A 72,089-nucleotide genomic window follows, 5' to 3' on the forward strand; every position below is an offset into this window, starting at 1 on the left:
CCTCCTCTCAATTAACACCCTAAATGACACTGAGACATCTTAATGGAGGATGTAAGTAAAGGAAAAAGACTTTAATCAAAGAATAAAAGCGAAAATGGAAAGAGAAAGGAGGGGTTCTCCATGCACCTCCGCATGGCCAATCAAATGAGGTCCTTTATCTTATCTTGAACTTCTTGTCATCCTTCTATCCTAAGTGCCTCTCTGCCGCAACAGCAGAACAAAATGACACATTGCTAGGGTTTACAGGTACCCTCAGTGTCATAAAAAGAAATCTTTGAAGACAGCGGGCCCCAGCAGAGGTAGAATGAACGTAAATTCTTGAAACTTAGGGTCTGGTTTGTAGCAACTTTCAAAAATTAAATTGAGAGAAGCTAGAGTATGAAGTCTTGTCCATTTGCTACTCTTGATGTTTTTATACCAGCACCCTGAAAGTGGGTGTGCCTTAATGACAAGCTTTGCTCCCTGAATGTCTCTGGCTGGTGAAGGTTTTAACCAAGACCCTTTTCCCATCCCCAAACATACTGAGCTGACAAACCAGATATCCAACTCCAGAGACATATGCCAAACAGATCCAAATTGGGCTTTCATCCTTCAAAGACAAAAGGAACAAAAGTTATCACTTTGGGAACTCTTATCATAACTCACGGACCTGCATTGTTTCATAGAGTGCAATTTTTCAGGCCATTATTCTTTACAGAGGACGATGAATCTGGGGAATAAAAGAGAATCAATTCTAAACAAAAAACGACCACAATGTTTCATTTTTTAAGGAGTAGTTTGGTGGTCCTTGATGATTCTTCTTTTCAAATAAAATATCCTGAGGAGTGTTAGTAAGTGCCAAGAAAGCATGAGCTTGCAAAACAGGGCAGGCGTTTCTATGGCTATGTCAGCGTGTGAAAGGCATATTTTTGGCAAGTCATTTTTTGAAGGGACACCAAAAGATGGTGATATTATAAGGACAGTGCTGTGCCAACAGGACTAATGCTTTTGGGAACCCCTCATACCACTAGTTTATAGGACAGTCAGATTCATCCTCCTCCCAAGTAGGAAATTGAGTACCTGTAAGAGAAGGTTGGTGCTGTGGATTTACTTTGTTAGGACTTGGAAGATGAGATTTGTTTTTCCCTGTACTCAGGATGGTGTGGGTGGTTTAGGAACTGCTGGGCTCATCTGTTGCTCTGGAAAAAAGCCACAGTAGGAAAATGGCTGGAGTTCAATGGCAGTGGCACCGTGAACCAACAGGACTTTGTTCTGGCCGAAGATCCAGCTTGAAAAGAGGTTCTAGAACTGTCCAGAGATGGTTTTCTTACCTCTGCATTCAGGAGGGGCCTGCTAGAACACTCCCAAACTTGGAGAAGAAACTATCCATACCCGAGAAGAGTGATGATGGGCTGTTATAAACTCCAACCCATAAATCAGAAATTTCTGGATCAGTGGTAGGAGGGTTGCAGAGACAATGGGCCACGAGGAGCTTTGGAGGAGACAGTGTTTCCTTTTTTGCCTCACTCTGGCTTCTCCCACCTCTGACACTGCAGTTCTGCTGTCAGAGCTATCCTCCTCTTCTGCTCCTTACCTTCAGTAGGAGGTTGTCCCACGGGCGGCTCACAGTCTTAATCCCAATTTTACAGATGGGGGAACTGAGGCCAGAGAAGTTAAGTGACTTGCCCCAAGTGACACAGCTGACAATTGGAGGAGCCGGGATTTGAATGCATGACCTCTGACTCTAAAGCCCGTGCTCTGGAAAGTGGGGATTAATAATGATAATGGCATTTATTAAGCGCTTACTATGTGCCAAGCACTGTTCTAAACCCTGGGGAGGTTATAAGGTGATCAGGTTGTCCCACGGGGAGCTCACGGTCTTAATCCCCATTTTACAGATGAGGTCACTGAGGCCTAGAGAAGTGAAGTGACTTGCCCAAAGTCACACAGCTGACAAGTGGCGGAGCCAGGATTAGAACCCAAGACCTCTGACTCCTAAACCTGTGCTCTTTCCACTGAGCCACGCTGCTTAAGACTGAGTCCTATGCGGGATGGGGTCTGTGGCCAAACTGGTTTGCTTGGATCCAACCTAGCGTTTAGTACAGTGCCTGGTGCATAATAAGCACTTAAACTCTGTAATTAATATTTATAATTATGTAATTCTATTTATTCTGATGGTATTGACACTTGTCTATTTGTTTTGTTGTCTGTCTCCCCCTTCTAGACTGTGAGCCTGTTGTTGGGTAGGGACTGTCCTATCTGTTGCCAATTTGTACTTCCCAAGCGCTTACTACGGTGCTCTGCACACAGTAAGTGCTCAATAAATATAAATGAATGAATGAATAGGAGACCTTTAGCTGACTGGACAGCATGTTACTAAAAACTAGTGCACTAGTGAAAGATTGTAAACAAAATGCAAGAGGCCATACTTCTGCAGCCACACAGGAATAGTATTTATCATCTTGGAAAGACCACAGGCCTGGGAGTCAGAGGACCTGGGTTCTAATCTCAGTTTGCCCAATTTCCTGCTGTGTGACCCTGAGCAAGGCACTTAACTTCTCTGTGCCTCAGTATTCGCATTGGTAAAATGGGGGTTCAATATCTGTTCACTCTCCTACTTAGTCTGTGGGTCCTGTGTGAACTAGGGGCTGTGTCCAACCTGATTATGTTGCATCTACCCCAGTGATAAGTACAGTGCTTAGCACAAAGTTAGCACTTTGCAATACCATTATTACTATTGTTTAATCAATCAGTCATTCATTCATTCAAACGTATTTATTGAGCGCTTACTGTGTGCAGAGCACTGTACTAAGTGCTTGGGAAGTACAAGTTGGCAACATATAGAGACGGTCCCTACCCAACAACAGGCTCACAGTCTAGAAGGGGAAGACAGAAAACAAAACAAAACATGTGAACAGGTGTCAAGTCATCAGAATAAATAGAAGTAAAGCTAGATGCACATCATTAACAAAAAAGAATAAATAGAATAGTAAATATGTACAAGTAAAATAAATAGAGTAATCAATCTGTACAAACATATATACAGGTGCTGTGGGGAGGGGAAGAAGGTAAGGCGGGGGGGATGGGGAGGGGGAGATGAAGGAGGGGGTTCAGTCTGGGAAGGCTTCCTGAAGGAGGTGAGCTCTCAGTAGGGCTTTGAAGGGAGGAAGAGAGCTAGCTTGGTGGATTTGTGGGGGGAGGGCATTCCAAGCCAGGGGGAGGACGTAGGCTGAGGGTCGACGGCGGGACAGGCGAGAATGAGGCACAGTGAGGAGGCTAGCGACAGAGGAGTGGAGTCCTATCTATTGAGTGCTTATTGTGCGCAGACAGAGTACAGTGCAGAGTGCAGTGGAATGGAGTTGGTTGTTGTTGGAGCAGAGTAGAGTTGGTTTCCTAGCCACAAAGAGCTCACAGTCTAGAGGGGGAGACAGGCAGGCTAGAGGGGGACACATTAAAGCCTACCTGAATGTTAATTTGGCAGCCTCTACTGCCTCAATTTACAAATGCTAATGTCAGATACCTGAGTGAGGCAAGGATGAATAATAATAATAATAATAATAATAATAATAATAATAATAACAATAATAATAATAATAATGGCATTTGTTAAGCACTTACTATGTGCAAAGCACTGTTCTAAGCACTGGGGGGGATACAATGTGATCAAGTTGTCCCACGTGGGGCTCACAGTCTTAATCCCCATTTTTACAGATGAGGGAACTGAGGCTCAGAGAAGTTAAGTGACTTGCCCAAGGTCACACAGCAGACTTGTGGTGGAGCCGGGATTGGAACCCCTGACCTCGGACTCCAAAGTCCGGGCTCTTTCCACTGAGCCACGATGCTTCTCTAAGTTTCTTAAGTTTCTCTAAGATGAAGTTTCTTAAGGTCACCCTGCCACTAGAAAAGAGGGTTTTACCTTTCATGGTCTAGTGGATAGAGCATGGACCTAAGAGTCAGAAGGACCTGGTTCTAATCCCAGCTCCTCCATGTGTCCGCTGTATGACCTTGGCCAAGTCTCTTCACTTCTCTGTGCCTCAGTTACCTCATCTGTAAAGTGGGGAGGAAAAGTGTGAGTCCCCATTTGGGAGATGGACTGTGATTAATCTATCTTATATTCATTCAATTGTATTTATTGAACACTTACTGTGTGCAGAGCACTGTGCTAAGCGCTTGGGAAGTACAAGTTGGCAACATATAGAGACGGTCCCTACCCAATAGTGGGCTCACAGTCTAGAAGATAGGGCCTGACACATGCAACATGGGGTAGTGAATAGAGCACGGGCCTGGGACTCAGAAGATTGTGCGTTCTAATCCTGGCTCCACCACTCAATTTCCCTGTGACCTTGTGCATGTCACTTCACTTCTCCGTGCCTCAGGTACCTCATCTGTAAAATGGGGATTGAGGCTGTGAGCCCCATGTGGGACAGGGAATGTGTCCAATCCAATTTGCTGGTATCCACCCCAGAGCTTAGTACAGTGCCTAGCACATAGTAAGCATTTAACAAATACCGCAATTATTATTATTACATAGTAAGCACATAAATACCATTTATAACAAAAAAAATGAAGTCAAGCATCAAGCACTCTCCCAAGGATTCCAGCATGGTGACCCCTTGCAGTAACTAGAACAAGAACACCTAGGTTTCCTGGCAGCCTTTCTGACTCAGTGACCTTCCTGGTTGGGATGAGGGGCCAGCAGCTGGAACTTCCCCAATCACCATTTTCCTCCTCTCCTAAGCTTAGCTGCAGAGAAATCACCTGGAAGTGGCCAGCATGATGCAGTTGCCAGTGTGCCACATTAGGTATCTCCTTAATCCCAAATTGTCCAGAGTTCAGAAACGATCAGTAATATAGGCACGCATGGTGAGGACTAGTTCAAAAAGCCTGGAGCACTCTTCAAATTATTGGAGCAATCTAGGAAATCTAAATTGGTCTACAGTACATGTGCCCAGAACACCCCATTCACTTCAGAAATGAAGTGCTCTTAAAAATGTGAAGCACTGCATTTGGAAAGGATCAAGGGTCTGGGCATGCACAGTGCAGAACAATTTAATATTATTGGAGCACTTCAACTTTTTTTTTTTTTTACAAGCTCTTCATTTTGGAAGGGAGTCAAATAACAGTCTATTATTGCCATTGAACACATGAAAAACTTGAACATGCATTCTAAACCTGTGCGGTATTGTAAATCAGAGCCTCCAAGAGAAGAGAAAACTCTCGGCCTTCCAGGATGAAGTCACACGTCCTTGGCCATTTGCCCTCACACAGTCCAGATTCCCAGAAAAGGAAATATTCCGAGAGGCAGTTCAATTGAGGAGCTGATGAACTTTGTCAAGTCACATGGTGGACCTGCAGGATCTCCTGTTCTCACTCTTGGCTTTGAATACTTTGTTACTTTTCAAAAAGGCAAGGCACATCCATTCCATCCAGAGAGCAATTCAATATCTTATAAAACCATAAGCAATGCCCTGGCTTTATGGTCCAGCCAATCTAGGAATCTCCATGCCCACATGGAGCTTAACAGCTGTAGCACTTCCTCCCATTCCCCCAGCACAGCAGATTAGCAAACTGCCTGGGAAGTCTGAGGAATCTCCTCTCAGGATGGCACCTGGAGAGTTTCCAGCCTCGGCTAAGGGAGGAAGAGTCAAGCAGAGGCATACCCATTCCATTCCTAGCTTGGGCAGTGGCTAGCGAGTGGGAGGCAATCTGCTACAAGTCAAAACTAACCTGTGCTGGGCAGCAGCGGCATGGGAGAGAATTGAGGGCAGACACTCAGATTTTCTGCATAGAAGAAGGCAATGGTAAATGACCTCCGTATTTTGACCAAGAAAACTCTAAGGATCCGCTACTGGAATGATTGCAGATGGAGGTGTACCATTCTGAGAAAGATGTTTCCATGGAGTCCCTTTGGGTCAGAGAAGACTAGACCACATAAAACAAGCTAATCCAGGAGTTTGTTTTCACTAGTGGCCAAAAGACACTTGGAAGAAGAGATGACTACAACTGGAAATGGATGGAGTTTGCTTCTTCCTTCACAACACCTGACAATGTACAGTTGAACAACTCTTCCCTAACTCTAGTTCTCCTATGTTGCAAACAGTTCTTCTACAGCCCATGTTTTCACCTAATACTTTGCTTATGATAAGTAAGGAATTAGAGCACATTCTTCCCACAGTGGACAGCTGTCTGGAGGTAACATGTCAGAAGAAACTATTTTGCATATGTACACGGTGTTGGTCAAAGAAAAAAGAATATAGCATGAGTTTTCTATAACATGAAGTACAATAGGTGCATTCTAGGAGAACCAACTGAATTTTATTTTATCCACCAAATATTAACTCTGTTCTTCTCTAAAACCTGTTCTTTCTAGGTCCCTTTTCCCAACCGTTATTTTTTCACTAAAAAAACAAACAAAAAAACCAACTTTTCCCTTACTCTTTCACGATTATGGTCAGAAAACAGCAATAAGAAACTGAAGTAAGCAGAAAGAAACTGAAAAGCAGCATGGCCCGGTGTGAAGAGCTTGGGCCCGGGAGTCAGAAGGAGCTGAGTTATAATCCTGACCCTACCACCTGTGGGTGACCTTGGGCAAGTCACTTAACTTCTCTGTGCTTCAGTTAAATGTTATTATTATTATTATTATTATCTCTAAAATGGGGATTAAGAATGTGAGCCCCTTGTGAGACATGGATTGGGTGCAATCTAATTAGCTTGTACGTACCCCAACGCATAATACAGTCTCTAGCAAATAGTAAGCGCTTAACAAATACCATTAAAAAAAGAAAAAGTAAAAATCTAAAATAAGAAAAATCAGTTCACAATGTTCCATAGATATGTTGGTCCAACTCTAATGTTCTACTAGTGGGCTTCCTGAGAGACTAGCTTACTGCAACTTCCACAACATGTTTTCAATGGTTTGCCGGAGTTTCATCCTGCAGTTCCATTGCTAGGTGGATAAATTACATCTTGGGGCATTAATCTGTCTTGATTGGAATAAATCAAACTAGAGTTACCAATATTACCTGAAAGACTATTTCTATGAATATTTCAGCAAGTGCTAGCCCTCAGAATACATAGCATGCATCTTGGATGTCCTCAGAAGTATATAAAAGAAAAGATTGAGAAACATTTATATGGTGGAAGGAGCAGGAGGACACCTAGAGAAACAATACAATTGAATTTATACAGAGCTCAAGATATCGGTAACTATTTACCAGAATTATTGAACAGTAATTTCAACTGGGACTGAGTAGTGGCATATTTTGCTGGGGTAGATATGCACACTCTGACATGCTAATGGGAGGTGGTTCAGTTAAATGTTGACATGCACAAAATTATGGTTGGGGCTAAATGCCTTAGTCATGGCAGGGGGTTAAGAAAAAGAGAATAGTTGAGAATAATGGGAATTAAAAAGGCAAGTTAGTTTAAATTTCTGTTTGGTAGGGCCTGAGGCCTACAACTCCAGTGGGAATACCCTCTAGCTGGAGGGTTGATGAAGCCCTTAATGAAGTTGGACAACTTGGAATACATGCATAAAATGATGTTAAATATTGATATGATGTCATTGTGGGTCTGAAGATAGTGAAGTATTCATTTTCTGAGCCAGAACAGGTCCATCTAATTATTAAAGGAGAAAATTTTTATTTACATTTTCAAATTCAGTGAATACATAGAGAGATGCCTAGGTAATAAGATAATTATTGGATTCAGGAAAACATAAGCATTCAATCTTGTGGAAAAAAATACATGTTCTGATGCAAATGACAGAGTTTATAGCAGCTATTAAAAAGATACTGTCCCTTTCCTTCCTGATAATTGCAGTAATACATTCATAAAGTATGTAAAGCAAATGGACCTTTTGCCCACAGTTAATTATACTTAACCTGTTTATGCAGAATAGAAGGAATGACTTAAATGCTTCACTGAGGATGGATGGCTTTCACATTTTCATTGGATGTGTCTATTATAGCATTTCCATGACATTACCTAGTATTCAGTAAGAGTTTCCCTGTATAGAAGAGATATGGTGTTAGAGTGCTTAAGTTTAGTTCTGTTGTGATGAGAGTTCCAATTTTTTTTTTTTTTAACGGAGAATGCCTCAGGGCTGCTGTCTGCCTCGTGTGTTCAATATTACAGCTGTATAACATGCAGAAGTAGAAGTGTATTAAAGGTAGCAGTCTCTGCAGAGTCAGCTGAAGGTTTCTGGTGCTAACTAGGCTGATTCATGAGGGTCAGAGCCCAAACCAACATGTAAAAATAAAATAATCCCTGGCTATTATTTCTATTTGGATTGGGGATGTTAATGGCAATGTTCTAGATGGTCGATTGAATTAAATGGAAAATGTTACTTCTACCACTAATCCACTGAGTCCTACTGTGGGGAAAGGGATACGAGTTTAATATGAAGTAATGGGATAGGACATCTTTCCGGGGAACTGCTATTTGACTGCTTTTTGCTAATTGGAATCCTGAACTTGGTTGTAATTCAGGAAACGAAAACTAACTTGAGAGGCAATCTTACATTTGGGTCATCAAAAGGAAGCTGCATAGAAGAGATAGCAAATAGAATAGAATAGAAATTAGGAGAATGAGCAGCATGGCCTAGTGAAAAAAGCACGTAAGCTTGTTGAGGGCAGGGAATGTGTCTATTGTTGTAGTGTACTCTCCCAAGCGCTTAGTACAGTGCTTTGCACATGGTTAAGCACTCAATAAATACAACTGAATGACTAAATGAATGATTAGATGCTATTGATTGATTGATTAGAAGACATGGTCACATGTCTGTGTGTTTATGATCACTCACACTCATTAGATTGTAAAATTCTTGTGATTAGGGAATGCATCTTTTGAAGACATGGTCACGTGTCTGAGTGTTTATGATCACTCACTCTAATTAGATTGTAAAATTCTTGTGATCAGGGAATGTATCTTTTGCTTCTACCATACTTTCCCAGCACATGACCCAGCAGTCCGCACACAATAAGCACTTACAACTATTTTTTTCATGACATTTTTTAAGCATTGGGGTAGATACAAGCTAAGCAGAATGGACACAATTAACATCCAAAATGGGGCTCCAAGTCTTAATCCCCATTTTACAGATGAGATAACAGAGGCACAGAGAAGTTAAGTGACTTGTTAAAGGTCACACAGCGGACAAGTGGCAGAGCTGGGATTAGATCAATCAATCAATCACATGTATTGAGACCTTATGGTGTGCACAGCACTGAACTAAGCATGTGGGAGCAAAAAACACAAAAAAATAACAGACACATTCCCTGCCCACAATGAGTTTATAGTCTAGAGGAGCAGATAGATAAATAAATACATTATAGATATGTATGTAAATTCTGTGGGGTCGGGGATGAAGATGAATAAAGGGAGCAAAGAGAATAAAGCCTGAGTCCCAGGCCAGTGCTCTTTCCTCTAGGCTATGCTGCTTCCTATATTATTTCTACTTCTACTTAGTAAAGTGCATTATACTAAATCAGTGTTCAATGAAATGCCACTGATTGATTGCGTTTTGCTTTTTCCTTAACACTAAAGTGGACACCATCTGCAGCCTATCTGAGCCCCTTTACCACAATTAATAATTAGAATTACGATATTTGTTAAGCACTTACTAATGTGCCAGGCATTGTACTAAGCTCTGGGGTGAATACAAGCAAATTGGGTTGGACACAGTCCCTTGTCCCACTTGGAGCTCACAGTCTCCATCCCCGTTTTACAGATGAGGTAACAATCATTCATTCAGACACAGAGAAGTTAAGTGACTTGCCCAAGGTTGCACAATAGATAAGTGGAAGCGCTGGAACTGATCCCCAGGACCTTCTGACTCCCAGCCTCATGCTCTATCCACTATACCATGCTGCTTCTCAATAGCTTACTATCAGAAGCCAGGGACCTTGGACAAGGAAGATAAAAGGATAGAGATAGATTCCTTGAGCGAAACGTTGTGATAGAGTGATCTTAAACACTGATGCAGGTGAAATGGTGTTGAACTGGGATCTTCAGTGGGGACATGGTGACCTCTACTTCTTCCAGAGCTTAACCAGTACTGTTTGAAGAAGGAGGCCCTTTCCATTAAGTTGAATATCAAACTCATCAGTAAAATCTTTTCACTGATTGTGCAGTTTAAGAGGCAACCATTCCCACTCAATTTATTCTCCACAAAGGGACTTCGTTGATTATCTGAGACATTCATGTGGGAAAATGAGATAACAAGGAACAGGACTTTTGTTGTTTTTTTTAGATTTTTTTTATTATTATTATTTTAAGTGATTGCAACTCAAGTGAGAACAAACTGATCTGTAAATGTCATCTATATGATAAAGTTTCCCCCTGAAAAATATATTACTTCAAAGTAGGTTCACCATTTTGTGTAAAAGGATCATAAGAGATGTGGGGTGATTACTAAGGATAGGATTCTGAATGTAGAGACATATGCGCAGATCATCTGCTTTTCAGTGATTCAGAAGCAAAAAAGTGTACTAAAAGTATTGACTTTTCCCATTGACTTACATTACAACTAGTCTCATTGACTTCAATAAGAGGGCCTATTGATCTTACTTCATTGATTTCAATGGAGATTTTCTTCTGATAGCCCATTGATTGTAATGGGGATGTCCATTGACTTCAAGAGATATTCATTCTTGATTGGATCACCCAGGATAATGGGGATGTACTTTCAATCAACTCACACAAATCAATGTAGAACTGTATCCCTTGGATACCAACAGGACTTTCCTACCAATCACCTGAAGTAAAACTTCAAACTTTGCAAAAGCCTTTTGAAACTACAAGGGGCAGGCTGAAACAATTAGTTAATGAACAGGAGATGTGGTGAAAGTAGTTGCCATATTTCAGTAAGCAAGTGGCCCCAGAAAGTGATCGGGGAAAAGAGAAGTCTGAACAACATTGCATGGAAATGGCTGGGTTTTCAGTTTAATTTTACAATTACACAAATAATTGAATCTTCTTTCTTGAGATTTTGTCATCCTTATTCAGGGTAATTTCCTATTTTTCTTATTCCACACATCTGGGCTGTTCTTAACCTCAGACCTATTCTTAACCTACCTTCCTTGGCAAAAGTCATGCTTTTTTTTTTTTCCTCTCTGTCTCTCAGGATATTTTTGTACACACTCTAGTCAAAGTGTGTTTAGAGTTGTCAAAAGGCCTTGGACAGGGTTTTGCACCAGAGGCTTTCAAATAAACTCTGTAATCACGGGACTGGTGGGAATGTTCTCTCATGGATAGAAAACCTGCTAGAAGATAGGAAACAAAGGGGAAGGTTAAACAATTATTTTGGGGAATGGAAAAGTTCCCCAGGAGACCAGTGCAGGGATTGGTTTTGTTTAGCATCTCCACAAATGATACGGGAGAGGGATTGTTCAGAGAAATGTCCATATTTGCAGGTGACATTAATTGTTTTCTAGTGGGAAGATGCCATGCAGATGGGGACATTTTGCAGGAAGACCTTGCAAAGCTAAATAGGTGATAGAGAAAGTGGTAGATGAGTTATAACGTGAGCAAGGGTAAAAGACATCCAAATGACATAACAATTACGGTATTTGTTAAGTGCTTATTCTGTGCAAGCACTAAACACTGGGGTAGATACAAGACAATCAGTGTGGACATGGTGATAAACTCTGAGCAATCAGAGAAATCTCATAGTCACCAGTGACTGCTCCTTTAAATCACAAGAAGCAGCATGGCTCAGTGGAAAGAGCACGGGCTTTGGAGTCAGAGGTCAGGGGTTCAATTTCCAGCTCTGCCAATTGTCAGCTGTGTGACTTTGGGCAAGTCACTTAACTTCTCTGTCCCTCAGTTACCTCATCTGTAAAATGAGGATTAAGACTGTGAGCTCCCTGTGGGACAACCTGATCACCTTGTAACCTCCCCAGCACTTAGAACAGTGCTTTGCACATAGTAAGGACTTTATAAATGCAATCATTATTATTATTATTATTATCATCAGCCCAATATCACCACACAGTCAACCAAGTCAATTAAGCACTGGGCAAAATTAGAAAGAAAATTGGAAACACAAATTTTGAAGGGGATCAATCGATAGTACTTCTTGAGCACCTACTGTGAGCAGGGCACAGATCTCAGCACTTGGAACCAATCAATCAATCAAATTTATTGAGTGCTTACTGTGCTGAGCACTGCTGGGAGAGTATAATATAACAGTTGGTAGACATGTCCCCTGCCCTCAAAGAGCTTACAGTCTGGGGGGAGAGAACAATAGAATCAGTGGGCATTGAGCTCTGCCTTCAAGGAGGTTATAATATGGGGGAGAGGTGGACACTAAAATTAAAGACAGCTAGGAGGAAGAAGGAAAAGGGTGGGAATGTATACTTGAGTTCGCATTCAAGTAATAGGATAGGTAAGGGATATGAAGAGCTAGTGTCTGCAGGGAGGAGAGGTTCCCCCGAGGTTGCAAGGTAAGCATTCCACTGGTCCCCAGCTCTTGCACTGGTAGATGTCTGCAAGCAGTGCAGCCTAGAAGACAGAGCATGGAGCTGGGTTCTAATCCTGGCTCTGCCGGATGTCTGCTGTGTGACCTCGGGCATGTCATATCACTTGTCTGGCCTCAGCTACCTCATCTGTGAAAGGGGGATAAGCACGTGAGCTTCAGGTGGGATAGGGGCTGTGTCCAACCCAATTTGCTTGTACCCATCCCAGCACTTAGAACAGTGCCTGGTGCACATATGGTAAGCACTTAACTAACAACATTATTGTCATTGTTATTATCACAGGGACTGTCTAACCTGATTAACTTGTATCTACCCCAGCGCTTAGAACAGTGCTTGGTACATAGGAGGCACTTAACAAGTATGATTATTATTATTATTATTACATACCAAAGTAGCACAGGAGGTTAAGAATGCTTAAATGATTAGGTGGTGTGGAAGTGATGAGTTGGCAGTTGGGGGATATATGACAGAGAGACTAGAAATTAATCAGGGAAAGTTTTCAGGGCCAGGAAGAGAAGATTTGATTTCAGCAGGCTACCCAAGCAGTTCGGAATTGAAATGGAACAACCACCAAGGGGTTGGCCTGTTGCACCGTCAACCCCCGGCCCACGTCATCCCCCTGGCCTGGAATGCCCTCCCTCCCCACATCCGCCAAGCTAGCTCTCTTCCTCCCTTCAAGGCCCTACTGAGAGCTCACCTCCTCCAGGAGGCCTTCCCAGCCTGAGCCCCCTCCTTCCTGTCCCCCCTCCTACCCCCCTCCATCCCCCTAGCCTTACCTCCTTCCCTTCCCCACAGCACCTGTATATATGTTTGTACATATTTATTACTCTATTTATTTATCTTACTTGTACATATCTATTCTATTTATTTAATTTTGTTAATATGTTTCGTTTTGTTCTCTGTCTCCCCCTTCTAGACTGTGAGCCCACTGTTGGGTAGGGACCGTCTCTATATGTTGCCAACTTGTACTTCCCAAGTGCTTAGTACAGTGCTCTGCACACAGTAAGCGCTCAATAAATATGATTGATTGATTGATAGATAAAGCATCACCGGAAAGGTAGAGCAGGAGACAGACCGAGCTCGTTGCAGGCAGGGAATGTGTCTGTTGTATTGCACTCTCCCAAGAACGTAATACTGTGCTCCGCACACAGTAACTGCTCAATTCATTCATTCATTCAATCATATTTATTGAGCGCTTACTGAGTGCAGAGCAATGTACTAAGTGCTTGGGAAGTACAAGTCGGCAACATATAGAGACGGTCCCTACACAACATCAAGCTCACAGTCTAGAAGATGGGCTCACTGATTGATTGAAGGTGACGTATTCAAAACAAACAAGGGGAAATCATTCTTCACCTAGTAGGTAGTAAGCTCTTGGAATGTGTTTCTAGTGGACAATAATAATTGATAATAATTATGGTATTTAAGTGCTTACTATGTGCCAGGCACTGTACTAAACGCTGGGGTGGATACAAGCACATCGGGTTGGACATAGTCCCTGTCCCACGTGAGGCTCACAGTCTCAATCTCCATTTTACAGATGAGGGAACTGAGGCCCAGAGAAGTAAAATGACTCGCCCAAGGCCACACAGCTCAAAAGAGTTGGGACAAATTAAGGCATGAAGTGGCCCAAAGTGAGTTATGAAAAGGAAAATTAGGGATGAATATAGAAAAGTTAAAATGTATGTCATGGATGACAACTATCACAGACATTCATTCAATTGCATTTATTGAGTGCTTACGGTGTGCAGAGCACTGTACTAAGCACTTGGGAGTGCACAATGTATTCTGCTGGCATTGTCAGAAACTGGACTGAGTTGGCTGTTACCTGGCCCAGGAATGACAGTAAAATGCTGGAAGCGGGGTTCGTATCTATCAGATCTACTGACTCTGTTATACCCCCCCAAGAACTTAGGAGAGAGCTCAGCACACAGTTAGCATTCAATAAACACTATTGATTCTTATGCAAGTGTGTTTCTTTCCTCTTACTAATGTCCTGTGTCTCCTATCTACCTCTACTTTCAAATCAACTCAATCTATTTTCAACCCATGAAGTTAATTTATTCAAAATGTTTCACTAACAAGCTCCACCTCCTCTTATTAACAAGTCCACATCCTTCTTCTCTATCAGCTGCTTGCCTATATCAGCACCAAGTATCACTTTGCTCTGCTTTCATCATCCATTTCCAAATTGCCCTTGCCAACCTTCCCCTGACCACTGAATAGGAATGAAAACGGAATCCAAACTAAAAAAAAGTGATGAAAATGAGGAAACTGTACTAAATCCCTGGCCTGCTGATGCTCCTCCTTCACTTTCTCCCAGATTTGAAGATACTTGCCTTATTTAGATTGCAATTCCACTGGGTGAAGGATATATTTTCTCTGAGATTTGTAAACTATCATCACTCCAGAAATGCCAAATAATAATAGTAATAATCCCTACATTCATTTAGAGCCAGCTTCTGAAATCGACGGCTCAGATCCTGCTTTCCAGAAACAGCTGCAACTCACTTGTTTCAATTTCCTAAATAAACCTTTAAATTTTCCCAACCCAGCCAGAATCTGTATTTCACTATGTGTTTGGCTGGAGCATTGTTAGGGAATTAGGGGACACTCGTCTGACAACGTGAACCTGTTCGGATGCAGCACATTGAGTTGTCAGAAGAAATGACATGGGTGAGGCATCAGACATGGGGTGAATACTATAGCAGGAGTTTTATTCAGCACAAGGTTGTGGTGATCACAACCCTGGCATTCTAGAAGATGCAGTTATGAGTTTACGAGCTTATCAGTCCGTCAACAAATTCTGTCCGTTTTTTCACACCATCTCCAGAATCCTTCCCTTTTTCTCCATCTAAATGGCCATAACACTGGTATAAGCACACCTCATATCCTGACTTGGCTATTTTGTCAGCTTCCTTACTGAGTTTTCAGCTTCCAGCCTCTCCCCTCCTCAATCCATACATAATTCGTCTGCCCAGATCGTGTTTCTAAAGCCTAGTTTTTCACACATTTCCCTACTCTCCAAAATTCTCCCATAGTCACTCATCCATCTCCTCATCAAGCAGAAACTCCTACCATCAGCTTTAAAGCCCTCAATGAGCTCTCTTCCTCCTCCTATTCTCACTTGTCTCCTACTACAGCCCATCTTGCCCTGTTGCCTCTTTCCAAACCAACCTAATTCCTGTGCCTCGTCAATAATAATAACTGCGGTATTTGTTAAGTGCTTACTATGTGCCAGGCACCGTACTAAGCACTGGGGTGAATATAAGCTAATCAGGTTTTCGCTGCTTGCCATCCACCTCTTGCTCATGTCCTCCTTCTAGCTGGAGATCCCTTTTTTAATTTTATTTTTAATTTTTTTTAAGTGGCATTTATTAAGTGCTCAGATGTGTGACCTTGGGCAAGTCACTTCACTTCTCTGTGCCTCAGTTACCTCCTCTGTAAAATGTGGATTAAGCCTTTGAGCCCCAGGTGGGACAACCTAATGACCCTGTATCTATTCCAGCGCTTACAACAGTGCGTGGCACATAGTAAGCACTTACCAAATATCATCGTTATTATAAGCGCTTAGAACAGTGCTTGGCACATAGTAAGTGCTTAACAAATACCATTATTATTATTATTTGTTAATAATACCATTATTTGTTAATAATAATAATAATAGCATTCATTAAGCACTTACTATGTGCCAAACACTGTTCTAAGTGCTGGTGAGGTTACAAAGTGACCAGGTTGTCCCACAGTGGGCTCACAGTCTTAACCCCCATCCTACAGTTGCAGAAACTGAGGCACAGAGAAGTTAAGTGACTTGCCCAAAGTCACACAGCTGACAACTGGCAGAGCAGGGATTTGAACCCATGACCTCTGACTCCAAAGCCCGTGCTCTTTCCACTGAGCCACGCTGCTTCCCTGGGAGGTTATTGGAAGGTTATTCTGTGCAGACCACTGTACTAAGCTCCTGGGAGAGTACAGTATAAGAATAAACAGACACATTCCCTGTCCACAACAAATTTCAGCCTAGAAGGGGAGACGGACATTAATATAAATAAATTACAGATATGAACATAAGTGCACATCCACCATCTTCTGCTCCATTTTCAAAGCCCTTCTCAAATCACATCTCCAGGTGGGCCTTTCTAATTAATCATCATCAATCGTATTTATTGAGCGCTTCTGTACTAAGCGCTTGGGAAGTACAAGTTGGTAACATATAGAGACAGTCCCTACCCAGCAGTGGGCTCACAGTCTAAAAATTAATAAAAATTAATATCTCATCTCCCCACACTACTTCCCCCTTACTCCCACCTCAGTCACTCCGAATCACTTAACATCTTGGGTACTTACTCCCCCTGCTATCATTGCATTTACATATGTATCTTTAAACGTGGTGACTTTCCCCTACTTGCAGTTGGATTTTAATATTTGTCTCCTCCACTGTACTGTAAACTGAGGGGAGGGTTCATGTCTATTGCACTTTCCCAAGTGCTTAGCACAGTGATATTCACAGCATAAGTGCTCAGTAAATACTATTGGTTGATTAATAATGGCAATTATTGAGTGTCTGGTGCAGAACACTGTCAAAGTCAGTTGGGAAGAACATAATAATGAAGCGGCACACTACCTGCCTACAAGGAGATAACACTCCAAAGGGGGGAGAAAACATAAGAATAGTAAGAATAACAAGAGTAACATAAGAATAATACTATCCAAATAAATAAATTGAGCAGACACATATGTGCTAAGGAGGGTGTAAATAAGCTCACAAGTGCTAGAGTTTATGCTTTAAGAATTTTGAATTACATAGTATATTCACTTCCTTAATATTTTTGAAAGATGATTATGTTTGCTGTAAAGCAAAAGGTTGATTTAACATGTTTGTAATAGGTCTAGAGATGGAGCACTTTCCAAAATCAAAATGGCACTAGTAATTTAGTTTCATCCCCTTACATTTAGGTTTCCCTTTTGTCGTTCTGCATATTTTGATTTCAGTGGCACACCTCAGTTCCTGCGTTTTTAAAGATATTAATTTCAGTCATATAGATCACGTCTAGACTTCTGGAGAAATCTGCTAATCTTTTCCAATTAACTCATTAGCTCATGCAATCAGCGAGAGAGGCAGAGTGTGGTTTAATCTCTGAGTCTCGCATTCTCTGATAAATGGGGCTAAACAGCACTTGCTTTGGGATCTCTGTAAAATTAAGATGAATATATATGAAAATGAGGATGACGATAAAGTCTTCTATCAGGAGCAAGGGATGAGCCTCAATCCTGGACCAAGAACCGACGCAGAGGAATTGATAAAAGTGATACTAATTTGTTAAAATCTTACTAGGTGTCCAGGACTGCACTAAGCACTGGGGTAGATACAAGATAATCAGGTCCCACATGCGGCTCAAAGTCTAAGTAGGAAGGAGAACAATCAATCAATCAATCAATTGTATTTATTGAGCGCTTACTGTGTGCAGAGCACTGTCCTAAGCGCTTAAGAAGTACAAATTGGCAACATATAGAGACAGCCCTACACAACAGTGGGCTCACAGTCTAAAAGGGGGAGACAGAGAACAAAACCAAACATACTAACAAAATAAAATAAATAGAATAGATATGTACAAGTAAAATAGAGTAATAAATATGTACAAACATATAAACATATATACAGGTGCTGTGGGGAAGGGAAGGAGGTAAGATGGGGGGATGGAGAGGGGGAAGAGAGGGAGAGGAAGGGGTTCAGTCTGGGAAGGCCTCCTGGAATAGACACTGGATCTCCATTTTACAGATGAAGGAACTGAAGCTCAGAGAAGTTAAGTGATTTGCCCAAGGTCACACAGCGGGTAAGTGGCAGAGTCAGGATTAGAACCCAAGGCCTCTGACTCCTAAACCCAGGCTCTTTCCACTAAACCATGCTGCTTGGACTTGGGTTTAGCTTAGTCAGTACCACCCCTATTGTCATATCCTTCCCAATCATATTCCCTCTGGAACAAGAAGTACACGAAATGAGACAGAAAGGGATGCAGAAGGGATGCAAATTTGCCCTCTCAGAAGGGAGGACAAATAGGGTGGGGAAATAAGGAGCTAGTCAGAGAAGACCAAAGGGGCCTGGATAATCAACAGGATGGATGATCAATCATTGTGAGCATTTGTTCGGTAATGGTAATGATAATGACATTCTTTAAGAGCTTACTATTCACTAAGCACTATACTAAGTGATGGGGTGGATATAAGATAATCAGGTTGGACATAGTCCCTGTCTCACACGGGGCTCAGAATCTTAGTCCCCATTTTACAGATGAGGTAACTAAGGAACAGAGAAGTTGAGTGATTTGCCCAAGGTCACACAGCAAACGAGTGACAGAGCTGTGATTAGAACCCAGGTCCTTCTGATGTCCAGGCTCTTTCTACTAGGCCATGTTACTTCTCATTCCATTCCATTTTGAATGGTCACGTTAACAAGTGACCATACAATCCATTCCAACTGAATGTACTGGGAACCAAGAGCTTTCCAGATTTTCCTTTTGTTCTGGAGAAATGGAAATCAATCAATCAAATGGGATTTATTGAGCACTTACTGGACAGAACACTATGCTAAGTACTTCAGAAAGTACAACGCAACAGAGTTGGCACTTGTATTTTTACCCCATAAGGAGCGTACACTCTAGTGGGGAGACAGACATTAAAATAAATGACCGATATACACCTAAGAGCTGAGAAGAGAGGGTGGAGTGAATATCAATCAATCAATCATATTTATTGAGCGCTTATTGTGTGTAGAGCACTGTACTAAGCACTTGGGAAGTACAAGTTGGCAACATATAGAGACAGTCCCTACCCAACAGTGGGCTCACAGTCTAAAAAGGGTACAGATATAAGTGCATAGGAAACACAGAAGGGAGAAGGAGTAGGGAAATGAGAAAATCCACCCTCCCCCTCCTTCCATCCCTCTCCCATTCCGTAATTGAAAACATAAGGTTTTCCTGTGGAAAACAGCATTGGCATTCCTACATCTCTTTTAATGGAGGAGTACTGACTGGTGCTCAATAAATGCCTGTGGTTGCAGCTGGAGAGAAAACCAGGGTGTCTTTGTCTCTCCTTGTCACTGACAACCAGGCACTCTCTGAATATTTAAATTGGAATTTTCCTATATATATATAGTTATAAAATGATGAGCACCTTCCCAAATAAACAAAACCCTGATGGACTGGGAATCAAAATTTGATTCGTACTAGACCTGTTTTAATAAAGCACACTGCCTGAGAAGCACTGATGTTTGTGAGGGGAACTTATTTGTAAATATAATTAAAAATTCAACCACAGAACACCATCATCTAAGGGGTAAATGTTCAATGTGATGCACAGGAACAGAGTCTGTAATTCCCATTAACGTTAATGGGAGTCCCATGGCTAAATCCCTGAGCATCATGCTCAAAATTTACCCCCTAGAGTTTGCAGATGGAAAAAAAAGATTATCTTATGTACAAACAGAAAACAGAAAATAAAGTCAGAAATGGCATTCAGACCATGGAGCCTCCATTGGGAGCAATTAGCATACAATCTGGTGAGACTCTCCTTAGATAGCCCACTGCTGGTGAAACCTCTCAGTTCAAATGGCTTTGCAAAATTTCCTTTTCTATAGCTATTGTAAATCCAGAGCAACTCTTATTCCATGCCAATGACCTAAATGAAAGTGGTATTACCTCAGTTTGACTATAACCACAAATAGTATACTTCCTTATTTAATGAAAATGCCTTACGACTTTGATCACTAAAAATAAAGCTTCTATTGTGGAGCTTGCTACTTCAAAATACTTGTTCTGGCTACACTTTCATCTAGCATATTATTTTTTTGTTTGCTTATTTTTTTAATGGACGAGTTATAAAATTTCAGGCTATGGGAGCTGGTAATGAAACAGTGACAGAGCATTATTATAGACTATAAGCACAGAACACTTTAGATTTGTGAAACATCCTTCATTCTATCACAGAACATGTTCTTTTTGAAAATGAATTGTAAGTTCAAACTGAAGGGCAGATTTGAAAGAAAATATTTAAAAGAGGAAGTTACCCACATGTCTCTGAGGCCTACAGAGTTGAAATAGTAACGCCCTTCCTCTCCAAATGCCTATTTCTACACTTGCATAAAAAATAGAATTATTCACTTGCAGAATTTTCCAACATTCTAGTCAGGCAAAGTGGACTATTTGTCAAAATTATAAGTGCTTACCCATTTCCTGGTGATCTTATGTGTAATCATCTGGGTCCCATATTATTTGGAGCTCTTGAGAAATAGTCTTCATTTATCCAATGTAGATACCACCCCAGGTTTGTCAATGGAATAAGACTGTAGTGTGTAATAAAGAAGACAACAATTGAAAAACATTGAGAAAGGAGGGAAAGTCAGTTCATGGGTACCCATAGTTCCACTTGTGTGCTTTAGCGTAAGTTTGGGAGGTTGCGAGGGGATAGGGAGTTTATATATTCAGCAATTGTCATGAACTACTTCCCAAGATGTTTCAGTTGTTTTGCTTCTGCTTTTCTGGCTCTGATTTATGTTAAAAAAAACTCGATGGAGCTGTCTTGCAGTCACTACTCCCCATGATTTTGTCCCAAAAGGATGATGGAATTTGTTAAACACTATGTGTCAAGTTCTGTTCTAAGCGATGTTAGTTTCATAGTGAAGGTACCAATGCAAGTTTCTTTGCTCAAAAAAATCACCTTTATACTGGCTGGATCTAAAGATGACACTCCATATTCAATTTGCTTATGTGCCTCTGTTACCAAATTAGCAAAATCTACAGTTAATGCAGAATCTCTAACATAGTATTTGAATGATGACCCTTACCAGCCTTCCCAAGCACTTAGTAGCATCATCATCAGTGCTGTTTACTGAGCGCTTAACTGTGTGCAGAGTACAATGCAACAGAGAAGCAGTTTGTCCTAGCAGAAATGATAATAGTAATTATGACATTTGTTAAGCCCTTACTAGGTGCAAGGAAGTGTACTAAGCACTGGGGTCAAAACAAGCAAATTGGGCAGGACACAGTGCCTGCCCCACATGGGGTTCAGAGTCTTAATCCCCATTTTACAGATGAGGTACTGAGGCACAGAGAAATGAAGTGACTTGCCTGAGGTCACACAGCAGACAAGTGGCAGAGCTGAGATTAGAACCCAGGACCTTCTGGTGTCCAGGCCGGGGCTCTATCCACTAGGCCACGCTGCTTCCCATGTAGAACCTGGGTTCTAATCCTGCCATTGCCAATTGCTGGCTGTATGACCTTGGGCAAGTCACTTAACTTCTCTGTGCCTCAGTTTTCTCACTATAAAATGGGGATTAAATCCTACTCCCTCCTATTTAGACTGTAAGTCCCAAGTAGGACAAGGACAATGCCCAATCTGATAAACGTGTACCTTCCCCAGCACTTAGAACAGTACTTGACATATAGTAAGTGCTTAACAAATACCATAAAACAGAAAAACAGAACTGGTAGACACATTCCCTGCTCACAGTGAGCAGTCCTCTCTGCAAAGAGTAATATTCTATACATACCATTGACTGATTGATTGATGTTCACAACTTGGGCTTTCACTGGATTGCCTTACTACACACAGAGAAAACTCTCCAACTTTTTCAATGACCCAGGAGAACCACACCTGAAAAAGCCCACAAGACAACCTCATTAGCAAAGCCAGGCAGGCACCCAGACAGATTGAAGACATCCAGTAAAACCTGAACTAAGGATCAAGTAAATCAGCTGAATGGGGAGCAACATAATAATAATGATAGTAATGATATTTTCTAAGCACTTTTATATACCAAGCACTGGGGCAGATACAACTTAATCAGATCAGACAAGGTCCTTCTCCATCAGGTTTCCGATCCACAGGGCAGAGAGGCAGACATTTAATGCCCATTTTACAGATGAGGAAACCAAGACATAGATTGAGTGACTTCCAAATGTTTCACATAGCAGGCAAAAAAGGCAGAACAGGGATTCAAGGCCAAGGTCCTCTGATTCCCAAGCCCATGCTATTTCCACTAGGCCACGCTGCTCTCCTATTCACAAGATTCCCCACCTCTCCCCCTTCCCTAATCCTTCCTCAAAAAAAAAGTAGGAAAAAAAAGCTTCCTTATCCATCACTGGCTATTAAAGCTTACGCAGCAGCCTAGACAAATGGCAAAAAGTAAGTCAGGATCCAGTTATAAAAGATTTAGGTAAGCCCCCTTCTAACTGTCTTCAAAACCCCCAGGGGCGTTTTCTTAAAGGGTAGATATTATAATGAAAAAAAACTTCATACATGACAGAAGACACATAGGCAAAGACAGCTATTAAAGCTGAATGATTTATTTCATAACATTCCAAGGTAGCACACTTTAGCTCTAGATATAGCAACCCCTCAATGTCTAACTCTCATTTGCATAGGTAATTGACAGCTTGTTAACAGCTCATTAAGAACACTGAAAACCATGGGGCAACTACAAACCCAGTGCAAGAGGGGACAGAATCTGTGAATTGCAATATACTGAAAACGCAATCAGATTTAAAATTACAGGTCAGAGAATAGGATGATTATTTCATTAGGTTAAAATACAAGAAGGTTAACCTACTTGCTTAAACTGCTATTCAAAAGGCTGCAGTCCATGGGATACTAAATTAAGAGTCTAACACTCTGGAATTAAATCAAATCACCTTACACTGGCTGTGATTGTGATGGGAGCTGTAGTTTCAAAATAAATGGAATTACTACCTGAAGATCATTTGGGGTTTCTAAAGTAAATTCATTAGAGTGCTTACGGGCTTTTAAATTTTGTTTTAAAAATTCACCTTTTTCATAAACAGAAGTCATTTATCCCCGTACAATCTAATATTCTGCAGCGGAGAAAAATGTAGGGAGTAATTTGATTTGGGTCTATAAAAAGAAGATAAGTTTTCTGATTTGCTCACTGTTACCGTCAGTAAATTTTGATGATGTGTTTTTTGAAGAACATTGGAATATAGTGAAAAACACTGTTATATCAGCAAATCTACTCTGAGCCCTCATTACGCACACCTAAATCTTCCTTTGCTCACACTTCTACCGGAAAAGAATGATCAATTCGTAAAGAATGGGTTGCTTTAAAAACCCTTTCCCTCCGGATCCCAATATCCTTAAAACCAAGTCAGCTTTTACTGCTCGGGCAGAATCTGAAGCTATCTTGTCTAGCAGTCTGTGCAATTCCAATGTGGATCTTTTCTTTCAGAGGAGAGGAGCTTTTTGATTCCAAATTTCCCCAAGACCTAGCTTCTACCAGGACCAGTGGACCCCTGGAAAAGAGCTACACTTGAGGAAGGAATCAGTTGAAGGTTTTTGGGTCCCTGAGGAAAGAGCACAGGATCCAGTCTGCCCTCTAGCAGGCTGCTCCGAGAAACCGGCTTCCCATTCCCAGCTAGGAGACCTTTCCTGGTCCATGAGAGACCACCCTAAAACCTACTGTTCTCCCCAGTTCTTGGACTGTGAGCCCCATGTGGGACGGGGACTGTGTCCCACTGATTCAAAATAAACAAATAAATAAAATTGGGGTATTTGTTAAGCACTTACTATGTGCCACACACTGTTTTAAGCACTGGGGTAGATACAAGTTGAACACAGTCCCTGTCCCACACAGGGCTCCCAGTCTTAATCCCCATTATACAAAGGAGGCAACTGAGGCAGGGAGAAATGAAGTGAACGGCCCAAGGTCGCACAGCAGAGTGGCAGAGATGGGATTAGAACCCATGTCCTTCTGACTCCCAAACGCGTGCTCTTTCTACTAGGCCATGCTGCTTCTCCTGGGATTACCTTTCCCAGGGATTAGAGCAGTGCCTGAAACATTGTTAGTGCTCAACAACGACAATTATAATAATAACAATAATTATATTGATGAGCAACTGTCCTTGGTGAATCCCACGTGTCTGAAAGAGCCAGTTTAGCTAGAGAAGCAGGTGACTAGCTGACAATGTACTTAATCCAGTGACCTTTGTTAGTTTCATTTAAATTGCAGTGATCAGGGAAGGTGTCTACCAATTCCATTATATTGTACTCTCCCAGGTGCTTAGTACAGTGCTCTGCACATAGGAAGTGCTCAAGAAATCTAGTCACCTGGGGCAGAGTCTCGTGGAGGAAGAGCCAGAGAGAAAAGAGGGGAAGGAAGGAAAGGGAAAAGAGGGAAGTAGGAAAGGGAAAGGGAAGTACAATGAAGGAGATCAGAGAGGAAAAGAGGAGAACACGGAGAATGGAAGAGGAAAAAGGTAAAGGGGAATGAGAGGCAATAGAGAACGGGAGAACCGGAGGAGAGGGTGTTAGAGGCAAGATTAGAAAAATCTAAATTTTTACTAATTGAGAAATTTTTTTCTAGATTTAGAAGGATCTAAATCTGTCTGAGGCAAAGCTCATACTAATGCTAGTAGGGATTGTACCTCTTTTGTGAGCTCATAGGCTACCCCAGGAATCTCGAGGGAAGGAAGGAAAGAAGCAACATGGTTCAGTATGGTTCAACATGGTTCCCCTCCTTCCTCTCCCCCTCGTCCCCCTCTTCATGCCCCCGTCTTACCTCCTTCCCTTCCCCACAGCACCTGTATATATGTATATATGTTTGTACATATTTATTACTCTATTTCTTTTACTTGTACATATCTATTCTATTTATTTTATTTTGTTAATATATTTGGTTTTGTTCTCTGTATCCCCCTTCTAGACTGTGAGCCCACTGTTGGGTAGGGACTGTCTCTATATGTTGCCAACTTGTACTTCCCAAGCGCTTAGTACAGTGCTCTGCACACAGTAAGCGTTCAATAAATATGATTGATTGATTGATTGATTCAGTAAAAAGAACAAGAGCCTGGGAGTCAGAGGACCTGAGTTCTAATCCTGACTCTGCCACGTCTCTACTGGGTGATCTTGGGCAAGTCACTTAACTTTTCTGTGCCTTACTTAGCTCATCTGTAAAATGGAGATGAAGTAACTGTTCCCCTGCCAATTTAGGCCATGAACCTATGTAGGTTCTGTGCCTGTATCTGACCAGATAATTGTGTATCTACCCCCGTGTTATATACAGTGCTTGGCACATAAAAAGTACTTAACAAAATACCAAAATTATTATTAGAAGGAGGCAAAGGAGGAAACTGAACACAGTCCCTGCAGCATTTTTTTTTGGCTTTTTAAAAATGGTATTTGTTAAACTTTTGAATGTAACGTGAGACCGAGTTTTTCAATCTTGGGCTGTGTCAGCAATTAGTGCATGACATGGCACAAGATTGTATGCATTGTAGTCATTTGGAACCTGGGATATGCCTGTAGAATGCTAGTGAAAACTCACTGGCTATCTACTGATTTAGTTGACTTTCCTGAATGATTAAAATCTTTGACTTTCAAATGGTCTATTGCAGAATCCATGACTTCCTCCTATTAAAATTGTGCTGATAGTGGCCATATTTCATTTGTGTTTATTCACCCTGTCCCCAGATCACACACAGTCTCTGACCAGGGATCATGGTGTGTAGGATAAAAAAAGCAGGGCAGAGGATTTCATCAGCTTCAGCAGTTGAACAAACACTCATTTTGATTTAGTCAAATAATGTCTTAAATAGAAAAGCTACCTTGGGTATATTATTGAAATTCTCATAGGTTTCCATCCAGTTGAATGGCTGCATTTATTAGGGCAATATTTTAATTAAGGCCCCTGAGTTGTGGTGGCTAAAGATGTCAGGAGTATTTCATTCACTCTAGGTTCAGGAATATTAAACCTAAAATGGCCCAGTGGAAAGTGCATGGACCTTGGAATCAGAGGATGTGGGTTCTAATCCTGGCTCTACCACTTGCCTGCTGTGTGACTTTGGACAGTTACTTAACATCTCTGTGCCTCAGCTTCCTCAACTGTAAAATAAGGATTCAATCCGTGTTCTCTTTCCTACTCAGACTGTTAACCCTATGTGGGGCCAGGATTGGGTCTGATAAAAATTGCTTTTTACCTATCCAAGTGTTCAGAAGAGTGCCTGACACATAGCAAGTGCTAAACAAATACCGTAAATTTTATTATTAGTATTACAAAGGGGTTACACTCTACTGATGCTCTCCATATTGAAAGCATGCAGTGAGTTAAGATGCTACAGAAAGTTATTTTTCAATATAAACTTTTGCAGAGCTTTTTAAGTAATGCAGAGGCATACGATTCAAAATCGAATTACAAATTAAAAGTAAAAAAAAAAACCCAAACCTAATAACAGAGAAGCAAAGAACCTGGGTGCCTTTCTGTTCCCAGAATGCACTGAAATGTTCCATCCAGACTAGTCTATGGTGACAATCAGTTGGGCCATTTTGCACACCCACAGACCCATCGTTTTCAAACACTCCTGCAGGATCTGCTGAGAAAATCCTGAATTTTTCAGAACCTCCCACCCTGACCAACTGAGTAACTGTCAGACATTTGTCAGGCAAAATGAGGACATTGTGCTGGGCGCTTTTAAAATTCTATCTCCACAGATATAGAGAATCTAAAGATGTGTGGTAAATGGAATGCTCAGATCCAATTTGCTGGTTTATACCCACAGAACTTCTGAGCCACTGCACTGAAGTTCACCATGCGTCGGTAAGCACCATAGGGGCATGTAAAACAAAAGCAGATGGGAGCAGGCCTACACACAGACAGACACACACACACACACAGTCTTGCACACATTCTAGCCCTTTGCCCGCATGTGCTCTTGCTCAGGAAGGAGAATAAAAATGAAACCCGAGAGTCAGAAATCAGTCCCCAGGAGTCTTAAACCTCATTAGTCCGTTTACCTCTGTCATGGTACTTTCACTCCCTGCCACTTCCCTCTTGGACCCCAAGCTCTTTTCTCACTGGGAATCCTGCAATTGTGTATCAAAGGTATTCCAATATTTAACTCTCCCACAACCCCCTACATGTGTTCTCTCTCACATACGCGCGCGCACACACACACACACTCTCTCTCTCTCCCTCTCTCCCTCAGCAGCATCAGGCACTAAATCAGAATGATGGTTTCTTAAAAGATGTGCTGGCATCTCTTCCCAAAACTAAACACAAACACATATACTCATTTCTAGAAATCCATTCCCCCATTCTATTTTTAACTTATTTCCGTTCACAATGTTCTCTCACCAAAACTCTCTTAAATAATGCTTCTGACAGGGACTTTTGTTGTTGTTGTTGTCGTTGTATTTTAAGTGCAGGGAGGAGTGCCACTTCCTCCTCTTCAGGGCCCATAAAAAGCTGTGGAAGATTTGTCTCCTAGCAGGGACAGCTGTCTCTATATCAGCCTCCTCAGGCGGTTCACTTGGCAGCTTTGGAGTTGCCACTCGGTCTGTCGTGTGGTTACATTGATGATGGGCTGTCACTGTCGCCTTGTCTTGCTGGCTGCCATTTTCCTTTTGATTTACCTTTTGATTCAGAAGAATTTGCATGCTTTCATCATTGGGTGGACAAAGCCTCTCCTCCACCATGTCCCCTATGCCCTCCTTTTGTGCAGGCAGACAGGAAAGGGGCATTTCCCTCAATATCTTTTTCTTTGAGGTGTAAATCTTGCCTCACTGCCAGCCCTTGCCAATCAGGAACCATAAGCCATTGCTTAGGAGTAGGCCGAACATCAGCACTTGGATCTTCTCAGCTTCTGTTTCCCCAAGAGATGACTTTGTTGCTGTTGCTTGTTGCAGTTAGCCGGGGCTCAGAAGCCATACCACCGCTGACGATGACTTTCTGGGCTAATTAGCCTGTGAATCACACTGAGAGAGCAGTTGCTAACGTGGAAATCTTAGGAGTAGAAGGCCGTCGAGGTCATCCTTCTGTCCATCCCTCACCGGCCTCATACCAGCCCAGGACATCACGTATGTTCCCTTAACTCCATCCCCCAAAACTCTTTCTTTGCCCTCAGGTCCGTCCATGTGAATCCATGGGCAACTGCAATTCTCTTTCCCTGCCCAGGCCCAGGAGTGACGGGGTTAAATTGCTAATCGAGGTTTCATGAGGTCTGCCAGAGCCCACTCTCCAACACTTACATCTGTTCAACAATTATTACAGCATTTTTGTCATAAAAAATTCAACACCCTGAGTGTCGTGCTAGCAAAACCTGAAAATTTATGCAGTGAATAGAATAGCTAATTTCTCTGAGGAAATGCAGGAGAAAAATTACAGATTTAACTTAAATTCTCAAGCACTGTAGAGCACACATCTGACTCCTCCTTTAGGCTTTGTGTCACAGAGTAACACAAGTACGGTTACCATCCGCAACAGAAAAGAGCTCACAAAGCACATTTATTCCTTCGAAGAATCCGTATTTAAAACATGAAAGGCTACTCTCGTCCCTTTATATACCTCTGAAAAGTATCCTGCCCCAAATTAAAACAATATATGTCCTTTTCTGAAATTATAATATGTTTTTTTTTTCCCTCTGCGCATCACTCATTTGGAACAAGCTGCACCTCTGCTAATGAACAGATAAAATACAGAGATGGTGGCGGGCCGCGGGGAGAAGCAAGAAACCTAGCAGCAAAAGAGAGTCTTTAATCCTTTTAATTCCATAGAATGATTTTTTGATGCTTGCATGGACATCAGAATCCCTCCCCCTTCCCCTCTCCAGAACTTCGCAATATGGATTTTATGCTAAAATTCAAGCTGTCTAGTTAGGATGCCAGTGGGCTGGAACAACATGCTAGAGGCTGGAGCCCTCTATTCTCAAGGGCCATAGTCTTACTTCCAGGACTGGTAGTTTGCAGCCATAATGATAATTGCAGCCATGATGAACAGGGAGTTCTCTCTCAGTGTCTCAAAAGCAACCAATTGAAAATATACATATTCTCCGAAAAGATAGTGATGCAGAGCTAAACGGCTCACAGGAGGACAGGGAGCTCAAAGACTGCTTTGGTTTCTCCCATTTTTAGCCTGGGACATAGGATGGCAGGAGAAAGAAACTGCTTTCTAGTGAGTCATCACTACTCAACTTCTGGGGTGGCGATTATTACCTTCAAAGCCCTACTGAGAGCTCACCTCCTCCAGGAAGCCTTCCCACACTGAGCCCCACTTCTTCCTCCCCTCCTCCTTCTCCCTTCCCCATCACCCACCTCTGCCCTACCCTCTTCCCCTCCCCACAACACCTGTATGTATTTCTACATATTTATTACTCTATTTTATTTGTACATATTTACTACATTTATTTTATTAATGATGTGTATATAGCTATAATTCTATTTTTAATAATAATAATAATGACATCTATTAAGTGCTTATTATGTGCAAAACACTGTTCTAAGCGCTGGGGGGATACAAGGTGATCAGGTTGTCCCACGTGGGGCTCACAGTCTTCATCCTCATTTTACACATGAGGTAACTGAGGCACAGAGAAGTTAAGGGGCTTGCCCAAGGTCACACAGCAGACAAGTGGCAGAGCCAGGATTTGAACCCTTGACCTTTGACTCCCAAGCCTGTGCTCTTTCCACTGAGCCGTGCTGCTATTTATTCTGATAGTATTGACACCTTTCTACTTGTTTTGTTTTGTTGTCTGTCTCCCCCTTCCAGACTGTGAGCCCATTGTTTGGTAGGGACCAACTCTATTATATGTTGCCTATTTGTACTTCCCAAGTGCTTAGCACAATGCTCTGCACACAGTAAGCGCTCAATAAATACGATTGAATGAATGAATGAATGAATGACTATCACACAGGGTTTCCCCAGCCCGATGGACACAGAATGTGGAGGTGCAAGCATGGGGGGGGTGGGGGGGGTCCCTGCTAAATTTCAGTACTATGGAATTAATCTGTCGGTGTCATTTATCCCTTAATGAAAAACATGTCTTGTCAAAATAAATTAAGTGTTTCCCATTCCACCACTGATCCAATGAAATGCACCCATGAAATATTTTGCCCCTCAAATCTGACAGACCACACCCCCTCCACATTCCAAGCCCTCCTGGAAGTCCACCTCCTCCCCCCTGCCTTCCCTGATTAATTACCAGGATCCCAAGTCATATAACTCCAATCACTGTCCTCTCCCAAACGCTTAGTACAGCTCTCTGCACACAGTAAGTGCTCAGTGATATCACTGATTGATTGTTCTCTAGCAATTATGAACTCTTGTGTATCCTCAGCACCTATGTTAATACATGGATTCAATTGTACATGTAATTATTTATCCTAATTACCCCTGTAAAATACTCTGTCTCCCCCATTAGCATGTCAGTTCTTTGTGGTAAGGGAATGGGTCACTTGCTCATTTTGTTCTTCACAAACGCTTAGTACAGTGACCTGGACCCAGTGACCACTCAATCAAGCTATTACTATTACCACAAATGATTTGTGCCAAAACATTTGGATGCTCTTAGGGACGGAAATCTATGGCTTAAAAAATCAGTATTCCTGAAAGTTTCAGAAAGATAAAATAAATCTTTCTCTTATTCTTATGTTTGTTTATAGTTCATTCATTCAATCAAATTTATTGAGTGCTTTCTGTGTGCAAAACACTGTACTAAGTGCTTGGGAGAGTACAATACAACCATAGACACATTCCCTGCCCACAATGAGCTTGTCCTCTAGAGGGGGAGACAGACATTAATACCAATAAATAAATTACAGATATGCACATAAGTACTGTAGGGCTGAGATGGGGGATGAACAAAGAGAGCAAGTCAGGGTGACCCAGAATGGAGTGGAAAGGAGGAAAGAGGAAAGGAGGGCTTAATCAGGGAAGGCCTCTTGGAGGAGAAGTCATTATATTGTACAACAATATATGTGCATTGTATACACTATTGCATTAAGCCCTCAGGGGGGAGTATAATAAAACAATAATTAATATTTTATTTCCCCCAGGGGCTTAGTACAGTACTCTGCACACAGTAAGTGCTCAATAAATTTGACTGACTGAGTGGAGTTGGAGCCCAGGCGGCTGCCCAGAACCCAGGGACCAGAGTCGGCCAAGAGGATTTCCAGGTCATGATCTTTGACCTGCATCTGGGTTGCAGACAGTGTCATTAATATTACAGACCTGACTCTGGGTCTGTCACAAGGCAAGGCAGCTGATAATAATGATAATAATAATAATAACAAATGTGGTATTTGCTATGTGCTTACCATAGGTCAGGCACTATCCTAATCCTCCTCGACCTCTCAGCTGCCTTTGACACTGTGGAACACCCCCTTCTCTTCAACACGCTATCCAACTTTGGCTTCACAGACTCCGTCCTCTCCTGGTTCTCCTCTTATCTCTCTGGCCGTTCATTCTCAGTCTCCTTTGCGGGCTCCTCCTCCCCCTCGCATCCTCTTACTGTAGGGGTTCCTCAAGGGTTATTTCTTGGTTCCCTTTTGTTCTCTATCTACACTCACTCCCTCGGTGAACTCATTCGCTTCCACAGCTTCAACTATCATCTCTACGCTGATGACACCCAAATCTACATCTCTGCCCCCGCTCTCTCTCCCTCCCTTCAGGCTCATGTCTCCTCCTGCCTTCAGGACATCTCCATCTGGATGTCTGCCCGCCATCTAAAACTCAATATGTCCAAGACTGAACTCCTTATCTTTGTTCCCAAGCCCTGCCCTCTCCCTGACTTTCCCATCACTGTAGACGGCACTACCATCCTTCCCATCTCACAAGCCCGCAACCTTGGTATCATCCTCGACTCTGCTCTCTCATTCACCCCTCACATCCAATCCGTCACCAAAAACTGCCGGTCTCACCTCCACAATATCGCCAAGATCCGCCCTTTCCTCTCCATCCAAACCACAACCCTGCTTGTTCAATCCCTCATCTTATCCTGACTGGATTACTGCATCAGCCTCCTCTCTGATCTCCCATCCTCCTGTCTCTCCCGACTTCAGTCTATACTTCACGCTGCTGCCCAGATCATCTTTGTGCAGAAACACTCTGGGCATGTTACTCCTCTCCTCAAAAATCTCTAGTGGCTACCAGTCAGCCTACGCATCAGGCAAAAACTCCTCACTCTCGGCTTCAAGGCTCTCCATCACCTCGCCCCCTCCTACCTCACCTCCCTTCTTTCTTTCTACAGCCCAGCCCACACCCTCTGCTTCTCTGCTGCTAACCACCTCACTGTGCCTCATTCTCGACTGTACTGCCATCGACCCCCGGCCCACGTCCTCCCCCTGGCCTGGAATGCCCTCCCTCTGCACATCCGCCTAGCTAGCTCTCTTCCTCCCTTCAAAGCCCTACTGAGAGCTCACCTCCTCCAGGAGGCCTTCCCAGACTAAGCCCCCTGCTTCTTCTACCCCTCCCCATCCCCCCAGTCCTACCTCCTTCCCCTCCCCACAGCACCTGTATAGATGTTTGTACAGATTTATTACTCTATTTATTTTACTTGTACATATTTACTATTCTATTTATTTTATTTTGTTGATATGTTTTGTTGTCTGTCTCCCCGTTCAAGACTGTGAGCCCGTTGTTGGGTTGGGACCGTTCTATATATGGCCAACTTGTACTTCCCAAGCACTTAGTACAGTGCTCTGCACACAGTAAACGCTCAATAAATACCATTGAATGAATGAATGAATGGGGTGGATACTAGCAAATCGAGTTGGACACAGTCCCTGTCCCACATGAGGCTCTCAGTTTCAATCTCCATTTACAGATGAGGGAAATGAGGCCCAGAGAATTAAAGTGACTTGCACAGAGTCTCATAGCAGACAAGTGGTGGAGCCAGGGTATGAACCCATGACCTTCTGATTCCCAGACCTGTGCTCTATCCCCTACACCATGCTGCTTCTCTATCTGTTTGACTACGGTGTCCTCCTGCCTGACGTTTTCTTCCAACTCCTCTTTGGTCCTAGAGAAATCAGGGTCAGGCATTAATACAGAACCTTGATAACAACAACACAAGGGACAACCTTTGTGTGTGACCAGTGTGGTCAGGACTGTGGATCCTGCAATGGCCTTTTCAGCCACAGCTGCAGCAGGAGGGGAACTTCACCATCAGTGGGGTCTTCTTCGAATAGGTATGAATCCTATATATCGCTTTATGAAAAGGAACACAATCAATCAAAAACAGCCTAAGAAGCACCATGTCCCAGTGGAAGGAGCACAGTACTGGGAATCAGGAAACCTGGGTCCTAATCCTGGCTCTTTCACTTGCCTGCTGTATGGCCTTGGGCAAGGCACAACTTCTCTGTGCTTCAGTTTTCTCATTTGTGAAATGGGAATTCTGTTCCCACAGAGCGTTAGCTCCATTTGCGTGCAGTACTGTGCCTGATCTGATGGTTTTTTACTTACCCCAATGCTTAGCACACAGTAAGCACTTAACAAATGTCTTAATTACTATTAGTAGTAGCAGCGTTTGACTGTAGTAAGTGCTTGAAAGTGTACAAATTAATAGACACAATTCTTGCCCTCGGGGAGCTTACAATCTTGCAAGCATACATCCTAGGTAGAAGAGTATATTTCAGGGATACCTCCAGGGGAGAATTAACTGGGGCAGAGACCCTCAGGCCCCACATTTTTGGGGACATGTGTCTCCCAAAATCAAATCCTTAATGAAGGCACATCTGCTCCAAGAGGTCTTCCCTGACTAAGCCTCCTTTATTCTTCTCCTCCTACTCCCTTCTTCATGGCCTTGACTTGCTCTCTTTAGTCTTCCCCCATCTCAGCCCCACAGCACTTATGTACATGCCTGTAATTTTATTTATTTATATTATTGTCTTTCCCCCCTCCCCACGTAGTGTAAGATCGTTGTGGGCAGATAATGTTTATATTGTTATATTGTATCCTCCCAAGTGCTTAATACAGTGCTTTGCACACAGACAGTGCTCAATAAATACAATTGGCTGACTGACCCCAGCCCAGGTGGCAGAGCTACTTACTGTGTGACTGAATCAGCCCTCTGGAACCAATGATTCCTGGGTTCACTCTGGACATGGGCAGGGAATTGGTTTAAGGAGCAAAAATTGTCCACTCAGTAGGTTTGCTCCTTAAACATCTAATTGTGGTGTTTGCTAAGCACCTACTATGTTCATGAGAAGCAGTGTGGCTCAGTGGAAAGAGCACAGCCTTGGGAGTCAGGGGTCATGGGTTCGAATCACAGCTCTACCTCTTGTCAGCTGTTTGACTTTGGGCAAGTCACTTAACTTCTCTTTGCCTCAGTTACCTCATCTGTAAAATGGGGATTAAGATTGTGAGCCCCATGTGGGGTAACCTGATCACCTTGTATCCTCCCCAGTGCTTAGAACAGTGCTTTGTACATAGTAAGTGCTTACCAAATGCCATCATTATTATTATTATCATTATTCTATAAGCTGTACTAGGTGCTGGGGTAGTCACAAGAATATTGAGTCAGACACATTCCCTGTCTTACCTACATGGGGCTAACCATGTTAATGGGGCTGGAGAAAAGGCATGTGGTCTCCATTTGATAGATAAGGAAACTGAGGCATGGAGAATTTAGGTGACTTGCCCAAAGTCATATGACAGGCAAGTAGCAGGGCTGGGATAAAAAAAAATGGCATTTGTTAGACACTATGTGCTAGACACTGTTCTAAGCACTGGGGTAGATACAAGCCAATCAGATTTGGCACGGTCCCTGTCCCACATAGGGCTCACAGTCTTAATACTAATTTTAAAGATGAGGTAACTGAGGCCCAGAGAAATTAAGTGACTTGTCCAAGGTCACAGAACTGACAAGTGGTGGAGTCATAATTACAATTCAGCTTCCCTGACTCCCAAACTCATGCCCTATCCACTCTGCATAGGTGGTTTGCCCCATGCCCCCTTCCCAACATTTAGAGAAGCAGCGTGGCTCAGTGGAAAGAGCCCGGGCTTTGGAATCAGAGGTCATGGGTTCAAATCCCAGCTCTGCCAACTGTCAGCTGTGTGACTTTGGGCAAGTCACTTCACTTCTCTGAGCCTCAGTTCCCTTATCTGTAAAATGAGGATGACGACTGTGAGCCCCCTTTGGGACAACCTGATTACCTTGTAACCTCCCCAGTGCTTAGAACAGTGCTTTGCACATAGTAAGTGCTTAATAAATGCCATTATTATTATTATTATTATTATAAAGATGGGCTTGCTGTACATGCTGCATTAGGACTTAGCCCCCTCCATAAACTGCTTTTCCTTCCTCTGAGTTCTTAAATGGTTTTCTTCTCTACAGGCTCCATAACCATCATATTGACAAAACTCGGGAATCTTCTTCTGTTTAATGACTGTGCTTTTTTTTTCCAAGAGTAAATCCTATTGCCGCCTGCATTGTTTTATATAATGAGTTATGTGTCTTTCTAATGAGCAATCATTCGAGTGTGCTTTCTCATTACACCTGAAATTTTGTACATTTCTGGAAAGCAGGCGATGAAGATTGGCCTGTGGGAAAAAAAAAAAACGGCCAATTTCTTTTTTTAATCAGCAGCGATATTACTTTCAATTCCCTACTGCACATTACATTTCCTTTTGATGTGGAGCAAACACGTTTGATCCGTGTTTGGGGCTAACTTTCTGGGGCCTTCCTAACACAGAACAAGAATAGGCAAGCCCAAGGATGGGGAACCCGAGGCCCTTCCCCTCCCCTTTGTCCTGGATGAAAACAAAAAAATCTGCCTTTTGCAAAGGGTTTTGGCTGCTGTGTTAGGAGAATTCAAAGCCTCACAGTGTGAGGAAAGAAGACAGGCAGGGACAAGACTGAATTACTGCTGCATCCGACCCTGTGTGGATGGTCACAGCAGTAGCTAGGTGTACTTTCCAATTTGGCTGCTTAAATGTCTCCTCAAATCCACAGGACGGGGCTATGGAGGGCTTGGAGTCACCAACGGCCTCTTGCATAAAATCCAGTGTCTCAAAACTTCCAGTGGGTAGCCAGTATGATGGACAAGGTTAACATGGGAAGTTTTGCAGGCAGATAAGAATGACGGATTCAAGCAGGGTTTGGATAAATTCATGCCCAAAGAGCCAAAAGATGGAAGAGTTAGAGGTATTCAAAGCTTTGAGAGGAATCAAAGTGATTGTTGGTAATAGGGTCATGACAGGAAATCATTGGAAATCAGAGGAAATCACTGTGGATGTTGGATGGTTCATCTGCAACTATGAAGAGGGATGGTAAAGAGAGATAATTAGTTCTCTTATGTCCTCTGCAAAACCAAGAAAAAAAGCATCCTGGGCCAACCAGGAGTCCCTTCTGTCCAGAACAATGACAGTTGCCCCATGCTCTATCATCTCCTAAACCCTGAAATAAAGGAGCAATTCCATTTGATTTACACCTATTACACGGTGCAACTCAAACCAAACGGCTAGTGGAGAGACTAGTATCTCTTCTGTTCAAAAGAAAAACGGCAGTTTTGTGACATAAATCAGGGAGCACAGACTTACTGTCTCTGGAGTCAAGAGTGAGCTCCGACATCTGGTCCCATTTCTGATATGGCACCTACTCATCCCAGAACAGAAGTATGGACAAACAGCCAGTCCTCTCAATGATCCCCAAAATAGGGGAGAAATTTAACCCAATTATTTTAACCCCTGAGGGAGTTGGGAGACATGGAGTAACAAGGAATAAATGATAAAGCAAACAGGTGTTCTCTCCATCTTTGCTCTCTCATTGCTGAATGATAGTTAAGCTCAATGCCACCCTTGCAAGAGTAGTTCTAAGATGAAACAAAGGATCCATGAGGAGGCTATGAGTTCTACTCCAGCCAGGAACAGCCCCAGGAAATCCACTCCCCAATCCTAGAGATTAAGGTAGTTCTGGTGTTGATCTGGAATTTGATTTTTATTGTTGTAAGGCAGGGGTCCTCAATAATTTTCCTAAGGCCCTGACCCTTCCAGGACCTACCCTAACAGAGACCCAACTTCTGAGTTCTTCTGAAACTACCTTTATCTCACTTGGGCCAGAGCCAGATTAAACTCCCCAGGATATTTCCAATCTACATCTCCAGCCCCAGACCTCCCCGCTCTCTGCAATCTCACATTTCCTCTGGCCCCCAGAACAACTATAGCTGGATGGTCCATTGTCACCTCAAATTCAACATGCCCAAAACTGACTTGCTCATCTTCCCACCCGAAGTCTCTCCTCCCCTCTCCAACATTCCCATCACTGTTGACTAAACCGCCATCCTTCCTGTTTCTCAAGCCCACAACCATGGCATTACCCTTAACTGATCTCTCTCCTTCAACCCACATGTTCAGTCAGTCACTAAATTCTGGCATTTCGATCTCCATTACATCTCCAGAATTTGCTCCCTTCCTCTCCATCCAAACTGCTACCCCATAAGTTCAGGCACTTGTCATGTCCTGTCTTGACTACTGCGTCAGCCTCAATCACTCGATCATATTTATTGAGCACTTACTGTGTGCAGAGCACTGTACTAAGCGCTTGCACTTGGGAAGTACAAGCTGGCAACATATAGAGACGGTCCCTACCCAACAATGGGCTCACAGTCTAAATCAATGGTATTCATTAAGCGCTGACTGGATCATTTTTCTAAAACATCATTCTCCCCATTCATCAGGTGCCTCCAGTTGCTGTCCATACCTCTCTGCTCCTCTCTCAATGATGATTTTCTGTCCCTCCTCACACCCTCCAACAGAGCCCTTCTTTGGGACCTCCATCCTGCCTGAAACTCCCTTCCCCTACATATGTGACAGACCAGCACTCTATCCCATCTTCAAAGCTCTACTAAAATCACATCTCCTCCAGGAAACTTTCCTTGATTTATCTCTCAGCTCCCACTCTATTTCTCCCCCTACAACCCTTATGCAATTGAGTTCCCATAGCACTTAGGTACATATCCATTATTTATTATTTATATTAATGCCCGTCTCCCCATCTAAACTGAAGTTCATTGTGGACAGAGACTGTGTCTACCACCTCTGTTATATTATGCTCTCCCAAGTGCCTAGTAGAGTGCTCTGCACACAGTAAGCACTCAAAAATATGACTGATTGAGTCCTCACTGGTTAAGTACTTTGGACTTTACCACACCTCTTCCATCACAACACTTACGTACATATTTTTAAACACAGTTGCTTCCTCCTACTTAAAATTTACTATCTGTCTCCTCATCTAGATAATAAGTTTCTAGAGGGCATGGACTGTGCCTGCTAATAACTATCCTTTCTCCTTAGGGTTTAGAACGGTGCTTTGCACAGCATAGTCCTCAGTAAATACTATTGAGTGATTGATCTCAAGGTCTCTCTTGGTTTCCTATTTGGTTAAAAATGGAATTTGGGATACTCATGGAGGTAGAGTTTCTGAAAGGACAGAAAAGGCCCCAACTTGTTTTCTTCTCATATGATAAATTTGCTTTTCTCTAGGCTCAATGCTATCTAGTTTTCCTTAATAAAATAACAATAACCATAATAATAATAATAGAAAACATTTACTATGTGCCAAACACTGTACTAAGTTCTGGCGTAAATACAAGGTAATCAAGTCAGACAAAGTGCTTGTCCCATCTGGAGCTCACGGTGTAAGTAGGAGGGAAAACAGGTATTGAATCCCCATTTTACAGAATTCCCCTACTCTGGGAGGGCAAGAGATGAAAGGATCATTCCTTTCTTCCAAAAGACCAATGTTTTCCTCAGGGGGAATAGCATGCATCCTGCCCACAGGACTAGTAGGAAGAAAGGAAAATCCGATCAGTAATCTCTGCTCAGCCTGTCGGCAACATCATTTATCACAGAAAAATTCTAAACCAGAAGGGTTTGATGAGCCACTCGGGCTCTCTTGTCTCTTTCTTGCAGTAATCTGGGCCATTTCCTTTGGACCAGTTGCCAGTTTGTCTTAAACTGGATTTTCCCTTGAGAAAATCAATAATCTCTTTTCCTTTCTGAGTGTAGCCCCACTTCAAAGTGCTCTGGAGAAACTAGAGTTGCATTTTGCAAATGTACAACCAAAACAAATTGCATTGAGTGTGTCATTTTGTCCATAAAGATAAACTATATGCACACAATGTCCCCTGATATTAATAGTAGTGGTAGCAGCAGTAGTAACAATAGTACTATACTACTCATGAGTGCCCATTAGGTTCAGGGCACTGTAATAGGTACTTGGGAAGTACAAAATAAAGTGACATGTTCTTATAGATGAAAACTTTCTTGTTGGAATTTCATGAATGGGTTACAGACACATTCCAACCCAAGCTCAAAGGAGAAGAGACTTGGTCAAAGAGACCATAGATTAAATTTAATTCTTCTATGAATGATATCTTGGATTTTAAAAAATACAGAAAAGAGCCCCTTAATGTTAGAGCCATTTGGCTAGGGTGATACTGCATATTTTCCCTTTGAACTTTCAGCATCTAAAGAAAATCACCCCCAAAAGCAAATTATCAGTTAAAATACTAGCTGCAAGAGTCGTATGTATTGGTAATTCCCTGGACCAAAAGCCAATCAGACACACATGTCATCTTCACTGGTTTCAGCTTACACAAGACAGCCAGTTTGACTGGGCGAGACATGTGTTTTAGAGTTAAATCCTCTAAGACAATGAGATGAAATAATCATTTGGTAGAACTACTTATCAAGGAATTAGATTTTAAAATGTTGGAAAGTCATTCAAGGAAAACCCTTCTTTTTATCCTGTGCTGAAAACATATCATTAGCCCTAATTTAAGTCAAGGTGAGGAGGGGGAACAGTCATTGCAGGGAACTTTTGAGTGACTATAGTTTAATCCCATTTAAGGACACTTTGAACAATGACATATATATATATAATGAGATATTTAAAATTCTTTGGTCAATCTCTAGCTTAAACGCTTTTACTGGGGAAAGAATGAGTAATTCAATACAGACTTCCCAGCCTTTCATATGCTTTTATTCTTGATTTGTTGGACATGTGTAACATAAATTTTGAAACCAATCTATTAACAACCTAAATTGGAATCTGGTTTCTCTTGCTTTTACATAGGGCATTTCAGTAACAAGCGTAATAACAGGTGGATCAATAGACTCTATTTGTTGTAGTATTTGCAATATGTTAGCATTACTGCAATATCTCTATTTATTGAATATTGTGTCAACAAATTCCTGTTTCAAGGAGAATAAAAAAAAGTTACACTCAAGTTCAAGGTTGTTTACCCACATAAAGCGCATGGAATGTATTTTATGTTTGATATCATGCTAACCTTTTTATTTTAAATAATCCATGTTTTGATCAACTCAGTAAGTAAAACCACTTTTGCATTGAATCTGTCAGCTGTCAAGTCAGATTACATTCTCTAAAACGGACAGTAGCGGGTGTGAAGAAAATCATTTCTTTCTCCCTAGCGAAAGAAACATAAGGCTCTAGAAAGGAACTAATGTAAACATAAATTAAAAAAAGAAACAGAGAGAACAAATGCCTGAATTTACCAGATGAAGAAGAAATTTAGCTTGGGAATTATTTCCAACCTATAGTTCTCAAACACAGCGTGAAAAGACTGAAAAATGAAATTTTAGTCATTAGAATTTGACAGCTCCCAGTCATAATATGCTGACATGTGTAACAGGAATTAAGAGGTTCTGCAGGCAGAATGAACATTAATATTTTTCAGGTAAATCATTTCTTTCAGCTCCATGAATCACAGTATGGTAGAGAATTGCTGGACACTTAAAAATGACAGGTATAATACAACTATTCTGGGCTTTGTATTCTTTGTTAAAGAGATTCCATCTCTGAGCATTAATTACGATCTGAATGGAATATCTTTCCAGGTGGTATAGTTAAGGGGTCTATTCAGAGGAAAGAAAAGGTGAGACCACAAAGCCAAGGAATGCCCCCGATTTCTGGGACTTATCCCCTCTTAACCCGAATTCTAAATGGAATTGTCTCACTTTTTCAAGTTTAGGTAAGCATTGCTCTCCTACCATCCCCCTTCTTTCCCCTCCAACCTACTTCCTTCATCCTTTAAACCACTACTTTTGTGCCTCTACAAACCTGAGCATGTGCAGAAATGGCCGGGCAGTGAATGTGGGCAAGGTGAAAAGGAGTCAGCCAGATCCGATAAGAATGAAAACTTCACAATGGACTGGAGATGGAGAAATCAATGAATCCATCACTCAGTGAATGATATTTATTGAGTGCTTACTGTGTGCTGAGCATGATACTAGGTGCTTAGAAGGGAACACTACAGTATCTGTCCTCCCTCCTCTTTCATATCTGACAGACCACAGCACTTATGCACATATCTGTAATACATTTATTAATGTTAATGTCTGTCCCCCCCTCTAGACTGTAAGCTCATTGTGGCAAGTAATGTGTCTCTTATATTGTTAAATTGTACTCTCCCACATGCTTAGTACAGTGCTCTGCACACAGTAAGTGCTCCATAAATACGATTGGCTCCCCATCTGCAAAGCCCTACCCAAATTATATCTCCTGCAACAGCCCTTGTTTAATCCCTTTCTTCCTGTATGTTCCATCTCTTCTGCATTTCTCAGCCATTTGACCCAAAACTGAGCCTTGGGAGACTCCCATAGTTAAGGGGTGGGAGGCAGAGGAACAGCCTGCAAAAGAGTTTGAGAATCAGGAGCCAGAGAGATAGGAAGAGAACCAGGAGAGGACAGAACTTGAATCGAAGGTTAGATAAGGTTTCCAGGAGAAGGGAGTGCTCCACAGCAATTAAGGCAGCTGAGAGGTTGAGAAGAATTTTGATAGAGTAGAAATTTGAGCTTTTAAATTTCTGCACCCCTTAAGCATTTCAATCTTCACCCCACCCTCACAACTTGAGTACAAATCCATCTGTAATTTATTTTAATGTCTGTCTCTCCTCCTCTATTGTATTGTACTTTCCCAGGTACTTAGTATAGTGCTCTGCATGGAGTAAACATTCATTAAATATCAATGTTTGATTGGTTGATGAAGCTAATACACACAGTCCTTGCCCACAAGGAGTTCACAATCTAGAAGGGGAGAGAGGCAGTAAAATAAATTACTAATAGGGGAAATGGGAAAGTGTAAAGATATATGCATAAGTCTAGGAGGCTGGGGGTGGGGTGAATAACAACTGCTTAAAGGGAATGGATCCAAGTGCATTGGCAATGCAGAAGGGAAGACAAATAAAGGAGAAATGAGAGCATTGCCGAGAAGACTTCTTGGAGGAGATGTGATTTCAGGAGTTTTGAAAGTGGGGAGAGAGGTGGACTGTCAGATACGAGGTGGCGGGGTCGGGGGGCAAGGGGGGTGGAATTCTGCGCCAGATAGAGGATGTGGACAAGGGGTCAGTGACAAAATAGATAAGATCAAGATACAGCGAATAGGTTGGTGTTAGAGGAGTGAGGTTTGTAGGCTGGATTGCAGTAAGAAATGAATGAGGTAAGACAGGAGAGGGAGAGCTGATTGAGTGCCTTAAAGTCTATGGGGAGGTACTGCATGCAGAGCCCCATACTACGTTCTGGGGAATTATATAAGAATGATAATTCAGACTTGATCCCTGGCCCACAGAAGGCCTGTAGTCTCAGAATAAGGGAGGAGGGAGGTAGTTGGCAACAACCAAGGAAAGCCTGAAATAATAAAGACGGAAAGACAACATTTCTAAGAAACTAAAAACATTAAGAACTATTGTTCTTTACAGCTGAAAGAGCAGTTTTCAGGCTCCTCTCTATTCCTCAGTATCACCTGGACAGTCTACATATTTGGAATATATGGCTATTATTTCTCTCTCCTCCTGTCCCACTCCACGGAGAAAAGACCAACTGCCCCAACTCCCTGCAATCCAGGGCAGCATAGGGAACATGAGTGTCTCTCCCTGGTGGCATCTCTTCTATAGCACTCAGGTGGAGTAGACAACATCATGGATTGTATGCTGCTGTCTCTCCTTCTTCCGTCCCACTCCAATGATGCACTAGACCGTAAGCTGCTTAAGGAAAGGGATCGAACAATGTGATCTAGTGGAAAGAGCAAGGGCCCAGGAGTGTTAGAGGACCTGGGTTTAATCCCACTCTGCCACTCGCCTGCTGTGTAATCTTTGTAAGTCACTTAGTTTCTCTTTACCTCAATTTTCTCATCTGTAAAAATGGGGATGCAATAACTGTTCTCCATGATTGCACTGTACTCTTCCAAGCACTTGACACAGGACACTGTACACAGTAAGCACTCAACAAATAAGGTTGGTTCACACAGACCTCCTGGTTCTAAATCACTCTAGATTCCACAAGAGAATCCAGAACCCCTGGGGGCCATTACAATTCAAAATGATCTAGAGCATGTCTTGCTTCCTAGGGGAAGGAGGCAAGAGACTATCATTGGATCTCTCACTTGAGGGGCTATTTCTCTGAATCTGGCTACTCCATTTCTGTTATCCAGTCAGTGGTAGTTACTGAGAAGCATCATGGCATAGTGGATAGAGCACGGGCCTGAGGGTCAGAAGGTCATGGGTTCCAATCCCGGCTCTGCCACATGTCTGCTTTGTGACCTTGGGCAAGTCTCTTCACTTTTCTATGCCTCACTTACCTCATTTGTAAAATGGGGATTGAGACTGTGAGCTCTATGTGGGACAGGGACTGGGTTCAATCCAATTTGCTTATATCTACCCCAGTGCTTAGTACAGTGTCTGGCAGTAAGTACTTAACAAATATCACAATTATTATTATTATTACTGAGAGCTGACTGGTTGCACAATACTGTACTAGCTGCTGTGGTGAGCAACCAAGAAGACCTATTTGTACATTATCTCTCAGTGCTTAGTACGGTGCTCTGTACCAGCAAGCACTTATAAATACTATTATACGTATCCATCCCGAAAGGATAATAAGAGATCTGAGGCAACATAAATGTTCTTCTGGTTACACCAACTTCCTCCATCACTTATTGGCAACCGGGTGTCCCTAGTTGATAATAGGGAGACAGATGCCCAGGAAATCTCCAGCACAACCCTGGACACAAAGAGAAACGATGTCATTTATGCCATGTTTAAGAATTTCATCCTAGGCCACAATTGTGTATGGTACATGTTAAGCACTTCTTATATGCCAGGCCCTGTACTAAGCACTGAGGTAGATACAAGATAATTAGGCTGGATACAGGTCCCTGTCTCCCATGGGGCTTACAGTCTAAATCAGAGGGAGGAGGATTTAATCCCCATTTTACAGAGGAGGTAATTGAGGCACAAAGAAGTTAAGTGACATGCCTATGGTCCTATAGCAGACAAGTGGCAGAGAGTAGTTAGAACTCAGATTCTCTGACGGCCGGCTTTATTTTTTCCACTAGGCCACATAAATCTAGAGTGTTTCTCTAGGGTGGAAGGGGGTGATCTCTGACAGATACGCACATCCAGAGAAGCAGCGTTGCTCAATGGAAAGAGCATGGGCTTTGGAGTCAGAGGTCATGGGTTCAAATCCCAGCTCTGCCAATTGTCAGCTGTGTGACTTTGGGCAAGTCACTTAACTTCTCTGTGCCTCAATTACCTCACCTGTAAAGTGGGGATTAAGACTGTGAGCCCCACGTGGGACAACCTGATCACCTTGTAACCTCTCCAGCTCTTAGAACAGTGCTTTGCACATAGTAAGTGCTTAATAAATGCGATCATTATTATTATCCACCATCCATTCCACAGCCTTTGCATCTCCCTCCCAAGCTACAGACAGTGCCTGGCACACTCACAGAGATCGGGGAAGGCACCAAGGCACTGGGACGTTAGAGGCTGAAAATGTAAATGCCAGACATAAAGGCATTTTGTACCTATTGATACAAGACAGCAAACAGACCAGCTCAAAACCAGTCTGTTGGGATTGCCCACTGTCCAAACCCAAGCCGCCATATACTCCTGGGGAGATCTCATCACCTTGCCTCTCTTCTAAGCAGCATGGCCTAGTGGATAGATCACAAGTATGGGAATCAGAAGGACCTGCGTTCTAATCCCCAGCTTGGCCACTTTCCTGCTGGGTGACCTCATACAAGTCACTTCACTTCTCTGTGCCTCAGTTACTTCATCAGCAAAATGGGGATTAAAACTGTGACCCCTAAGTGGGGCAGGGACTGTGTCCAACCTGATTACCTAGTGTCTACTCCAGTGCTTAGTACAGTGTCTGGCACATAATAAAGCGCTTAACTACCATAATGACTATTATTATTATCATCATAAACAGCTAGAAGCACCCAGGAAAGAAATCATATTATTTTCCTTCAGAGACCACAAAAGACAAGTCATTTCTGAGCCACCTTGTGGTGAGGAGATCAGTTCAGGGTCAGCGGGTAACTGGTTGTGGATTATAATAATAATAATAATAATGGCATTTATTAAGCACTTACTAGGTGGAAAGCACTGTTCTAAGCACTGGGGATGTTACAAGGTGATCTGGTTGTCCCACGGGGGGCTCACAGTCTTAATCTCTATTTTACAGATGAGGTAACTGAGGTCCAGAAAGGTGAAGTGACTCACCCAAAGTCACACAGCTGACAAGTGGCGGAGCTGGGATTTGAACCCATGACCACTGACTCCAAAGCCTGGGCTCTTTCCACTGAGCTGTGCTGCTTCTGGGAAGCTATCAGAGTTTTATGGTGAGAAAGCTGCCCAGGAGGTAGTGACTGAGGAGAAGTGGTGACTCCTAGATTTCAAACTAAAGGACAAGGAAATCTTCCAGTATCCACATTAGAGAAGCAGCATAGCCTAGTGGATAGCACTCTATTCACAGCCTGGACATCAGAAGGACCATGGTTCTAATCCCCACTCCCCTACTTGTCTGCTGGGTGACCTTGAGCAAATAATAATAATAATGATGGTATTTGTTCAGCACTTAGTATGTGCCAAGCAGTGTTCAAAGCGCTGGGGTAGATACAAGCTAATCAGGTTGTTCCAAGTGGGGCTCAGAGTCTTAATCCCCATTTTATAGATGAGGTAGCTGGCACAGAGAAGTTAAGTGACTTGCCCAAAGTCATTCAACTGACAGGTGGCAGAGCCGAGATGAGAACCCACAACTTCTGATTTACAAGTCCTTGCTCTTTCCACTAAGCCACGCTGCTTCTCTGGGCCTCAGTTACCTCGTCTTAAAATGGGGATTAAGACTGTGAGCCCCATGTGGGGCAGGGACTGTATCCAAACCGATTTGCTTGTATCCACCCCAGCACTTAGTACAGTGGCTGGTGCACAGTAAGTGTTTAACAAATACCGCAATTATTATTATTATGTGAGCCCACTGTTGGGTAGGGACTGTCTCTATATGTTGCCAATTTGTACTTCCCAAGCGCTTAGTACAGTGCTCTGCACATAGTAAGCGCTCAATAAATATGATTGATGATGATGATGATTATAATGTTCTTGAAAAAGTTTCTTCTCATGAATATCACTGACATCTAACAACAAGAAGGCAAGAGAGTGAAATTATGTATCCTGGAAGAAATGCAACTTCCAAAACGGAACTGGGTGATCTCTTCCTCAGCTGATACTGAGAGGTGGATGTATAGAAGCAGAACAGATTTTCCATGATTGCTAAAGTAGACTCTAAATGATTTGGGAGGCCAAAGGATACGTACTCTTGAAAGAATTAAATGCAGGGAGTTCCGTTTCCTGCAGCGTGAACCTCGATCCAAAGATCTGCCTGATGTTCTGGGACTCACTAACATCTTACAAAAATGTCATTATTGTTCTACAGCTGGACTCTTCTGTTCTTTCCCAACTTCCCGGGGTTAGTATGCTACGGGAGAGTTCAAACCGCTAGTGAGGCAGTCTTTAACTCTTCTGTCGCTCCTCCAAGGGAGATGCAAATGGAAAGTGTGTGTGGGGGGGTGGTGAGGTTCCCAGCATGTATATGCTACAGCACTTGGCAAGAGCTGGAAGGCTGATCCATGAACACATTCATGCTACAGATGGCTGATGAGTCCATGTGTTGAACCAAACCTTAAAGGATCTTTTAGACTCATATAGCTTTTGAACGGTTCTAGAGGAAAGAAGCAGGGAATTAAAGTTTGGGGACCATTTTCATCTCCCACGGCTATCTGCAAAATGAAAGCATAATCCCGAAAAGATTTAAGCATAAAAGCAGCATGGTGGAGAATAGAAGCAGTACGGTGTAGCAGATAGAGCACAGGCCTGGGAGCCACAAAGTCATGGGTTCTAATCCTGGCTCCACCACTTGTCTGCTGTGTGACCTCGGGCAAGTCACTTAACCTCTCTGTGCCTCAGTTACCTCATCAGTAAAGTGGGGATTAAGACTGTGAGCCCCACATGGGACAGGGATTGTGCCCAACCTGATTTGCTTGTATCCATCCTAGTGCTCTGTACAGTGTCTGGCACATAACAAATGCTTTAATGAATACCATTATTAGGTACCACCTTCCAAATGGCCCCAAGGTCTTTTCAAGAATGGCATTCTATATAGTTCTAATTATCTTAACATTAATCTTAATTATCATTAAATATTGCCGTCAGGGTAAATTGCTCCTAGATTTGGGTGATACCATTTCCAATTTTTTCTTCATCATTTCTGAAGCACCCACAGTACTCCATGCCTGGATACCTAGTTATAGAGTTTTCCTGGACATGTGGCCCCAATCTATTTACCCACCCTCTCTGTCCATCTCCCCATACTTACCAATTTAACCACAATTTACGGTGAAATTCTACTTACGGGAGCATATGCGGATCAAAAAGCCAAAAAGCCAATGCAGGATCTACCACCCTGATCACACTGTGCCCACACAAATACTGCTCTGTGTTATGCTCTAGCTCTCTTCCTCCCTTCAAGGCCCTACTGAGAGCTCACCTCCTCCAGGAGGCCTTCCCAGACTGAGCCCCTTCCTTCCTCTCCCCCTCTTCCCCCTCTCCATTCCCCCATCTTACCTCCTTCCCTTCCCCACAGCACCTGTATATATGTATATATGTTTGTACATATTTATTACTCTATTTATTTTACTTGTACATATCTATTCTATTTATTTTATTTTGTTAGTATGTTTGGTTTTGTTCTCCGTCTCCCCCTTTTAGACTGTGAGCCCACTGTTGGGTAGGGACTGTCTCTATATGTTGCCAACTTGTACTTCCCAAGCGTTTAGTACAGTGCTCTGCACACAGTAAGCGCTCAATAAATATGATTGATTGATTGATTGCTCCTTGTTCCAGGTCGTAGTAAACAATTAACAAATATCATTTAAAAGAAAAGAAAAAGGAGTAGAGTTTGATTGCAGTGTGCTATGCTGATCTATTTACAGCATTTGACTCCCAGTCTTCCATTGAGATGCAGTGTTTAACTCTTTATTCTACTGTATCCTTAAAACATTTCCTCCGTACTTCTTACTTTTGGTTTCCCTGTCTCAGCTCACCATAGAGCAGCAGTTTGATCAGTTAATCAATCAGTAATTACCGGGCACTTGTGTGGAAGAACACAATGCAAATAGTATAGATGAACACTGCCTTTGAGGTACATATAATCTAGAAGGGTGGATAGACAGTTGCATCCACTGCAGATGGAAGGAAGTAACAGAGTAATTGAGACTTCAGGACATCTCTACTTGGATGTCCCGCAAACACATTAAACTTAACATGTCCGAGATTGAACTCATCATCTTCCTACCCAAACTCTTTTTCCCCCGATTTTCCCATCACTCCAGACAGCACCCCATCCTCCCTGTCTCACAGCCCATAACGTTGGCATTATCCTTAACTCATCTCTCTCATTCAACTCACATATTCAATCTGCCACCAAGTCCTGCCAGTTCTACCTCCATGACATGGATAAAATCTGCCCTCTTGTCTCCATCAAAACTGCTATTAAAGTGATCCAGGCACTTAACCTAACCCCCACCTTGACTAGTGCATCAGCCTCCTCGCTGACCTCCCTGCTTCCTGCCTCTTCCAACTCCAGTCCATATTTCACTCTTCCGAGCAGATTATTTTTCTAAAAAAACTTCAGCCCACATTTCTCCACTCTTCAAGAACCTCTAGCAGTTGCCCATCCACCACCATATCAAATAGAAACTTCTTAACACTGTTTTAAAGGCACTCAATCGGCTCTTCCCTGCCTGCATTGCCTGGACGATATCCTACTGCAACCCAGCCCAAGCATTTCACCCCTCTAACACCAAACTACTCACTATACCTTGATCTCATCTATTTCACTGCTGACCACTTACCCACACCCTGCCTCTGGACTGGAACTCCCTCCCACTTCATATCTTAGTACAGTGCTCTGTGCACAGTAAGCGCTCAATAAATACAACTGAATGACTATCTGATGGGCTATCACTCTTCAAAGCCTTATTAAAAATCACATCTCCTCCAAGAGGTCTTCCTGGCTAAGCTCTCATTTCTCATTCATTCATTCAATCATATTTATTGAGCACTTACTGTGTGCAGAGCACTGTACTAAACACTTGGGAAGTACAAGCTGGCAACATATAGAGACAGTCCCTACCCAACAACGGGCTCATAGTCTAGAAGGGGGAGACAGACAACAAAACAAAACATGAAGACAGGTGTCAAAATCATCAAAACAAACAGAATTAAAGCTATATGCACACCATTAACAAAATGAATAGAATAGTAAATATGTACAAGTAAAATAGAGTAATAAATCTGTACAAATATATATACAAGTGCTGTGGGGAGGGGAAGGAGGTAGGGCGGGGGGATGGGGATTAGGGACCATCTCTATATGTTACCAACTTGTACTTCCCAAGCACTTAGTACAATGCTCTGCACACTGTAAGTGCTCAATAAATACGATTGAATGAATGAATGAATGGGGAGAAGGAGAGGAAAAAGGGGGCTCAGTCTGGGAAGGCCTCCTGGAGGAGATGAGCTCTCAGTAGGGCTTTGAAGGGAGGAAGAGAGCTAGCTTGGCAGATGTGTGGAGGGAGGGCATTCCATGCCAGGGGAAGGACATGGGCCAGGTATCGATGGCAGGACAGGTGAGAATGAGGTACAGTGAGGAGGTTAGCAGCAGAGGAGTGGAGGGTGCAGGCTGGGCTGTAGTAGGAGAGAAGGGAGGTGAGGTAGCAGTGTGTGAGGTGATGGACAGCCTTGAAGCCGAAGGCTTCCCCTACTCCCCCCCCACCCCACCCCACTTCTGTGTCACCCTTGTATTTGGATTTGTATATTTTAACCACTTGATATTCACCCTACCCTCAGCCCCACAGAATTAATGTACATATCCGTAATTTATTTTAATCTCTTTTCCCCACCAGACTGTAAGCTCCTTGTGGCAAGGAACATGTCTACCAACTCTATCATACTATACTCTCCCAAGCACTTAGCACAGTGCTCTGCACATTGTAAATGATGATAGACTGAGGCTTCAAAAGATATGCACATATGAGCTCTGGAGGTGGTGTGGAAATGTAAATCCTTAGATAGCATATAAGGACAGAATGGAACATGGGCTATAAGGTGAGGAGATAACAAATTAATTGGAGAGCCCTCCTGTAGGAGATGTGATTTTCAAAAGGGCTTTGAAAACTGAGAGAGCTGTGGTCTGTGAGATAAGAAGGAGAAGGGAGTCCCAGACAGAGGGGAGTAGAGGAAGTGTGACCAAAACTTTGGTGGGGGAAGAGATAAGAATGAGGCACAGTGAATCAATCAATCAATCAATCAATCGTATTTATTGAGCACTTACTGTGTGCAGAGCACTGTACTAAGCGCTTGGGAAGTACAAGGTGGCAACATATAGAGACAGTCCCTACCCAACAGTGGGCTCACAGTCTAGAAGGGGAAAAAAGTCTGAAGAGCCTGAACAGCCTGAAAAGGAATAAAGAGTGTGAGCTGGGGTTGTTCAGGGAGAAGACAATGAATAAGCAGAAGGAAGAGAGTGGATTGAGTGCTTCAGAGTGCTTTAAATGGTCAGCAGTTGCTCCTTGATAATAATAATAATAATGACATTTATTAAGTGCTTACTATGTGCCAAGCTCTGTTCTAAGCACTGGGGAGGTACAAGGTGACAAGGCTGTCCCACGGGGGGCTCACAGTCTTAATCCCCATTTTACAGATGAGGGAACTGAGGCCCAGAGAAGTTAAGTGACTTGCACAAAGTCACACAGCTGATAATCAGCGGAGCAGGGATTTGAACCCATGACCTCTGACTCCAAAGCCCGGGCTCTTTTCACTGAGCCATGCTGCTTCTCTGCTTGATGTGGAGAGGCATGCATAATCCTTGGGAGGTTTTTGAGGAATTGGAAGATGGTTGCATTTGTTCATTCTTTTCACATGTTCCACCCAGCACATCTTTGTTGAGGTGAGCCCAGCTTCAATGTTAGGAGACTGACTCTGTTTTAAAAATTTGTTGTTTATGATCCTGTTTTAATTAATTAATTGTGGTATTTGTTAAGTGCCTACAATGTACCAAACACTGGGGTGGCTACAAGGAATTGAGGTCAGACACAATTCTTGCCCCCAAACAGGGTTCACATTCTAAATATAAGGGAGAACAGATATTGAATCCCCATTTTACAGATGAGGAAACTGGGGCACAGAGAAGTTAAGTGACTTGCCCAGAGTCATGCAGCAGGCAAGTGGCAGAGCCGAGATAGAACCCAGGTCATCTAATGCCTAGACTCATCCTGGGCCCTGCTGGGAACATGAGGAGTTCTCTTCTGGTCATGATCTTTGACCTTGATGTTGAGTATAGTCCATAAGTGACAATAATGGAACTTTTTGTAGTTCTGTGGGGTAACAGTGAGCCAAAGTATCTTATGCTACACCTTCCCTTTATCTGAAAATGCTTGCATTTGGCAAAATCATGTTTGGAAAGACGAAAAACTCCACCAGTTTCCCATCCACCCCCACATCAAACAAAAGCTCCTCACCATTGGCTTTACAGTACTCAATCACCTTGCCCCCTCCTACCTCACCTCACTACTCTCCTACTACAACCCAGCCCACATACGTTGTTCCTCTAATGCTAACCTTATCTATCTCACTGCCAAATCCTCATCCACGTCCTGCCTCTGGCCTGAAACACTCTCAGACACCCTTCTCGTGTCTGACAGACAATTACTCTCCTCTCCTTCAAGTCTTTATTGAAGGTACATCTCCTCCAAGAGGTCTTCCCTGAATAAGCCCCCTTTCCTCTTCTACCACTTCCTTTTCATTAGTTACCCTGACTTGCTCCCTTTGTCTTTTCTCCTCTCTGCCTGTCTCCCTACTCTAGACTGCAATGGGCAGGGAATGTGTCTGTTTATTGTTGTATTGTACTCTCCCAAGCACTTAGTACAGTTCTCTGCACACTGTAAGCCCTCAATAAATACAGTTGAGTGAATCATTGAATAAAGTCTCATGGGACATGTGGGGGCTAGGATTGGTTACATTGGCTGTAGTCCAAGAAGGTTTATGACTATCAAAAATAACCATTCTGAGCCTGATCTAAGCCTAATACATATGAAATTTAAGAAACATGTATGCAATTCACTTTAACTAATCTTTTAACTTACTGTGGTTTGGTATAATGGTGAAGAAGCTTCAAAAAGTCACAATTTCAGGGTACATGTTACAGTGACTGTTGACGCTTAGTACAGTGCTCTGCATACAATAAGCTCTCAGTCTATAATATTGATGAAGCATGGATATACAAACACAGTAAGGGAGGGAAGTCTACACCAACCACCGACAGGAAATGGAGTCATTTCAAGTTGGGTAAGCCCGGTGTGCACAGAGATTGGCTCTCTTTATTGCTGAATTGTACTTCCCAAGTACTTAGTACAGTGCTCTGCAGACAGTAAGTGCTCAACAAATACGATTGAATGAGCAGAGTATGTCCCCTAAACCCTTCAGCTTCTGAAGTGTTGCTAGAAAATGTTAGAAAAGACCCTGTTGCTGACAGGCTGGGCCACTTAGTTGACTAGCCATTGCAAGAATTTCAGAAAAGCCAAACCACTGTGTTCAGGAAAACCAAATATGGCTTATCTGCAGGCTCTAAAACTAATTGGTAGCCAGGCTAGCTTCTGTCACTACTAATTCATCATCATAGAGCTCTTCTTTTCATGTAGTTTACATGAGTCAAATGAATGATATGTTAATACAGGAAGAATGTCAGGCTGTGTGCAAGTCTAGAAAAAACTCGCCCCCCTTGGAAACATTAACAGTAATGTAAGGTCTTCGGCAGGGGCACTGTAGGAGCAAAGGGGATAGCATTATCCCAAATGAGCAATTGTAATATTGCAATTGGCCACTGCAATGCAAGTAAACCTAGCAATCCTTTCACATGGAAAGGTCAAGTAAAATCTATCACCCGCTAAAAGACTTGGAGGTTTAAAGGGAATTTGCATTCCAACCTCAGGAACAATATATTCCCATTTGGCTAGGGGAAAACAACTGGCAACATGCGCAATTTTCTACTGGAAAGTACTGTTTGATTCACACCAGAGCAAAGCAGTCGGGAGGAGTCTATCCCGGGGATGGCTGGCTGAAGAGAAACTGTTTTGAAAGTCCTACATTACAAGAACTTTGTGGTAGGTTCCTCCCTTGGCTAGCCTCCTGGGAATACATTCAGCCCCTTCTTTGCAGGGGTGGAAATAAACTCATATCAGAAGAGAATTAGTCTTTCCAAAGAAGTACTGCTCTTTCAGCTGATGATATGGGAGGAAAATAGACATGGAAGAACTGATCTTAGCCCTAGTGTTTGACTGGAAACTGCCCTCTAAACTGTAAGCTCCTTATGGGAAGGGAATGTGTCTACCAACTCTGTTATATTGTACTCTCCCAAGCTCTTCCAGTGCTCTGCACACAGTAAGCACTCAATAGGAAGCAGAATCAGCAATATATTAGAATCAACAACACTTACTATGGTGCTGCGGGAATACACAAAAGTAAAAAAATGCATTCACCGTAAACTGATTGGGAGCAGAGAATATGTCCGCCAAGACTGTAAACCCATTGTGGGCAGGGATTGTCTCTATTGCTGAATTGTACTTTCCAAGCACTTAGTACAGTGCTCTGCACACAGTAAGAGCTCAATAAATAATGACTGAATGAATGAATAATAAGGTGCTCTACACAAATAAGTGCTCAATGAAAATGTTTGATTGATTGACCTTGAGGATCTCTAAATCTAATGGGTGAGACGGTGAGCATAATCAACTAAACTGCTGCACTGAGTTAAAAAATAGTTATAAATAATAGTCATAAATGAATTCAGCCACTACAGATGATTAATTGAAAAGTACATGAGCATTAACCTGTTTGGGCAGAGGCACGACTGCACTGGCGAGCAGATGAATCAGGGAATGCTTCATAGAGGAAGTGACCATTTAGAAGGTTTTGAAAGAAAGGGGACATGTGGTTCGGCTTAGCTGAGGAGCGAGGGCATTCCAAGTTAGGGGGAAAGGGTCACAGTGGGTTGGAGGTGGGAAAGCTGAGAGTGAGGCACTGTTAGGAGATTAGTTTGAGAGTGGCAAAGTTGATGGTACAGTGGGAAAATAGAGAATAGATAAGTAAAAAGGTGCAAGTTAGAGAACATGGCTGCTCATGACATTTGGGCAGCCCCATCTTCTCCCCTCGATGCTGTGAGCCTGGAAAAGACTCAAAACACACACACACACACACACACACATATATCTCCTTATACTTCTTTAATTCTAATTTATTTTAATGTCTGTCTTCCCCATTAGACTATAAGCTACTTGTAGACAGGGATCATATCTATTAACTGTACTCTCCCAAGAGTATAGTACAGTGCTTTGCACACAGTAAGCCCTCAATAAATATTAATTAATGAATTAACCTTGGGGAAGTCGCTTAACTTCTCTGTGCTTGTTTCCTCGTCCATTTTTTTATATTATAAAAAATAATGTTTTTTTAATGGTATTTGTCAAACACTTCTAATGTGCCAGGCTGTTCTAAGTGCTGGGGTGTTTGCAAGCAAATTGGGTTGGACACGGTCCCTGTCCCATGTGAAGCCTACTGTCTTAATCCCCATTTTACAGATGAGGTAACCTAGGCCCAGTGAAGTGATTTGCCCAAAGTCACACAGCTGATCAGTGGCAGAGCTGCGATTAGAATCCATGACCTCTGACTCCCAAGCCTATGCTCATTCCACTATGCCACACTGCTTCTCTAAGCAGCTTATCAATCAATCAATCAATCATTCAATGGAATTTATTGAGTCCTTACTGTAGGACACTATACTGAGCTCTTGGGAAAGTTCAAGTAGACACATCCCTGTCCTCAAGGAGTTTACAATCTACTGTGACACATTACGGATAGTAAATAGTTCATCCTCATTTTACAGAGGAGGAAACTGAAATGTGATGAGGTTCAATGATTTGTCCAAGTCACGGGCCTGGGAATCAGAGGATCTGGGCTCTAATCCTGGCCCTGCCACTTGCCACCTTGGGTAAGTTACTAAACTTCTCTGTGCCTCAGTTTCCTCAAATGTCAAATGGGGATTCAATACCTGTTCTCCCTCCTATTCAGACTGTGGGACAGTGCAGTGATCTATTGCATTGATCAGTACAGTGCTTGGCACATCATAAGCACTTAATGCAATTACTTAGCCTTTCAATCTATGGTAACCCAGCAAGCAAGTGGCAGAGGTGAGACTAGAACCCAGGTCTCTTGACGCCCAGCCCTATGCTCCTCCAATAGATCTCGCTTTCTCCTGGAAGACCCCAAATGACCATATTTTCCCAGGAAGTGAGACACTGACCTATTTCAACCTCAGTTCTCATGAGAGCAAAAATGTGGACGACAGACCCAAAGACAGCCACAAAATATTCTCATGGCACAGCCCCATGGCTGGGTGGGACAGCAAGAAGAAAATGACTTGCCACATTTCAGGGACATCTTTAGTCTGCTTTTCTGGTAAAAATAATGAAGCAAAATAGAGTCAAAAGGCACACCAAGAAGGCCCATTGAGGCCACAGGGGCCGAGCTGGAGCAGGTCTGGGTTCCAGGCGGCAGAATATCTCCCGCTCCACTGCCCGGGGACCCTGGAGAATGCAGCAGTTCCAAACATGGTCAGAAAAATGACGCGGACTCAGCCACAATGGCTGGAAAGAACAATAAAAGGTCTATTTGAACTCAAGCCAAGAGCTCGAAAGCCCCATGGCTCTTTGTCCCAGAGGCTACCCGGGACTGTAGAAATGAGATCACACAACGAAGGAGGGGGAGAGAGGCAGAAAGAGCTGTACTATCATCACAGCCTCACCACAATGGAATGAAGCGACCACATTTTTCAATTTTAAGTTCCTAAGTATTTGTCAGCCTGATCCAGGCCCAGAGGCATGTCTTTACAGCTTTGGTGGTTTAATGTTGCTGTTTTTTTTGGGATGCAACTTAGTAAACAAAGACAGAGCGCCAGACCCCCGGAGGACCCTCAGTAAGTATTCACTGAATTCTCACTTAGAAGCCGCCTTCCCGGCTGTTAGAATCAAAGGGGCAGCTGGGCCATTTGTCATCGAGAACAAACCAGGGCCCAGAGTCTGTCAGACCCGTCACCTCTTCCTCACCTACTCTGGCTCTAAATTTCTGATCGTTTCATTTTCAAATGTTCCCAGTGTCTGTAATTTCTGCCTCTTGTCTCTACATTTGTCACCCTTCCCTAGACTGTGAGCTCCATGTGGGACAGAGACCACTTCTGGACTGATTATCTTGGATTTTCGTCAGCATTTAGCACCGATCTTGGAATAAGCACAGAGTTTATGAGTTTATGGCCTAGTGTAGAGTGTGGGCCTGGGCCTGGGCTTCAGAAGGACCTGGTTTTTAATCCCAGCTCTGCCACTTGTCTGCTGGGTGACCTTGGACAAGTCACTTCACTGGGCCTAGGTTACCTCATCCATAAAATGAGGATTTAGACAGTAGGCTCCACATGGGACAGGGACTGTGTCCAACCCAATTTGCCTGTATACATCCCAGCACTTAGAACAGCGCCTGGCACATTAAAAGTGCTTAACAAATATCATTAAAAAACATTATTTTTTAATAATATAAAAATTGATGAGGAAACAAGCACAGAGAAGTTAAGCAACTTCCCCAAGGTCACCCAGCAGGAAAGTGGCAGAGCCAGAATTAGAATCCAGGTCCTCTGATTCCTAAAACCATGCTCTTTCCAGGAAGCCATACTACTTCTCAAATATTTAATAAATGGTAGTATTAGTAGCAGTAGTAGTAGCAGTAGTAGTAATGATGTTTGTTGAGTGTCCACTCCATGCGATGTATGTTTTTAAACACTTGGAGAATAGAACAGAAGCACAAGAAATGCTCCTTTCCCATAAGGAGCTATGCTTTGCTGGGAAAGATAGGCCTAAATATTTACAAACAAAAAAATGAAAACAAATAGTTGGCTATACAACATAACAAAGGGCAGTATTTGTGAGGGCACAGTGTGATCAGAATGGTGGGTCTTACACTGGCCTTTACACCCATGATATTTCACCATCGATGGTGATGAAATGGGGAGAGATAATAATAATAATAATAATAATAACTGTGGTATTTAAGTGCTTCCTAAGTGCCAAGTACTATACTGAGTGTTGGAATAGAGATACAAGATAATCAGGTATCTTATGGAGCTGACAGTCTAAGCAGGAGGGAAAACAGGCATTGAATCTTCATTTTGCAGATAAGGGAACTGAGGCACAAAGAGTCTAAGTTTGCCCAAGGTCACACAGCAGAAAACTGGTGGAGCTGGGATTAGAACCCAGGTCCTCTGATTCCCAGGTACATGCCCTTTTCACTAGGCCACACTGTTTCATACTGTATATGCATACACACACACAAATACTAAGGATGGCATAAGTACTCATTAATTTTGAATATTGGGTTAATATTAGTTAATCATTCATTTATTTTAATTAATTAATCATAATTAATTTGAAATGCACAGCCCAACTTCTTGGTTTTGTTTTTAGAAAATAAAAATATTAGTCCCGGACCAAATCTGTTTCTCTAGATTGAGTGTTCAGAATAATTTCAAAGACTAGCTTTTGTTATTACAAATAACAATACAACCTCAAATGATCAGAGCCCTTTTGTTTCTGCAAACTGCTCTCAAACATCAGGGATCTCATTTTAGCCCCAAAGCATTCCTATGAGGTAAAGGCAGTGATTGTTCAACCCATTTTAGAGCTGAAAGACAGAGGCCCAGAGAGGTTTAATGATTGTCTGCGGCAGTGGGACTGTCTGAACCGCTGTAAGAATCCACGCCAGCCAGAGGGACTCCAAAATCAAAAGTCTCCACATTTAAGCAGATTGCCTGGGCAACAATTTTACATCTTGGGTGGGGAAGGGGATGTGGAATGAGAAAATATCATAATAATAACATTTTCCCAGTGGATTTGGGCATGTTTTCAATTATTTTAGGATCCAACATAAAAGTGACTAAAAATTTTTCTATGGGGGAAGCAGAGAGGAAGTCTCATTTCCCATAACTATGTAAATATTCAGTGGAGGCTACATTATTTCATAAACATTCATTTTAAAACTGACAAAATGAAGATTTTGATGAGTAGGTGTGACAGAGCAGAGTCTCCTCAATCCTCCTCCCATTCAAAATAGCCCCCAAAGCCACCGTAAGAAAGCTTGGATATCCGACAGTGCCTGTAAGGTCCTAAAATCCTCCTCTTTTTCCTGTCCAGGGACAGGTAAAAATCTGGGATAGCCACCAATCAAAGTCACTTTACTGTACCTGCTGTGTGGCCTTGGACAAGTCACTTTACTTATCTGTACCTCATCTGTAAAATGGGGATTAAGACTGTGAGCCCTATGTGGGACAGGGACTGTGTCCTGCCCAATTACCTTGTATCTACCCCAGCACGCATAGTACAGTGTCTGGTACATAGTAAGCCCTTAACAAATACCACAATTAGTATTACTAAGCACTTGGGAGAGTACAAGGTACTTAACTTGTGGCTTCACTGGAAACTCAACCAATCGCAGAAAAGAGGAGGTCATAGCTAATTAGGTGGAAACAATTCCTTGACCATTTGAAATTGGAGTTGGATTCAATCATCATCCCCATCAATGATATTTATTGAGCACCTACTATGTGCAGGGCACTGTAATAATGATGGTATTTGTCAAGCACTTACTATGTGCCAAGCACTGTTCTAAGCACTGGAATAGATAAAACGTAATCAGATTGTCCCATATGGGGCTCACAGTCTTACTCCTCATTTTACAGATGAGGTAACTGAGGCACAGAGAAGTTAAGTGACCTGCCCAGAGTCACACGGCTGGTAAGCGGCAGAGCCAGAATTAGAACCCATGACCTCTGACTCCCAAGCTTATTTATTTTATTTGTACATGTTTACTCTATTTTATTTTGTTAATATGTTTTGTTCTCTGTCTCCCCCTTCTAGACTGTGAGCCCACTGTTGGGTAGGGACCATCTCTGTATGTTGCCAACTTGTACTTCCCAAGCACTTAGTACAGTGCTCTGCACACAGTAAGCGCTCAATAAATACGATTGAATGAATGAATGCTCTTTCCACTAAGCCATGCTGGTTCTCTAAGTAGTTGTACTCTTAGTTCTCTAAGTACTGTACTAAGTATTTGGGAGAGTACAGTGCAACAAAGTTGCACAACAAAGTGCAACAAAGTTGGTAGACATTTTCCCTGCCTACAAGGAGCTTACAGCCTAGATGGGGAGGCAGACATTAAAATAAATTATGGGTGTGGGAGGAATATCAAGTGTTTAAAAGGGGTACTGATCTAAGTGCATATGTGACCCAGAAGGGAGAGGGAGTAGGGGAAATGAGGAGTTAGTTGGGGAAGGCCTCTTAGAGGAGATGTGATTTTAATAAGGCTTTGAAGGTGGGGAGATTGATGGTCTGTCCTTACCAGAAGGGGAAGGGATTTCCAGGTCAGAGGCAAGACGTGGGCAAGGACTCAGCGGTAAGATAGATGAGACCGAGGTACAGTGAGTAGGTTGGTGTTAGGGGAGCAAAGTGTGCGGGCTGGATTGTAGTAGGAAATCAGTGAGGTAAGGTAATAAGAATAATGGCATTTATTAAGCACTTACTATGTGCAAAGCACTGTTCTAAACACTGGGGAGGTTACAAGGTGATCAGGTTGTCCCACGGTGGGCTCACAGTTTTAATCCCCATTTGACAGATGAGGTCACTGAGGCACAGAGAAGTGAAGTGACTTACCCAAAGTCACCCAGCTGACAAGTGGCAGAGCCAGGATTTGAACCCATGACCTCTGACTCCAAAGCCCGTGTTCTTGCCACTGAGCCACGCTGCTTCTCTAGGGTAGGGTGAGGTGAGCTGAGTGCTTAAAGTTGATGGTAAGGAGTTTCTGTTTGATGTTTGTGGAGCAGTGTGACTCAGTGGAAAGAGCATAGGCTTTGGAGTCAGAGGTCATGGGTTCAAATCTGACTCCGCCAATTGTCAGCTGTGTGACTTTGGGCAAGTCACTTCACTTCTCTGTGCCTCAGTTCCCCCATTTGTAAAATGGGGATGAAGACTGTGAGCCCCCCGTGAGACAACCTGGTCACCTTGTAACCTCCCCAGAGCTTAGAACGGTGCTCTGCACATGGTAAGCACTTAATAAATGCCATTATTATTATTATTATTATTATTAGGAAGTGGTTGGGCAACCCACTGAAGGTTTTTGAGGAAATGGAGATATGGACTGAATATTTTTAGGAAAATGATCTGGGCAAGAGTGTGAAATAGAGATTGGAGAGAGGAGCGGAAAAAGGCAGGGAGGTCAGCGAGGAGACTGATGCAGTAGGATAGGATAAGTGCTTGGATCAGCGTGGTAGCAAGTTTTATGACAAAGACGGAGCAGACTTTAGCAATATTGTGAAGGTAGAACTGGCAGAATCCAGTGGATGATAATTGGGTTATGGGCTTGTGAGTCAGGGAGGATAGTGGTGTTGTCTACAATGAAGGGAAAGTCAGAGGGAGGACATGGATTAGGTGGGAAGATGAGGTGTTCTGTTTTGGACTTGTTAAATTTGAGGTGTTGGTGGGACATCCAGGTAGAGGTGTCCTGAAGGCAGGATGATAATGATGGCATTTATTAAGCGCTTACTATGTGCAAAGCACTATTCTAAGTGCTGGGGGGCTCACAGTCTTCATCCCCATTTTACAGATGAGGTAACTGAGGCCCAGAGAAGTTAAGTAACTTGCCTAAAGTCACACAGCTGACAATTGGAGGAGCCGGAATTTGAACCCATGACCTCTGATGTCAAAGCCCGTGCTCTTTTCACTGAGCCATGCTGCTTCTCAGGAGGAAATAGGACACTGTAGAGGAGAAAGGTCAGGGCTGGAGATGTAGATTTTGGGAATCATCCGCATAGAGATGATAGCTGAAACCATGGGAATGAATGAGTTCTCCAAGGGAGCAGGTGTACATGGAGAATCAAAGGGTATCCAGAACTGAGCCTTGAAGGACTCCCTTACAGGGTGGGAGTCAGTGGAGGAGCCTGAGAAAGAGACTGAGAAAGAGAAACCAGAGAGATAGGAGGAGAGCCAGGAGATGGTGTCGGTGAAGTAAGTAGTATTTATTGAGCGTTAACTGTGTGCAGAGCACTGTACTAGGCACTTGAGAAAGGACAATAATAATAATAATAATAATAATTGTGGTATTTGTTGAGCGCTTACTATATGCCAGACACTGTTCTAAACCCTGGGGTAGATACAAGCAAATCAAGTTGGACATAGTCCCTATCCCAGGTGGGGCTCACAGCCTCAATCCTCATTTTACAGATGAGGTAACTGAGGCACAGAGAAGTGAAATGACTTGCCCAAGATCACACAACATACAAGTAATGGTGTTGGAATTAGAACCCATGACCTGCCAACTCCTAGGCCCATGCTGTATCCCCTATGCCATGCTGCTTCTCAATAATAATAGGCACATTTCCTGTCCACAACAAGCTGACGGTCTAGAGGAGGTTAGATATTATTTCCAAGAGAAGGGGGCAGTTAAAGGCATCCCAGAGTCAAGGAGGATTAGGATGGAGGAGAAATTGTTGGATTTGGCAATAAAAAGGTGATTGGTGACCTTAGGGTAGTTTCCTTGAAGTGAAGGGGGCAGAAGACAGACTGGAGAAGGAACTGAGTGATCCTGAAGAAGTATCCGGGTTGGGATCCAGAGGCTAGAATCCCTGGAGAGGGAGACCTCAGCATTCATGTGGATTGGCAGCAGTTAATATCCCGAAAATCCTGAGAGGCGGATCTTGAGTGGGTGAGCCTGAAACCTGGGATTCCCTGAGCAAGCTAAGGGGACTGGATCAGAGCATTCTGTTCTCCAGATGCTTGCAGGGAAGTAGTGAGGGTCCGAGGGCCCAAGGGTCCAGGGAGGGAGGGAAGGGGAATGGAGGCAGAGAGTTAACCCTTGAGGGGAATGCATTAGCAGCAGGGAAAAGGCATTTTGGATAGGAGTTCTCTTATCTTTGTTTCCTAATTTATTCATTCATTCAATCATATTTATTGAGTGCTTACTGTGGGCAGAGCACTGTACTAAGCGCTTGGGAAGTACAAGTTGGCAACATATAGAGATGGTCCCTACCCAACAGTGGGCTCGCAGTCTAGAAGGGGGAGACAGGGAACAAAACAAAACATGTGGACGGGTGTCAAGTCATCAGAACAAATAGAATTAAAGCTAAATGCACATCATTAACAAAATAAATAGAATAGTAAATATGTACAAATAAAATGAATAGAGTAATAAATCTGTACAAGCATTTATATTGGTGCTGTGGGGAGGAGAAGGAGGTAGGGCAGGGTGGATGGAGAGGAGGAGAGGAAAAAGGGGGCTCAGTCTGAGAAGGCCTCTTGGAGGAGGTGAGGTCTCAGTAGGGCTTTGAAGGGAGGAAGAGAGCTAGCTTGGCGGATGTGCAGAGGGAGGGCATTCCAGGTCAGGGGGAGGACGTGGGCTGGGGGTCGATGGCAGGACAGGCGAGAACACGGTACAGTAAGGAGGTTAGCAGCAGAGGAGTGGAGGGTGCGGGCTGGGCTTCAGAAGGAGAGAAAGGAGGTGAGGTAGGAGGGGGCGAGGTGATGGTGATCCTTGAAGCTGAGAGTGAGGAGTTTTTGCTTGATGTGTAGGTTGACAGGCAGCCACTGGAGATTTTTGAGGAGGGGAGTAACATGCCCAGAGCGTTTCTGCACAAAGATGATCTGGGCAGCAGCGTAAAGTATAGACTGAAGTGGGGAAATTAAGTTTACTTCTCTACTAAAAGCCATTAGGAGTTCTGGGAGTTCTGTCCTACATATCTACTTTTGATAGGCATTCTATCTATCAATGGATCAGTGGTATTTATTGATTGCTTACTATGTGCAGAGCACTGTTCTAAGCACTTGGGAGAGTTCAATAGAAGAGAATTAGCAGACACATTCCCTGGGTGGCTCCTGGTTGCCAGAGGAGAGTTGAGTTTGCTGGGATGCTGGGGGAGGGTTGTGTTGTTCTCTCCCGAGCGCTTAGTAATAATAATTGTGGTATTTGTTAAGGGCTTACAATGTGCCAGACACTGTATTAAGCACTGGGGTAGATACAAGGTAACTGGGCTGGACGCAGTCCCAGTCCCACATAGGGCTCACAGTCTTAATCCCCATTTTACAGATGAGGTACAGAGAAGTAAAGTGACTTGTCCAAGGTCACATAGCAGGTACATGGTGGAGCCGGGATTAGAACCAATGTCCTTCTGACTCGCCGGCCCATGCTGTCTCCACTAGGCCATGCTACTTAGTATAGTGCTCTGCACAGAGTATGTGCTCAATAAATAGGATTGATTGACTGAAGGGGATGGAGGTAAGACACCCCCCCGCTCCCAGACTTCCTGCAGCCATACTTCAGGGGGAGGGCCAGTTGCTGAACCTTGCTGTTCGAGAATGTTTCCTGTTGACCCATAGTGGTAGTGGTATAAGTGGCCTAAATAGTAGAAGATTGGAATTTGCTAGGTGGCTATCCCAGATCCTTCACTGATTTCATGGTTCACTGTATTTATAAGTATTCTAAAGTGTGTATAAAACGAATAGTATCTTGCTACAAAAATGTACCCTATGAAGATGTACTAAGCAAGGGATTATTTATCCTTGAGTCGGTCCCAGCCTTCTAGAGGATTTTAAGCTCCACCATAAACATTTGCATTTAGAGATGCTTTTTAAAAGCCATAACCTTTGCTAAGTCTGACTCTCTAAGCAAAGCAGCAGTGGACTGGTAACCCAGGTTTCTTAAGCTTCCCAAGTAATGGCCAGGCTAAGCACTAAGTCAATCAATCAATCATTTTCATTGAGAACTTACTGTGTATAGAGCATTTTACTACATGCTTGGGAGAGAATAAGAGAGAAAGTAGATAAGATCCTACCCTCAAGGTGTTTACATTCTAATGTGGGGGTCAGACATTGAGATAAAATACATGTAGGGGAAGTAACTACCTAAATGCGTTCAGGAATTTACTCAAGTGCATAGGTGACAGAGTAGGAAGGAAGAATAGGGTGGGAAAATGAGAAGTCAGAGAAGGATTCCTGGAGGAAATGTGATTTTAGTAGATCTTTGCAAATACTGAGAAACTTGGATGGTCAGATATAAAGGCAAAAAGCATCGTGAGAAGGAGAGAGAGCATGTACAAGGGGTCGATGACGAGATTGGTGAGAGTGAGGCACAAAGAGCAGGTTGGTGTTGGAGGAGTTAAGTGTCTAGGCTGGGTTGTACTGGTAGACGAGCAAGCATTGGTAATAATAATGAAAATCATGGCACTTTTTAAGTGCTTACTTTGTGCCAAGCACTGTATTAAGTGCTGGGGTTGGAACAAGATAATTCCCTGTCCCGCATGGGGTTTATAGTCTATATCATTGTGAGCAGGGATTGTTTCTTTTTATTGTTATAGTGTACTCTCCTGAGGGTTTAGTACACTGCTCTGCATACAGTAAATGCTCAATAAATATGATTGAATGAATGAATGAATTCAATCGTATTTATTGAGAGCTTACCTTGTGCAGAGCACTGTACTAAGTGCTTGGGGAGCACAAGTCGGCAACATAGAGAGACAGTTCCTACCCAACAACAGGCTCACAGGAGGAAATGAATGAAATAGGAGGGAGTAGGATTTACTTCCTGTTTTACAGATGAGGAAATTGAGGTACTGAATAGCTTAGTGACTTATTCAAGGTCACACAGCAGACAAGTGGTGGAGCTGGTATTTGAACACAGGTCCTCCGAATCCCAAGCCCCTGCTCTTTCCACTGGGCCACGCTGCTCCCTGTAGGGAAGGAGGGAGCTGCTTGAGTGCCTTAAAGTGAAAGGTGAGGAGTTTCTCCTTAATGTGGAGGTGGATGGAAGAAAGACTTTCCTTATAGCTTAAGCCCCCCAAAGAAGCCAGCCCACTCAATGGGGCAACTAACCACCCCTTCTGTCCCCCACCACAACCACCATCGCTCCCCCTAGAAAAACTGGAGGTAGGAAAAAGCTTCACCAGAGACTGAAGCTAACCGACAATCCATTCCACAAAACAAACAGGGCCATTCTGAGATAGAGACATAGAAAGGCATTTGAAACATGTAACTTAACTCTATGTGTGTGTTTTTAGCAATAAAAAAGGCAAACCAATTTCTTGGGAAAAAAATTTGGATAATTTGGTCATTTAAACGCCTGGGCTGTGCAGACTTTTATGGAGGAGTTATCAGCTTCTGAAAATAGGCCTTCATAATGCAAATGCTGACAGACCCTTAACTAGAGTAAGACAACCAGAGACGCTGTAATAGCTTTAAGAGCTACAGTAAAACTCCTATTTACATTTTGAGTGCAAGAATATTCCCCAAACACATTCATTTTTGAATCAGATGAGAGAAAAATGAACTAACGTCCATTTGACTGACAGAAAACTCAGCAGCAACAGGCTGCAGTACAATCAGTAGGGAAGACAGAGAGCTAAAACTAGTACGAGCACATCATTTCCTTTGACCAGATCACATTCTCCACACATTTTACTTACACTGGTTGTAGACTTACAATTCAAGTACAAGAGGTTCCCAAAATGGCTACCGAAAGGAAAGGTGAGAATCTTATAAGATAATCCATGTATTCATAGCACATGACTAAACTTACCCAGTGATTTGTATTTAGTAAGCTTTTTAAAATGAACCAAGGCATTTCCAAATACAGGAAGCTGTCTCTGCCTATCTTTCCCAAGAGCATTTAGCCAGGATGATCCCTGTTCAGTTTTTTACTCACCCAGATTCTTGCCTCAGGGCTGGTGGTGTGGAAAGGAAGCAGTGTGGCCCTGCGGAAAGACCGCAGGCCTGGGAATCAAATGACCTGGGTTCTCAAATCTTATTGTGGGCAGAGAACATGTCTCTGTTATAGTACACTCTCCCAAGCACTCAGTACAGTACCCTGCACACAGTAAGTGCTCAATTGATTGGTTCTCATTCCAGATCTGTTTTGTGACCTCAGATAAGTCATTTAACTTCTCTGTGTTTTAGTTTCCTCATCTGTGAAATGAAGATCCAAACCCTGTTCTCCTTCCTATTTAGACTGTGAGCCCATGGGGGATAGGAAATGTGCCTAACCTAGTTATCTTGAATTTAATCTAGCATTTAGCACCGTACTTGATATGTATATTGAGATAATAATAATGATGATGGTATTTGTTAAGCGCTTACTATATGCAAAACACTGTTCTAAGCACTGAGGGGGGATACAAGGTGATCAGGTTGTCCCACGTGGGGCTCACAATCTTAATTCCCATATTACAGATGAGGTCACTGAGGCACAGAGAAGTTAAGTGATTTGCCCAAAGTCACACAGCTGACAAGTGGTGGAGCCGGGATTAGAACCCACAACCTCTGACTCCCAAGCTCTTTCCACTGAGCCACGCTGCTTCTGGATGAACACCCTCCAACACACCCCAGAATCCTTTGTGACAGGGAGACGGCAGAGGGGAGTAGATAAGTCCTTGACATCAGCAAGGTCAGTAGTCCTATAAGAAAGAAAACCCAATCTTCTTCTGCCACCTGGATTTGCCAGTTTCGCCCCTTGTTGACCCACAAGAAAAACCGCTAGGCAAATCAGCCTCATGGAACTTTTAGGTTCAATGTGTATTCTGTCCAACTAAGAGAATCTTCACTAATTTGGTAAGCTAAGAGGACACTAAAGAACCTCTTCAATCAACTATATTTATTGAGCGTTCACCATGTGCAGAGCACTGTACTAAGTGCTTGGGAGAGTACAATATAACAATTTAACAGACACATTCCCTGTCCAAAATGAGCTCAAAGTCTAGAGGGGGAGACAGACTAATATAAATTAAATGAATTACGGAAATGTAAATAAGGGCTGTGGGGCTGAGAGGGTGGATGAATAAAGGGAGCGAGTCAAGACGATGCAGAAAGGAGTTGAAGAAAAGGAAAAAAGGGCTTAGTCAGCGAAGGCTTCTTGGACCAGATGTGCCTTCAATAAGGCTTTGAAGTGGGGGAGAGTAATTGTCTGTCAGATATGAGGTGGGAGGGCTTTCCACGCCAGAGGCAGGATGTGGGTGAGAGGTTGGCAGCAAAGATAGATGAGATCAAGGTATAACTATGGCACTTATTAAGTGCTTACTACATGCCAAACACTGCTCAAAGCACCAGAGTAGCTACAAGTTAATCAGGTTGAACAGAGTCCCTGGCTTACATGGGGCTCACAGTCATAATAGGAGGGAGTAGTAGTTAAGTCCCATTTTACAGATGAGGTAATTGAGGCACAAAGAAGTTAAGTGACTTGCCCAAGGTCATAGAGCAGACATGTGGCAAAGCCAAGACTGGAACCCAAGTCATCTGGCTCCCAGGCACGCTGCTTCTCACTCAGGTCACTGCTTCTCTTAAATGGAAAGAGGTTTGAGGCAGATGTTACTCAGACTTGAATGTCCTACTCGACTATACAATGATAGTTTTTACTCATCTCTTCATTCCTTCTTTCAACACAGTATTGGTTTTCCACTGGGTGGTGACCAAAGTACTATCTAAAATATTACAAGCTACACATTTTCCAGGATGGCGTGTCTACAGTTCTAGGGTTTAATCATACCAGATACCACTCCTACATTTCTTTTTGGAGTGGAACTAAAAAGCCCATGTGAAATGGAAATGTTAAGCTGCTAATATCCACCCTAGGCTTTTCTGTCTTGCTATGATGCCTGCAATAATTTCCTCATCATTTAGTAAAATAAAACAATTTAGGATCATATGCATGAAACATATTCAACATTCTTCAGTAAATCTATTTTCTGGCCTGTTTTGCTATTTTGTAATGTGAAAAAGCATAATTCACAAGCAACTTGAGCACAGGATTATGTCAAAATAAGGGTACAATATGAGCCAGGTAAAAATTGTGCCAGAAACATTGTTAAACGCTTTGAACTGCTATAGGGTAATATACTCTAGTAGCATATTGAACAATTATAATGTACATTACACATGTTGTTTTCAAAATGTGGTTTTTGTGACTTCAGTTTGACACAGCTGTCATCGCTTTATGTCTTAATTTTTTTCACTGCCTCATAAGAGCAGGGTGGCTCCTCTAGACTGTAAGCTAGTTATGAGCAGGGAACGTAACTGCTATTCTGTTGTATTGTACTCTCTCAGGCACATAGTATAGTGCTCTGCAATAGTAAGTGCTCAATAGATACCATTCATTGACTGACTGAAGGAAAGATCATAGGCCTAGGAATGTGACCTTGGGCAAATCATGTAACTTCTCCATGCCTCAGTTTCCTCTTCTTAAAAAATGGGGATTCAATACCTGTTCTCCCTCCTACTTAGACTATGATCTCTGTGTGGGCCAGGGACTGTGTCCCATCTGATTATTTTGTATCTACCCCAATGATTATATAGTACTGGCACACAGCAGGTCCTTAATACCACCTTACTATTATCATTACTGAAAAACATTTCCTCAATCTGCACATTCTGAGCAAAATCTCTCAACTCATTTATTAAAAGTTGAGTAGTTCCCCCTAGGTTGTTCATATATTCATCCCAAAACGTTATTTAAAGCAACTGAGGTGTCTTGGCTCTAGTTGGTGACATAAATCTGAATACACTTCAAATTCCTCTGTCCCACCACTGATCTCCTACCACCAACTCATAGCCCTGGATCACCACCACAGTATACTTCCTCCACTCCTATGCACAAGCTGTGAAGCATAGCTGGTATATATCCAGACACAAGGCCAACATCGTTCATTTTAAATTCATCCTCATCTGCATAAATTCTGCTCATTCCTCCACCTGGTAACAATACTTCTCCATCCTATCGACTCCTATGCCCTTTGCCCAAGACAGCTGTTCATTCATTCATTCATTCACTCGTATTTATTGAGCACTTACTGTGTTCAGTGAACTGAACTAAGCACTTGGAAAGTACAATTCCACAACAAATAGAGTCAATCCCTGCCCGCAACGGGCTCACAGTCTAGAATAAGCTGTTTGGGACTTTCAACTTCCTTCTCAAACCCTCTGCTTCTCTCACCCCCATCATCTAATCCCTCATGCCCTTGCCATGTACTTCAAAGATAAAATTGAAACTATCAGGCATGGTCTCCCAAAAGCCTCCCTTGCTCCCTCTTCAGCTCTTCCATCTTCCAAGGGGTATCTCAAGAGGAGACTCCTATCCTCCTTTCAAATTATATTCCCTTCACTTGTGCTTCTGACCGCATCCATGCTCACCTTATCAAAAGAATCGCCTCCTCTTTTTCCCTCCTCGATTCCCACTTTCGACTGCTCACTTTCCAATGGCTCTTTCTCCAGTCCCTTCAAGCACACTATGTAACCCCTAGCCCAAAAAAATCCACCCTTGATCCCCAAGGACCTTCCAGTTGTTGTCCCATCTCCCTCCAACTATTCATCTCCAAATTCCTTGAGCGACTTGCCTATGCTCACTGCTGCCTCTTCCCCTACTCTGTCCTTGACTTCCTGCAATCTGGTTTGCAACCCCTTCACTCTGCAGAAACTGCTCTCTGAAGACACCAATGACCTTCTTCTTCCCAAATTCAACAGCCTCTGCTTCATCCTAAATCCTCTTCCACCCCTCAGCTGCCTTTGATACTACGGACCACTCCCTTCTCCTGGAAACACTCAGCTTCACTGACACTGTCCTCTCCTGGTTTTCCTCCTATCTCTCTGGCTACTTCTTCTCAGTCTCTTTCATGGGCTCTTCCTAGGCCTCCCACCCTCTTACAGTGGGAGTTCCTCAGGGCTCAGTTCTGGGTCCCCTTCTACTGTCCATTTATACCCACGCCTTTGGAGAATTAACTTGCTCCCATGGCTTCAACTACCATCTCTACATGAAGGATTCCCAAATCTACCTTTCCAGGCCCAACCTCTCCTCTCCAGTCTTGCATTTCCTCCAGCCTTCAGGGCATCTCTACTTAGATACCACACTGAATCCTGGAACTTAACATGCCCAAAACAGAACTCCTTATCTTTCCACCCAAACCCTGTGTTCCTACTATCTTTCCCATGACTGTAGACAGCCCCACCATCCTATCCCTCACATAAGTCCATAACCTTGGCATTATCTTTGACATCTCCCTCATTCACTTATATGTTTTCAACTTGTATTTCCCAAGCACTTAGTACAGTGCTCTGCACACAGTAAGTGCTCAATAAATACGATTGAATGAATGACTGAATTCACTTCCACATGCTCAATCTGCCACCAAATCCTGCCAGCTCTACCTTCACATCTCTAAAATCCAAACTTTCATCTCCACCCCAACTGTTATCATTGTGATCCAAGCCCATATCATATCCTGCCTTGACTACTGCATCAGCCTTCTTGCTGACCTGCTGACCCCTGTATCCCCCCTCCCCAGTCCATACTTCACTCTGCTGCAGAGATCATATTTTCAAAACATTTTCAGGCCATAACTCCCACTTCTCAAAAACCTCCAGTAGCTGCCCATCCACCTTTACATTAAACAGAAACCCCTTACCATTGACCTTAAGGCGCTCAATCAGCTGGCTCCTTAGTACCTTATCTCACTCATCTCCTACTTCAGCCCAGATCACACACTCCACTCCAACCTTCTCTCCATGCCTCTATTTGGCCACTGACCTCTTGCCCATGTCCTAGGGCCTGAAAGTTCTTCCCCTTTCATTCTCAACAGTCCACCACTTTTCCCACCTTCAAAATCATACTAAAATCACATCTCCTCCAAGAGGCTTCCCTGATTAATTCCTCTTGTCCCCTATGCATCTTTCTCTCTGCACTGACTATGCCAATTGGCTGCATATCCCTTAAGCACTTTATTGAATACCCCAACCCCACAGCACTTATGTAAATATCCTCATTCGCTATTATTTCCCCTATCTATAATTTGTTTTAATGTCTGTCCCCCCTAAGACTCTAAGCTCCTTGTGGACAGGAATCATGTGTACCAACTCTATTATGTTGTATAAATCAACCAATCAATTGTATTTATTGAGTGCTTACTGTGTGCAGAGCACTGAACTAAGAGCTTGGGAGAGTACAATACAGCAGAGTTGGTAGACATGTTTCCTGCCCACCAAGAGCTTCCAGTCTAGAGGGGGAAACACGAATAGAAAAACATGTATATGAATAATTTGTACTTTCTCAGGTTCTGCATATAGGGCTCTGCACACAGTAAGCACTCAAAAAATACCATTAATTAATTAATAAATTAATCTTAGAGTGGTCAAACTGCATCCATTACAACACAATGGGTATTTTCATCTGGATCTTTTACTTAGGGGATCATAGATGAGCAACACATTGTCTCAACCAATTTTTTCTCTCAGGCTGTATGCATCCAACAGGAAAAAACCATCTAGCAAAATACCAAATGCCTCACCATTGATTTCTCAATTTGCTCTTATGGTCTTTCAAAAATATCTT

Source organism: Tachyglossus aculeatus, chromosome 1 (genome assembly GCF_015852505.1).
Source record: "Tachyglossus aculeatus isolate mTacAcu1 chromosome 1, mTacAcu1.pri, whole genome shotgun sequence".
NCBI classification, from domain to species: domain Eukaryota; kingdom Metazoa; phylum Chordata; class Mammalia; order Monotremata; family Tachyglossidae; genus Tachyglossus; species Tachyglossus aculeatus.